The sequence below is a fragment of the Azolla caroliniana genome, unplaced genomic scaffold (assembly GCF_043228905.1).
Source record: "Azolla caroliniana isolate FFs.n. ecotype wild unplaced genomic scaffold, voAzoCaro1.0.p SCAF_14, whole genome shotgun sequence".
NCBI lineage: Eukaryota > Viridiplantae > Streptophyta > Polypodiopsida > Salviniales > Salviniaceae > Azolla > Azolla caroliniana.
Window position 1 is genome coordinate 7,972,014 of NW_028230449.1, and position 72,089 is coordinate 8,044,102.

General features: G+C 43.1%; 2 protein-coding genes across 6 annotated transcripts; both read right to left on the reverse strand.

Annotated features, from left to right (window-relative positions):
• Positions 1 to 31,524: 31,524 nt before the first annotated feature.
• On the reverse strand, positions 31,525 to 41,785 carry LOC147855383 (vacuolar ATP synthase subunit D (VATD) / V-ATPase D subunit / vacuolar proton pump D subunit (VATPD)). 2 transcript variants are annotated; one of them, XR_015530877.1, is made up of 3 exons: positions 40,911 to 41,785; positions 32,242 to 32,366; positions 31,525 to 31,846 (listed from the first exon to the last, which is right to left on the reverse strand). XR_015530877.1 is itself a non-coding variant. In XM_087330819.1 (2 exons), the coding sequence occupies exon 1, from the start codon at positions 41,713 to 41,715 to the stop codon at positions 40,915 to 40,917; it is 801 nt and encodes a 266-aa protein (XP_087186945.1). In that variant the 5' UTR covers positions 41,716 to 41,784; the 3' UTR covers positions 31,525 to 31,846; positions 40,911 to 40,914. The 2 variants fall into 2 exon arrangements, 1 of the variants encoding a protein (XP_087186945.1); XM_087330819.1 differs by lacking the exon at positions 32,242 to 32,366 and having other exon boundaries at positions 40,911 to 41,784.
• A 1,875-nt stretch (positions 41,786 to 43,660) lies between these two features.
• LOC147855384 (uncharacterized) lies at positions 43,661 to 52,973 on the reverse strand. Of its 4 annotated transcripts, none has more exons than XM_087330577.1 (9): positions 52,700 to 52,969; positions 52,487 to 52,537; positions 52,042 to 52,119; positions 51,545 to 51,681; positions 49,296 to 49,366; positions 48,957 to 49,216; positions 44,187 to 44,264; positions 44,050 to 44,112; positions 43,661 to 43,948 (listed from the first exon to the last, which is right to left on the reverse strand). In XM_087330577.1, the coding sequence occupies exons 3-9, from the start codon at positions 52,084 to 52,086 to the stop codon at positions 43,904 to 43,906; spliced, it is 699 nt and encodes a 232-aa protein (XP_087186703.1). In that variant the 5' UTR covers positions 52,087 to 52,119; positions 52,487 to 52,537; positions 52,700 to 52,969; the 3' UTR covers positions 43,661 to 43,903. The 4 variants fall into 4 exon arrangements, with proteins under 4 accessions (XP_087186703.1, XP_087186702.1, XP_087186704.1 ...); XM_087330576.1 differs by having other exon boundaries at positions 52,487 to 52,556; positions 52,700 to 52,968; XM_087330578.1 differs by lacking the exon at positions 52,487 to 52,537 and having other exon boundaries at positions 48,957 to 49,221; positions 49,304 to 49,366; positions 52,700 to 52,973.
• Between the last annotated feature and the right edge of the window lie 19,116 nt (positions 52,974 to 72,089).

Below are 72,089 nucleotides of genomic sequence, written 5' to 3' on the forward strand. Positions count from 1 at the left end.
GAAATTGTGGGCCACACCACTGAAGACAAAGGATTAGGTGTTATCCTTCTTCAAGGAGCTCCACGCAAGAGTGGAAAGAGAAACCGGCCAGAAGCTGAAGGCGGTTCGAGCAGATAACGGAGGAGAATACCGAGGGCAATTCGAGGAATACTGTTGCTCGAAGGGAATGCAGCTCAACTTTACCGTGCCGAAGACACCGGAACTAAACAGGCTGGCCGAGAGGATAAACCGGACCATAATGGAGAGGGTTCGAAGTACGCTAGCACATGCAAAATAACGCAAGAAGTTTTGGGCTGAGGCACTGTCGACAGTGACGTATGTGATCAATAGATCACCCTCAGTACCCTTGGACGGAGACACGCCGTAGAGAGTGTGGCCCGGTAAGGAAGTGGCTTACCGGCATCTGAAGGTGTTCGGGTGTCTCGCTTACGTGCATGTTGCAAAGGACCGGAGAGCAAAGTTGGATCCAAAGTTCCGGGCTTGCATATTCCTAGGATATGGCGATGATGAGTTCGGCTACCGAGTGTGGGATCCGATCGACAAGAAGGTTTTCCGGTGTCGAGGTATTATCTTCATGGAGGACAAGACCCTTGCCGATTGGGAGACGGAGAAGAAGATAATGAACTCCGAGTCAACCGGTAAGAATCAATTCGATGATGTGCAGACCCAACCGGTTAACACTCGAAAACCGTCCGGTTACGGAGAGGACACCGAACTGGCAGAAGAAGAAGAGGAAGCAGGAACCGGAACCGACCAAGATCCCGAATCGGATTCAGATGAGGAACAAACAGAGGAGCTAGTTTCCGGAAACCAAGGACATAGATATCCCCTCAAAGAGAGAAGGGCCCCTAGGAGATTTCTGGATGTAGAGCGTGTGTTGCTAACCGATGAGGGGGAGCCGAAAAGCTTCGAAGAAGCAAAGGAAGACACCCATAGCTGCAAATGGTTGAGTGCCATGCAGGACGAGATGGATTCCCTGTATGAGAACCACACGTATGAATTGGTGGAGTTGCCGAAAGGAAAGAGGGCACTCCGAAACAAATGGGTGTACAAGTTGAAACAGGGAGATGCTGGCAAACCCCCAAGGTACAAAGACAGGATCGTGGTGAAGGGGTTCCAATAGAAGAAGGGAGTGGACTTCGACGAGATATTTGCCCCGGTAGTGAAGATGCCTTCCATCTGGACGGTGCTAAGTAATGCGGCAAGCATGGACCTCAAGATAGAGCAGTTAGATGTGAAGACTGCGTTCCTCCACGGCGACCTCGAAGAGGAGATCTACATGCAACAACCGGAGGGATTTGTGAAGAAAGGGAAGGAGCACCTAGTTTGTCCGTTGAAGAACAACCTCTACGGTTTGAAGCAGGCTCCTCGGCAATGGTACCGGATGTTTGACTCCTTCATCACGGATCAAGGATACCACAAGACGTAGGCCGATCACTGCGTGTTTGTGAAGAAGTTTGAAGGTGGAGACTTCCTGATACTCCTCCTGTACATGGACGACAAGTTGATCGTCGGACGAGACCAAGTCAAGATACGGACGCTCAAGAAGGCTCTGAACCGGACCCTTCTCAATGAAAAACTTGGGTCTGACAAGACAGATACTGGGGATGCATATCATCCGGGATGGGTCAAAGAAGCAATTGTAGCTGTCACACAAGAAGTACGTGACAAAGGTGCTTCAGCAGTTCAACATGTTAGTTAAGAAACCGGTCAGATCGACACTCCTGACAAACTACAGGTTATCCAGTGAGCAAAGCCCGAAGACGAAGGCAGAGAAAGCGGATATGATGAAGATACCATATGCCTCTACCGTCGGGAGCTTAATGTACGCAATGGTGTGTACCCGACCGGATATCGGATACGCAGTCGGAGTGGTAAGCCAATTTATGAGCAACCCCGGCAAGGAGCACTGGAATGCGGTAAAATGGATACTCCGGTACTTGAAAGGCACCTCAAGTATGTATCTCCGGTTTGGCTCTGGTAAACCCCAACTTGACGGTTTCACCGATTCGGATATGTCGACTTATGCGGATACCAGCCAGTCAACATCGGGATATGTTATGACATCTGCAGGGGGAGTTGTTTCATGGCAATCTAGGCTGCAGAAGACGGTTGCATTGTCAACCACGGAAGCGGAGTACATGGTAGTTGTGGAAGCCGGCAAGGAAACATTGTGGATGAAGGACTTCATCGGAGAGCTAGGGATCCGGCAAGAGGAATACCGGCTCTATTGCGACAGTCAAAGTGCCATCCACCTTGCGAAGAATGCGGCGTATCTTTCTAGGACGAAGCACATCCAACGGAGGTACCACTAGATCCGGGAGCGAGTGGAAGATCGAGAGTTCGTACTAACAAAGATTCACACAGAGGAGAACGGGTCGGATATGCTGACCAAGGCATTGACACCCGACAAGCTGGACACCTGCCGGAAGTGCATCGGACTGACGAGGCATCCCATGCCGGAGTGAAGGGGGAGTTTGTTAGGATTTCGGTCACTCATGATGGGATATGAGTACTTGGCAAGGAGGACTCGTAAGAACCAAATGATGCAGGCCCGGTGAGAACCTCTCACCGGATGAAGGGACATATATGGAAATATTTTTCTTAGAGCCCATTGGGGCTATATCTATAAATAGTCCTAAAGTCATATTAGTATAAATATGACCTAGGGCAGATAGAGTGCGTGTGTTGTCATTATTTTGTATAGAGTTATTGAGTGTAACGGTTGTACGAAGCGTAACAAAGAGAGAGAGAGAGAGAAACAGAGTAAGTCTCTGTTGTAACCGCTGCTAGGCGAAGAGTGTGAGGACGAGGTCGCTACCTCTGTGTTTACCTGTTGTATTCCTCTCAACATAGTGATGGTTTGGAGCCTGTGGGCTCCCGTGGTTTTTCCCGTTTAGGGTTTTCCACGTTAAAATCCTGTGTATTCTCTTCTGTTTGCGTACTTACTTCCATTTCTCATTTCTTCTGTGTTTGATTATCATTAAGTGATCTAAGTCTCGGTTGTGGCCGAAGATTATTCCGCATATTCTCTACAAAGGTGTTCCGGAGTCGAGATATTATCTTCAAGGAGGACAAGACCCTTGCCGACTGGGAGTCAGAGAAGAAGATAATGAACTCTGAGTTGACCGCTAAGGATCGGTTCGATGAGATACGGACCTACTCGGCTAAGAGCCAGTTGACACTCGAAGAACTGGCCGGTTACGGAGAGGAAACCGAACCGGCCGAAGAACGAGAGGAAGCTGAAACCGAAACTAGACAAGATCCCGAATTGGATTCGGATGAAGAACATGCGTAGGAGCCAGTTACCGAAAACCGAGGACGGAGATATCCTCTCCGAGAAAAAAGATCCCCGCAGAGATTTCCGGATGCAGATCATGTGTTGTTGACCGATGAGGGGGAGCCGGAAAGCTTCGAAAAAGCGAAGGATGACACCCATAGCCGCAAGTAGTAAAGTGCCATGCAGGATGAGATGGGTTCCCTGCATGAGAACCACACGTATGAATTGGTGGAGTTGCCGAAAGGAAAGAGGGCACTCCGAAACCAGTGCGTGTACAAGCTGAAACCGGGAGATGCCGGCAACCCCTGGAGATACAAAGCCAGGATCATGGTGAAGGGGTTCCAGAAGAAGAAAGGCGAGGACTTCGACGAGATATTTTCCCCGGTAGTAAAGATGACTTCCATCCGAACGGTGCTGAGCATATCAGCAAGCATGGACCTCAAGGTAGAGCAGTTAGACGTGAAGATGGCATTCCTCCACGGCAACCTCAAAGAGGAGATCCAGATGTAGCAACCACAGGGATTTGTGAAGGCAAGGAGCGCCTAGTTTGCCGGTTGAAGAAGAGCCTCTACGGTTTGTAACAGGCTCCCCGACAATGGTACCGAAATTTCGACTCCTTCATGACTGATCAAGGGTACCACAAGACGTAGGTTGATCACTACGTATTTGTGAAGAAGTTCGAAGGAGGAGACTTCCTGATACTCCTCCTATACATGAACGACATGTTGATCCTCGGACGAGACCAACTCAAGATACGGATGTTGAAGAAGGCTCTGAACCGGACCTTCTCAATGAAAGACTTGGGTCCGGCAAGACAGATACCGGGGATGCATATCATCCGGGACCAGTCAAAGAAGCAATTGTGGCTGTCACACAAGAAATACGTGACAAAGGTCCTTTAGCGGTTCAACATGTCAGATGCGAAACTGGTCGGATCGACACTCCCGGCAAACTGCAAGTTATCTGATAAGCAAAGCCCGAAGAGGAAGGCAGAGAAGGCGCATATCATGAAGATACCATATGCCTCTGCCGTCAGGAGCTTAATGTACACAATCATGTGTACCCAACCGGATATCGGATATGCAGTCGGAGTGGTGAGTTGGTTCATGAGCAATCCCAGCAAGGAGCACTGGAATGCGGTAAAATGGATACTCTGGCACCTCAAGTACGTGTCTCTGATTCAGCTCCGATAAACCCCAACTTGACGGTTTCACCGATTCGGATATGTCGGCTGATGTGGATACCAGCCGATCAACATCGAGATATGTTATGACATATGCAAGGGGAGCTATTTCGTGGCAATCAAGGCTGCCGAAGACGGTTGTGTTGTCAACCACGGAGGCGGAGTACATGGCGGCTGTGGAAATCGGCAAGGAAATACTATGGATGAAGGACTTCATCGAAGAGCTAGGGATCCGGCAAGAGGAATACCTGCTCTACTGCGATAGTCAAAGTGCCATCCATTTTGCAAAGAATGCGGCATATCATTCCAGGACAAAGAACATCCAACGGAGGTACCACTGGATTCGGGAGTGAGTGGAAGATCGAGAGTTCGTGCTGACGAAGATCCACACAGAGGAGAATGGGTGAGATATGTTGACCAAGGTGTTGACGCCCAACAAGCTAGATGCATGCCGGAAGCGAATTGGACTAACCAGATATCCCATGCCGGAGTGAAGGGGGAGTTTGTTAGGATTTTGGTCCCTCTGGATCGGATGATGAAGGCCGGTGAGAACCGGATGATGTAGGCCCGGTAAGAAAGACCTGGTGAGAACCAGATGACACAGGCCCGGTGAGAATCTCTCACCGGAAGAAGGGACATATATGTAAATATGTTTCTATTAGCCCATTGTGGCTATATTTGTAAATAGCTCGAAAGTCATATTAGTATAAATATAACCTAGGGCAAACACTTATGTGTTGTTTGTCATTATTAGTGTAACTGTTGTACAGAGCGTAACAGAGAGAGAGAGAGAGACCTGAACAGTCTCTGCTGTAACCGCCTATTGGCGAAGATTGAGAGCACGAGGTCGTTGCCTCTATGCTCTTCCTATTGTATTCTTCAAGACATACTGATATTTTGGAGCTAGTGGGCTCCCGTGGTTTTTCCTGTTTAGGGTTTTCCACGTAAACATCCTGTGTACTCTCTCTTGTTCTATTGTTTGTGTGTATACATGCACTTCTTCCTATTCCCTCATTTTTTTGTGGTTAATTCTAAGACTCGGTTGTGGCCAAGAAATATTCCGCATATTCCTGTCAATGTACACATCCCAAATGAAAGAAGAAAGATGAAAGCCGACGGAAGTCGGAAAAATGCATCCCTGTAGGATACTCGTCCGAGTAGAAAGGATACAAGTGCTTCAACCCTTCTACCTGAACGTTTCGGGTAAGTCGCGATATGGTATTTGACGAATTAACATCATGATATTAACCCGATTTGGTTCCATCCGGCCCGATTGAGGAAGAGTTTGATATCAATTCGGATGAGACATTTGGCCAAAGCATGGACCACGGAAAAGTTCAAGCTCAACCATGATGAGCGGACCACAAGAGCCTCCAAGCAATGAAAGCATATCTCAACCAAGGGCTGGATCGGACAAAGGAAAAGATAAGATGCCTAAATATGAAGTGTACCACCCTAACGAAAGCGATTCAGGCGTGTCAGCTTGCTCACTAAACAGTGAGGTTGGTGTACCCATTATTCGGACACTCAGTGCTCACATCAACAAATCAGAAGCTCTGATTCTCATCAAGAGAAAAGAATCTGGTCAATTGATTCGGCTACTCCCTTTCGGCTTTTCCATGTAAAATATCTTGTCTCTCTATACGTCTGTTTTCTTGTTTTTTGTCTGTGCACTATCTTTCTTGATCTTTGCAATTGCATATGCATACATGAAACCGGTTGTGGCTAGTCGATTCTCAATAGTATGTGTGTGTGAAAGAGTAAGGAAGTTAAATGAGAGATAGAGGGGGAAAACACTTATGAACAATAAGACAAATGGGGAATAATTGACAAGCCTGTAGGGTTGAAGACCTTTCTCTCTATTAATAAGCATCAAAATACAAAAATACCCACAATGTGGTATATATAGAACTCATGTGCAAGGGTGCACATGTGTGAGGAGAATATAAGTACAAGGATGTAAGTCCTATATTAACTAACCTTGGGAGTGGGGGATCTAGAATGTATCCCACTCAAGTACAAAATCCTATTTAAGGGTTCAAAGTCAACATACTAACTAGATTCTATTTATGTAACTATTAAGTTACAGGATTAACTAAATAACTAAACCTAATTGAGCTTGATATCTCAACACGACCCCTCAAACTCAAACGTGAGGCGTCCGACGTCCGGTTTGGCTTTCAACATTGTTGGCTTCCATCCAACTTCCGGCTCATGTCGGCTCCTATCCGTCGGCTTCCTGATTTCGGCCTTTACAATAATGGTTGTTTTCAGTTCCTCCCCCACAAGCTCGTGACGAAGGTTTGGAGCGGTAAGTGGTTGAAGGCCGAGTGCCAGTGAAAACTGTTGAAGCTTGTCTGCTCCTAAGGCCTTGGTGAAGATATCAGTTGTCTGTTGATCAGTGCCAACGTGTTGGAGATCGATATTTCCCACAATGATGCGTTCCCTGATCCATGGTCCCACTAACGTATCGTAAGACTCGCTTAACACAATGCAAATGCTTGTCGCCTGGTGTTTGCATGAATGACCTAAGGAGACCGACCAGATAGCTCAGGTCAAGTCGAGTGATAGTTCGGTAAACGTGACTCCCAATGATTTGCCGATATTGAGTCGGTTCACATGGTGTGCCAAAGTTGTGTGCAATTTCACATTGTGGTCGAGGGGATTCGATATTGCCTTGTGGCCCGTCATGCCAAACTTGGATAGAAGATTCAAGATGTAGAGGCGTTGGGAGATCATGATGTTGGTGTCGGTTTGGATGACCTCGATTCCCAAGAAGTAATGAAGTTCATTCATGTCTTTCATCTTGAACTTCCTGGAGAGTGGCATCTTGACTTTGTTGATGTAGGCTAGGTGTTCACCATCAATCACTAAGTCATCGACATTTATGATGATGAAGATCAGATCGATTGAGTTGCTTCAGATAAACAGAAAATTGTCTGATTTAGACATTTGAAAGCCGATTCGATGCAAGAATTGCATGATCTTTGAATGCCAAGATTGTGGCGCTTGCTTGAAGTGGTAGAGGGGCTTCTTGAGTCGCCATATGGAATTCGTATGTGATGTCGACTTGAAGTCGGGTGGTTGTACTATGTAGACTTCCTCCTCTAGTTCGTCGTGGAGGAATGCATTCTTGACATCCATTTAGTGGAGATGCCACCCCTTCACCACTACAAGTGCAAGGAACATTTGAATCGTAGTCATCTTTGCCACCAGGGTAAAAGGTTTCTTCATAATCAATCTCATGGGTCTGAGCATAACCCGTTGTGACAAGTCGGGCATTGTATCGGTTGATGGAGGCGTTGGCATTTTGCTTGATCTTGTAAATCCATTGGCAACCAATCGCCTTTTTGTGTGGTGGAGGTGTGACAAGATCCCATGTATCGTTGTTGGCTAAAGCTTCATCTCTTCATCCATGGCTTCCATCCATTGGGGGTCTCGTGCCACTTTTGTAAAGCTTTCTGACACTTGTTCAAACACTACTTTCATCATGAAGGCATAGTGATGTGCCATATACTCATAGGAGCCCACATACTCTAAACAGAATGACTAAAGTAAGAGGAATACAACGAGAGGCTTCAAGGCAATGACCTTTGCTCTCCTTTGTCTAATTGATGGCGGTAGAGTTACAACTCTCACTCTCTCACTCACTCACTCAGTTACAGAGGTAACTACCAAAAATAATTGTTCAACAACTATACAATAATGATCATTCACACTTTCATAATGATTTCCCTAGGTGTATTTATACTAGTTAATACAACATTCAAGACTATTTACAAATATAGCCCACAAGGGCACATTAACTTATTTATAGATATAGCCCTGAGTTGGCTTCTTCCAAATCAACTATTAGCCTAATCAATTCGGATTCGATTATTTGGCCACGACCGAATCGAACAATCGACCAAGTTGCTATCAACTGACTCAGTTCTCCCTTTTATTCAACTCGTGTTCCTCTTTAAATCCAGAGGGAACCATTTCCTAACAAACTCCCCCTTCACTCCGGCATGGGGAACTTCACCAATCCGACTCATTGTTGGCACGCGTTCAACTTTGTTAGCATGTCCGACCCATTCTCCATTGTGTGCATCTTCACTAGAGCAAACTCATTTTTCTCTACTCACTCTCGGAGCATGTGGTATGTCCTCTGAATGTGCTTGATCATCGACTGGTAGGCAGCATTCTTCACAAGGTGGATAACACTTTGGTTATCGTAGTAGAGTTGGAATTCTTCTTGCTGAATTCCTAGCTCATTGATAAAATCCTTCATCCATATGACTTCCTTGCGTTCTCCATTGTTGTGTGGTTCTTTACACACAATATGAAAAATAATGAAATATTATTTTAGATTAGTGTAATGTCTTTGTATGAAAAGATAGACATCTTCAAGAGCTTCTGAATGCATTTTACTACATATAAAATGGACAACTAGATATCAACTTATGCAAATATGAAGCTTTAGAAGATGAGGGAATATAAGAACTTTAAGATATCCCACATAGATAGGAAACTTTTGGATCAAGCACTATATAAGTCGATCAAGACCAATTAGTTAATATTTGTGTGTTAGGAGCATAGAAGGAATGGTTGGACTTGGGCCAAACTATCCAGATGGATTGATGTGGCCAAATTGTCCCAGAAAGATGGATGTATGTGGCTGAAAAGCTCGTAGTAGTTTTGGACCGGACCGGATCAAATCAGATCAAATTATGCACGAGTTGTAACTGAACATGGAGGCCATGCACAACTAAAGTAAACTTTATGAGGGACTAAAGTAAAGGTCATGTGGATGCATTGAATGGAACTGGAGATACAAACTAGAGTTCCTCATGCAAGTGTATCTTCGTGTGGTAGAACCCTAATTTTCCTTACGGAAGGCATATCTCTCACACAAACCCTAATTTTCCTTATGGAAGCCATATCTCTCAAAAACCCTAATTTTCCTTACGAAAGCCGTATCTCTCACATAAACCCTAATTTTCCTTACGGAAGCCATATCTCTCAAAAACCCTAATTTTTCTTATCTATTAATCTCTTTAAAGCTAAACTTCCGTAATCCAATCTTGCGATAGATTCTAATTTTTCTTTTCCTTTGCTAATAAAATTTATTCAACTTTCTCATTGTCGTTAGTTCCTAAAGTATAACCACACGAATTTGGTATCCTCTTGTTAGAGGCCTCGGGGTCCTGCCTCAAGTTCACGTATCTCTGTCGTATTTTCGTGACACCACTACGGCCATATACGTGGCTTCTGTGGTTGAAACCACCACGGCCTTCTACAACCTCGACTACCATGAGACGACTCCCCCTACATAAGTCATTACGTATCCGGACGTGGATCGGCTGGTATCCACATCAACCGACATGCCCGAATTAGTATAACCTTCCAATATGGGGTTACTTGAACCGAATTTGAGACACACGCTCGAGGTACCTACCAGGTCCAAAGTATCCATTTGATCGCTGCCCAATGCTCTCTTCTGGGATTGCTCATATATCAGTTGACGACTTTGATAGAGTATCCAATGCCCGACCTGGTGCAAACCATTGCATAGACGCATCCGATTGCTGAGGCATATGTGACTTTGCTCATCTCCTCCTTCTCCGTTTTCGATTTTGGACATTGACTTTTGGACAGTTTGGAAATTGTCGGTAGTGTTGAACCGACTAGTTTCAAATTCTGCATGTTGATCTCTTGAGCACCTTGTCACGTATTTTTCTTATGAGGGCCACAACAATTTCTGTCCTATCCCCGACAATTTGCATTCCCAAGGTTTGCTTTGTCGGTCCCATATCCTTCATTGCAACCGACATGCTCAGCGCCTTCTTCAAAATTCCAATTTTCTTCGAGTCCTGTCCGACAATTAGCATCTCATCAACATACAACATGAGGATGAGAAAGTCTCTTCCATCATATTTCTTAACTGTTGAGAGACAAGCTCAACATTGGGTGCGTAAACAGGTACGTAACCCAATACGTAGACTGGGTACGTAAAATCTTATGCAAAATATGGTCGTGGTGGTGTTTAAACGAAGAGGCCGTTAGAACATTATTCCTCGTAAGGAATAGTTTTGGGAGTTATTGTAGAAGGCTCATTTATGAGCGGTCAAGTACTGGCAATACTTGTGTCAGCCCAATAGTCAGGGCTTGTATATAAGGTGCTTACTGAGCACGAAATATGTAGTACAAAGAACATAGAAAATTATTTGAATATAGTTTTGTGTTTCTGCTCTCTCTCTCAGTCTCTCCCTCTCTTTCTCTGTGATTTATGTGCTTTACCGAACCGTGTACTCTCTGTGTCCCTACGCATACGCTTCCGCACACGTATTCTTTTACATGGTATCAGAGCATGAGGGTTGAGACTCCTCTGCAGCTGCCAGATAAGCTTGTGATAAGACAGAGTTAAGTTGTTCTCGAAAAGTATAAGACATCAATATGGACTGAGGAATGGGAAGCTCGCTACCGACTGAGAAGCTCGACAGGAGCAACTACACATCTTGGTCATACAAGATGCACCAGTACCTGCTTGGTCATGGCTATTGGAGTTATGTCGATGGACCTAATGATGCAGCACCCGAATCAACACAGAAAGACTTTTCGGCTTGGGAACAAGCGGCATGAAGAGTTCTTTACTGCTTTGTGTCCTGTGTGAGCGACCAGCTTTTGAGCTACATTCGGGATGCTAAGACGCCAAAGGATGCGTGGGCGAATTTCAAGAGGATTTTCGCTGCTATCACAACGGCCCGGAAGTTGCAGATCAGGCAAGAGCTCAGCAATGTCCGACAGAAAGTTCTGTTTGTGACCGATTACACAGCCCGAATCTAGGAGATCTGTGACTCTCTCGCCTCCGTCAACGTGAATGTTGAGGAGGACGAAATGGTGCAGGTGTGTCTTGGTGGGTTAGCGACAAAGTTCGGGGCGTTCCAAACGGCGGTCTGCACAATGGAAATTACACCTTTGTTCTTCGAGCTTCAGTTGATGTTGCTCGTAGAGGAAAATCACGCGAGCGCATCAACGAGTACGCACACTGACAACAAGATGTTGTACACGGAGGAAGATAGGCCCCATAGTCGTGGTGGACGAGGCGAATTGGCGCGCAATGGAGGTGGCCGAAAAGAGCAAAACGTGCAGCATAATCGAAATGCCGAAAGCAATTCCGAACTCTCCGGAAGTAGGGGGAGTCATAGCGGCACCGGAAGTCGACAAGAGAAGGTCATAACGGAATGTTGATACTGTGGTAAGAAAGGCCACAGGGACAGCGACTGCTAGAAGAAGAGAGCCAATTCGGACAAAGCCGAATCAAGCAAAAGAGACGCATGAAGGCATCAGAAATCGCACTCCGCCGAGGGCTCCAAACAAGCTGAAAATGGATCAAGCCCAACCTTTGTAATGAACCACAAGGCCAATTCAATGGCCGTGAACACCTCAAAATCAAGCGAGGTGTGGTATGTTGATTCCAGAGCTTCAAATCATATGATGAGTCATGAGGAATGGTTCTCGTACTTGGAGAAACCAGAAAAATGAGTGGTCGAAATGGGAGACGACACTCCGCATACCATCGAACATGTCGGAGAAGTTCCTCTTAGCCACGTCGGACATAAAGGGAAACTTATAAACGTGTTGCATGTTCCGACAATAACCAAGAACCCGGTATCTGTCGGACAAATCGTCTACCAGGGGTTGTAGGTTCGATTCACACACCTTGGGTGCTACATCGAAGATGAAGGTCAAGTTATCGTGCAAGGATGTTCATCTTCAACACCAATCAAGCTGGAACCGCATTGTTCGCGAAAGGACAGAAGGTTGAGTCGGACATCAATCTGTGGCACAAGCGGTTCGGCCACGTTAACTTCCCACGGCTTCATGAAATGCAAACAAAGAACATTGTTTTCAGATTGCCGAAATTTCGGGGCCGTAATGGCCAAGTCTGCGAAGCCTGCCAACTCGGGAAGCAACACCGACTTCCATTCCCCAATGAGCGTAATTGTAGTCAAAATCCACTAGATTTAACCCATTCTAATGTGTGGGGACCGATACAAAACGTGAGTCTTGGTGGAAGCCGTTACTTTGTAACCTTCATCAATGACTTCACTCGGCATACTTGAGCGTGCTTGATCGCGAAAAAGAGCGAAGTTGTCACATGGTTCCTGAAGGTGAAGAGCCTTGCGGAAAGGGAAACTGGACGAAAGATCAAGTGCCTACAGTCTAATGGCGGCAAGGAGTACTTCTCCAACCAGTTCACGAGTTAGCTACAGAAGGAAGGAATTTGACGCAAAATCTTGTGTAGATATACACCGAAGCAGAATGGCGTAGTTGAGTGGAAGAACCGAACAATCGAAGAACCTGCCAGGGAAATGCTTGAAGAGAAGAATATGCCAATGTTTTACAGGGCTGAAGTCGTAAGGACAGCGGTTTACTTACAGAATCGGACCTCTGCTAATGGAGGAGTGTCGCCACAAGAGTTGTATTATGGCAAAATGCCAAACATGGCACAAGGATTTCCAGCGGCATTACATATGTGCATGTGCCAAAGGAGAAACAGAGGAAGCTGGATGCCAAAGCTGAGAAGTGTATCTTGGTCGGCTATTCAGACGAACAAAAGGGGTATAAGTGCTATAACCCCCGAACGAAGGAAGTTCACGTAAGCTGAGATGTCATGTTCGACGAATCCGCTTCGTGGTACTTCCCTCCACCTCCAATACCTCATGATTCCATTCCAAATTCTGAAGAAGAAGTTAGTGAGGCTGAGATGCCTCTGCGTGATGACGATATCATAGCTCTAACAGAGAGTCCGATCTCATTTCGGCTAAGTGGGTCGAATGAGGGGTTCAGCCGAGACGGCCAACCAAAGGAAGAGTCGGCGAGTAGTGGATACTCGACTGTGTTATCCCCGTGTAAAGAATCAAGGAGATGGTTTACACATAAAGAAAAAGGGAAAAAGAAAATATCGGAATATGATTTCAGCAATGTTGAGTCAGATCAGAGGGAATCTGACTTCGGGCCAATAAAAAAGGAACCTCCACGGAAGAGGTCGAAATCGACCGAAAGGGTCGTGAAATCAGGTAATCATGAATTACGCCGATCTACCCGCCGGAAGAACCCCATAAAGAGGTACGGGTATAATGAGTACATGGCACATCATTCTACGTACATGATATGCGTGGCGGAAGTGCGTGAGCCGGAGAGCTACGCAGATGCGATAAAAGACGCAAATCGGCGTGCCGCAATGGAGGAAGAGATGTGCACTTTAACGGACAATGAGACTTGGGATCTGGTTGATGCACCGAAGGGTGTAAAGTCGATCGGATGTAGATGAGTGTATAAGGTGAAATACAACACCGACCGCTACGCCAACTGATATAAGGCACGTTTAGTTGCGAAAAGCTATGCATAGAAGCACGACATAGATTATGACTAGACCTTTGCCCGAGTCGTGAAGATGACTACTACACGAGTTCTGCTAGCCGTACCAACCGTGAAGGGGTGGCATTTACATCAGATGGATGTAAAAAATGTGTTCCTGCAAGGCGATCTTGAGGAACAGGTGTACATGGTACAACCCCTCGGATTTCTATCCGAACAGAACACCTCGGCAGTCTACTGATTGAAGAAGGCATTATACGGCCTTAAGCAAGCCCCACGAGCTTGGAACGTGAATATTACACAACAATTGCGTAGAATGGGATTTACGACGTCCAAATCGAACTCTTCGTTATTCGTTCGGCATGGTCGACATGGACCGGTTTGTCTTTTACTTTATGTTGATAATTTAGTCATCGTCGGTGCCGACCTGGAAGAAATCAGCCATGTAAAGTCTCCGCTTGCAGCATCATTCGAAATGAAGGATCTTGGAGACCTTCATTACTTCCTCGAGATCGAAGTGATCCATTCCCCCGAAGGCATATTGATCAGCCAGCGTCATTATGCATTGAATATGCTCTTCAAATTCGGCATGGCAGATTGTAAGCCCATCTCAACCCCCCTAGATAGAAACGTAAAGCTTCGCCAAGATTCGGGAAAGGCATCCGACCCGGCATGGTTTCGACAGATTGTCAGAAGCCTCATCTACTTGACGATCACTCAACTAGACCTCATCTATCCGATCGGAATGATCAGTCAATTTATGTCGCAGCCCATGATCGAACACCTTCAATGCGCGCAAAGGATATTACAATATGTCAGTGGCATGAAAGACATGACGTTGTTGTATCGTGTAGGCATAGCCGAATAGTTAGTCAACTACACGAATGCCGATTGGGCCAGAAATGCCCATGATCGTCGATCCACATTTGGGTACGCATTCTCATTGGGAAGTGCAGCAATCGCATGGAGCAGTAAGAAGTAGCCGACAATAGCGCTATCGAGCACAGAGGCCGAATATCGAGGGGTGATTGTCGCTACATGCGAAGTCATCTCGCTGAAACAACTATTACGGGATCTGCATGTGGAGGTGTCCGATCCAATGATGATCTATTGCGACAACCTCAACAACATCCACCTTGCGAAGAACCTTGTGTTCCACGCGCGGACCAAGCACATTGAGGTGCATTATCATTTCGTCTGCTAGCGTGTCCTTTCTGGTGAAGTTGAACTAGCGTATGTTCCGACGAGTCGACAGATTGCCGACATCTTCACCAAGCCCCTTGGTCTCAACAAGTTACAACATTTCTCGAGTGAGTTGGGGTTGCGTCACCTCGACACGCCGAACTTGAGAGGGAGACAAGAGCAGGAACATGAGCATGAAAGGAGTGGTAGTGACCACGATACCGAATCGGATGAAGAATTCGATTTTGGGCCGGCTGAAGAAGCCGAAGAAGAAGCAAACAGGGGCCGTAATCGCAAGGAAAAGCCGAAGACAACTGAACAAAAGGGAAATACAACCAAGAAGGGCATAAAGGCCAAGACCAAAATGTGGTCTGATGTTGTCAAGGGTCTTAAAACAGAAGACGAATTGGAGAAAGCTAATTCGGGCAAAAGTGGAATTGAATCGGAAGTATCCGATTTAATCGAAATGTTCGATTCGAGCATTACGAATTGATTAAGGGCCAAGCGCAGGAAAGGGCAGCGAAAGAGGAGCCAACACCATGACAGCAAGGGAGCTGAGAAGGGCCACATGAGTAAACAAGCTGATCGGAAGGGTCGAAGAGTGCGGAATCGAACGGGTCGAGGAGTGCGAGCGAGGTGTGAAGCCAGGACATGCCGAAGCGAAGATCCGGAAAAATAGATGGAACCTCAAGTTGAGCTTGAGGGGGAGTGTTGAGAGACAAGCTCAACATTGTGTGCATAAACGGGTACGTAACCCAGTACGTAGACTACGTACATAAAACCGTACGCAAAATATGGCTATGACGGTGTTTAAACCAAGAGGTCGTTAGAACGTTATTCCTCGTAAGGAATAGTTTTGGGAGTTAGTGTAGAAGGCTCATTTATGAGCGGTCAAGTACTGGCAGTACTTGTGTCAGCCCAATAGTCAGGGCTTGTATATAAGGTGCTTACTAAGCACAAAATATGCAATACATAGAACATAGAGAATTATTTGGAATATAGTTTTGTGTTTCTGCTCTCTCTCTCTCTCTCTCTCTTTGTCTGTGATTTCTGCGCTTTACCGAACCGTGTACTCTCTGTGTCCCTACGCATACGCTTCCGTACACGTATTCTTTTACATTAACAAAGACACGATGATCGACTTGTGTCTTGTTGAAACCGTGATCCACCATGAAGGATTTGAACTTTCAGTACCATTGCCGGGGAGCTTGCTTCAGTCCGTACAAGCTCTTTCTTAGTCGGCATACCAAGTTCTCCTTTCATTTATCCACGAATTCCTCTTGTTGTTGTATGTAGATCTCTTCCTCTAGATCTCCATGCATAAAGGCAGTTTTAACATGTAACTGCTCAACTTCTAAATCCATGTTGGTTGTTATCCTCACCACCGTCCGAATCAACGTCATGTTGACAACCGAGTCAAATATTTCGTCGAAATCTACACCATTCTTCTGTTGAAAGCCTTTCATCACTATTCGGACTTTGTATATGGGTGAAATCCACCTTTCTCTTGGCTTCAATTTGTATACCCACTTGTTCTGAAGTGCCTTCTTTCCTTTCGGCGGCTTGGTCAATTCATACGTGTGGTTCTCATGCAAGGAATACATCTCATCTTGCATGGCAGTCAACCACTTTCGGTTGTGGGTATCGTTCTTAGCGTCCTCAAAGCTTTCCGGATCCCCCTCATTGGTTAGTAGCCCATATTCTTTATCGGAAATCTCCAAGGGGCTTTCTCTCTCATAGGGTATCTTCGGCCTTCGTTCGCAGCAATGGACTCTTGTGTGATTTCTTCAGTTGGCTCTTCATTCGAGTTGGATTCGATTCCTTGTTTGGCTAATTGATCCCTTTGTTCTTCAGTTGTCTCTCGACTTTGCCGATTATCTACTCAGCCGACTGGTTCGTCAATGATTTCGATCGAATCGACTGATATTCGATTCGGCTGATCATCAACTCAGCTCAAATCGGCAACTAGAGGCCTATTTTCCATATCCCAATCGTCTATTGTCTTCTCTTCCATAATGACAATATCTTGGCTCTGGATTATTTTCTTCTTGACTAAGTTCCATAGCCGATAGCAGAATTCATCATTGCCATATCCGAAAAATATGCATGGCCGAGATTTTGGAATTAATTTTCCCCTCTAGTCCTTAGCCACATGCACATAGGCAATACAGGCGAACACCCTCAGATGTTGGTACGAGACATCTTTACCAGTCCAAACCTTTTGTGGAACATCTCCGCCCAATGGTGTTGAGGGTGATTTATTTATCACGTATACACTTCTGACATCAACGCCTCAGCCTAGAACGTCTTGGACAACTTGGCATGTGCTAGCATGCTTCAGACCCTCTCCATGATGGTCCAGTTCATCCTCTTGGCCAGCTCGTTGAGTTGTGGCGTTTTCGGTATTGTGTACTCGAGCCGAATTCCCTTCGATCGGTAGTACTCTTCGAATTGACCACGGTATTCACTGCCATTGTCCGCTCGGATTGCTTTCAATTTTCGACCAGTCTCCCTCTCGGCTCTCGCTTGGAACTCCTTGAAGATGGATAACACCTGGTCCCTCGTCTTCAATACAGAATCCTACTACTTCTGACTATACTCATCAATGAAGGTCACAAAATATTGTGACTTAGTGTCTACGTAGCATACGTCGGTATGCCCGACTTCTAGTAGCATTGTCTTGCTTGTCGAGGGCCTAGTTCGGAAAGAGGTTCTATTCTGCTTGCCGGCCAATTAGTCGGTGTTGTCAGGGACGAGGCCATGGACAAGTAGACGAGGCTAAATACTAAGAGAGAGAGAGAGAGAGAGCATAGATAAGAGAGCAAGAAAGAGAGAGAGAAAATAAGCAAGAGGGCGAGAACTGAATTATGCTTCCGTAACTAGTTTTGTTCGACTTGATTGTAATCAAGGTGCACTCGAGTATTTATACAAGAATGTGGAGATATGCATGTAATCTATGAAACATCTAGAAAGTGCATGGAAACCAATCAACAATTACTAGCAACGTGTCATGGCCACCGACCAGAGGGAGGTCGGTTATAAAGTGTTGGGAGACAGGTCCCTCCGGATGGGAAGGGAGAAGAACAATGCTGATGAGCAAACTCGGATGAGGAGTACCTGGCTTCGAAGAGCCGGATGGTGCAGACCCGGTGAGAACCGGATGAGGAGTACCCGGCTACGGAGAGCCGGATGGTGCAAACCCGGTGAGGAGTGCTCACCGGATGAAGAGACATATTCGTAAATATGTTTCTGAGAGTCCATCATGGCTATATTTGTAAATAGCCGAAAAGTCATATTAGTATAAATATGATTTAGGGCAAACTTTTAGAGTGTGGTTGTCATTCTTGTTGGCGGAAGAGATCAGAGCGCGTAACTGTGTACAGAGAGAGAAAGAGAGAGGAAGAGGTCATTGCCTCTGTTGTAACCGCCACCTGTGGCGAAGATAGAAAGCTCGAGGTTGTTGCCTCGGTGCTTTACTATTGTACACTGTAACATAGTGATAGTTTGCAACCTGTGGGCTGTCGTGGTTTTTTACCTAGTTTGGGTTTTCCACATAAACATCCTGTGTACTCTTCTCTTCACTGTGTCGTGCATTCATTCCTGTTTTTTTTTGTGTTTGATTCTAAGCTCGGTTATGGCCGAGCATTGCGCATAAGGAGCGTTTAGTTCCCGTCATTAAAGTCCATGGATAGAGAGGCCCATGGTCAACATGGAATTAGGAGTGGGTGGAGAAGACTGTATGGCCTATGGTGAGCCGTTTTGGACCAAGTGCATACATCACATGTCTTGATAAATTCCTTGACAAATTTACAATGTTGGGGCCACCAAAACCGCTGAGATATATGGCGAAACTGATATATATGGCATTGTGAGTGGAGAATTGTGGGAGGAAGACGGAAAGCCTCGAGTCCCATGTTCCTCCTGTCGAAGCTCAAAAAGACAATTATCACATTGAGCGGCTTGGGAGATTACCTGAAACAACGATGTGGCTCCAGATAGTTTAAGAGAAGAGTCTTGACATCATTTCGGATGCCTCGATGAAACTGGTTGCATAAGGCTTGGTCATCCCAGCTGACATCGCACGCGATCTGACAAAACTCTAAAGCATCAACGGAAGCTGGACGAGAGCCTTGTTGTAAGGAATAGAGCTTCGTGAGTGCCGGTTTTTCTCAAGCTCCGCAAGAAAGGCAGGAAAGTTGTCTAAGAGTGTGGATGAGGTCCCGATCAAAGGTGCAAACCATGCTTGTGCTAGCCTAGAGAAGGGTTCCAATGAGGCCGACTCGAGAGAAATCGCTAGCATAACGTTGTCGCGGTATTCCATGAGTACGTGTAGGATCCAAGGCGGGACTGCGGGGATCTTGGACTAGGGAGTAGAGGGTACCGCAAGACTGACTCCCTCCGTGACCGGCCGCACTAGAGTAGCACAAAACCGGAACATTACCGGTTGGGTACAAGAGGCTACTGAACAGAAGGGAGGGCGAGATGGATAGAGAGAGAGAAAGAGCGCACTCAACACCGGCCCAACTCACACCCTTATGTACAAAAACGAAAGAAAGAAAACACTAAAGACACCCATACAGACACCGAATGCAGAACCCTGCACATGTAAATTTACAAGAACAAGATACAATACTAGCTTCGAGCCGGACCTAGGAAGCTCAGGATACAACAATTACCTACTGCCAAGCCGCCGGTCAGGGAGCTCTCGGGCTCGTCGCACCGAACGGGGTCTTGCATAGGAGACAAGGGCCGAAACAGAACCGCCAGATGCCAGGACTCGCTCACACAAAACGACGAAGAAGAAGCAGAACTAGATGAAACCCTAGGCAAGAGAAAATCAAGAGAAAATCAAGAGAAAATCAAGAGAAAATAAGAGAAAGAAACTAACTTAATTCAAACCTAACGGTATACCCTCCTAACTCAAAATGGGCAACCCTTTTACAAGGGACCCTCCTTTCCTTTTATACCACAAGAAGGGAGGTGCGTAACAATATGGGATAAATCCCGATTTAGATGGGATTCCCTGTCCCGACTTGACTCCTACTCAGCGCCATAAAGGCACCCCTATTATTCACGCATCTTTTACAAGGGTAAGTGCACATGATGCACTCCGCCGATTCTTCCAATATTCCCCGGTTTCTCACCATGGCCCGGAATCTTCACGACAACGTTGGGGTTGTTCGCAGATGATAAGCTGAATTTGATTAAGGAAGCCGCAAAGATGTGCCCTTGAGCCATTGAATTTGTCAGGTAGGCTGACACTAGGTTCAAGGACATATGAATGGGAAGAGCAAGGGGTTGGGCTAGGTGTTGACGAAGGGTGAGGCTCGACGAGTGGTGGGTTGTTGGATGTGCCATTTTGAAGCTCTTGTAATGATTGATGAAGGCTTTCATTTTCTAGTTGAAGTTGTTCCAAGTCTGCCATTACTTGGTTTAAGTTGTTGACCGAGTCGCACATGGTAACAAGAACAAGAAGGTGAACAAACTGTCACGGACGAGGCCATAGACAATTAGACAAGGCTAAATACTAAGAGAGAGGGAGAGAGAGAGAGAGAGAGCATAGACAAGAGAGCAAGAAAGAGAGAAAGAAAATAGACAAGAGGGAGAGAACTCAATTATGCTTCCATAACCGGTGTTGTTCACCTTGATTGTAATCAAGGTGCACCCAAGTATTTATACAATAATGTGGAGATATGCATGTAAGCTAGGAAACATCGAGAGAGTGAAAGGAAACTTCTAGAGAGTGCATGAAGATCCATTTTCTAGAAATTTCTTGAAAGTTCTAGTGATTAACCTACAATGCAATAAGTTGAATCTTATACAATACAATAATGCATAGATGGATGTAGCTCAGTTGGTGATGTTGCCGAATAAGACAAGGAGGTCATGGGTTCAACCCCCTACATTCCATTGTGTCCATGACACGTTCATTTCTCGAATTGCATGTTCTTCACCTCCGGAATGAGTTTATCATCAGCGAGTCTCCACATCCCTTTCTTCTCTCTCATGTGGCACAACCTCTTGTGCCACAGTTCACCAGTAGTGTCATCTACCACATTCACTTCCTCCCGACATATTCAGGCATCCATTAAATACAGCCATAATTAGCATCCCTTTGCAGAACTTTATGGCGCCGTGATTGATGCTACTTGTGTAGCCTTCGTCATCCATCCAATTAGCTAAAATCAGATTCAATCGAACTTCGGGAACGTTTCGAACATCCTTCAGCACTAGTCGATGCCCAGTCAATGTCATCAAACACACATCTCCTATGCCAAAAATTTGGCATGCTCCTTCATTTCCCATCTTTACAAGACTGTGGTCTCCGGCCTTGTACAATGAGAAGCACTTTCGGTCGGGGGTTAGGTGAAATGACACACCCGAATCGACCACCCATGTTGATTCTTCCTTGGCGAGATTGACTTCATTTTGTTCACTAATAAATAACATTTCCTCTTCACTCATGAAGATTGTTGAGGTGTTCTTTCTGTCGAAAATCGTACTCGACCACAACCAAGTTTCACAGTACAAATGGAAGATTAAACAGAAAGTAACAATATAGTTCACAAGGTAAAAGAGCCGACACCTGATGTTAACGATGTAAAAAGAATAGCGTGCGGAAGCAATAGAAAACCGAACACAGAAACGCAAGTTTAATGGAGAGCTTGAATATACACAATACGTGTGAGAGAGAGAGTACACACAACCTCAATTCAAAATAATACTCAATCTGTACATAGGATGTGCTCAGTGAGCACTTTTATACAAGTCCATATGGACTGACAGAAGTACTGACACGTACTTCAATGCTCATAAATGAGCTCTACACTAACTCCCAAAATATATTCCTACGCGGAATATCTTTCCAATGGCCTCGCGGTTTACGCACCGCTACGACTTCTCATGGTGTGCAGGCCTGTACACCGGTTTACACACCGGTCCGGCCTCATCGATCGGTCCCAACCGATCCGGTCCTCGGCTTGCTCAACCGATCTGGCTGATGTTGAGCTTGTTTCTCAACACTCCCGCTCAAGCTCAACTTGAGGCGCTTCAGGTTCTTCCGGATCATCGCTCTGGTTCATCCTGGCTCCACGCCTCGCTCGTGCTCCTCGACCTATTCAATTCCGCACACCTCGACCCTTCCGGTCGGCTTGTCTGCTCACACGGCTCTTCTCAGCTTCCTTGTTGTCGCGGTGTTGGCGCCTCTTCTGTTGCCTTCTCTTCCGCTTGGCCCTTGGTTGATTCAGCGTATCCGAATCAAACATCCGAACTGACTTGACTTCCTCCGATCGGTTTTCGCTCTTGTCTGAGTTGGTTGTCTCCAACTCGTCTTCGGTCTTCTCGCCCTTGATGGCTTCGTCTCCCCCACGCTTGGTTGGCTTTGGCTCTTTCTTTCGACTGCTCCCCTTATGTCCGCTTTCGGAATCTTCTGCGGATCCGCCCTCGGCTTCTTCAACCGATCCGAAATCGAATTCGTCATCCGACTCGGCGTCATGATCTTCTGGAACTTCTCTCCCCCTTCCGTGGTCATTCGGGACGTCTCTCCCGAAGTTCGGCACATCGAGGTGACGTAACCCAAGCGCACCCGAGAATTGCCGCAACTTGTCCAAACCAAGAGGCTTGGTGAAGATGTTGGCGGTCTGCCGATCTGTCGGAACATACTGAAGTTTGACTTCATTGGAGAGGACACGCTCACGGACGAAATGGTAGTGCACCTCAATGTGCTTAGTCCGGGCATCGAAGACGGGGTTCTTTGCTAGCTGGAAGTTGCTGAGGTTGTCACAGTAGATTGTTGTTGGATCGGATACCTCCACCTGCAGATCCTTAAGTAGCCGCTTCAACCATATGGCTTCGCATGTCGCGATAGCTGCTCCTCTATACTCGGCTTCAATGCTCAACAGCACAACTGTCGGTTGCTTCTTGCTACTCCACGCAATCGCAACACTCCCAAGGGAGAACGCGACACTGGACATGGATCGGCGATCGGCGACATTGCTGGCCAAGTCGGCATCGGTGTAGCTGACCAACTGCAGGGTTGTACTGGTCCCGATATAGTAGCCCCCGGTCCTTAGTGCGGCTCACGTACCGCAGTACGCATTGCACACACTGAAGATGCTCTTCAGTAGGTCACGCCATGAACTGACTGATCACACCGACCGGGTAGCTGAGATCTGGTCGGGTGATGGTCAAGTATATAAGGCTTCCAACTATCTGTCGGAACCTCGTCGGGTCGCATACCTTTCCGGAATCGGGGCGAAGCTTGACAGTTCTATCCAGAGGAATCGAGATGGACTTACAGTTGACCATCCCGAATTTGAAGAGCATACTCAACACGTAATGTTGTTGGCTGATAAGTATGCCTTCGCAGGTGCGGATCACTTCGATCCCGAGGAAGTAATGAAGGTCACCCATATCCTTCATGTCGAATGATGCCGCAAGTTGGAGCTTCACACGGTCGATTTCACTTAGGTCGGCGCCAGTGATGACCAAGTCATCAACATAAAGTAAAATACTAACCGGCCCGAGTCGACCTTTCGGGATGAATAGTGAGGAGTCCGATTTCAACGTCGCAAAGCCCATCCGACGCAGTTGCTGCGTGATCTTCGCATTCCAGGCACGCGGAGCTTGCTTTAATCCGTAAAGGGACGTCTTCAATCGGCACACCGCCGAAGTTTCGTTCCGGAGTGAAATCCGGGGGTTGTACCATGTACACCTGTTCCTCAAGCTCACCTTGCAGGAACACATTCTTTAGATCCATCTGATGTAAGTGCCACCCCTTTGCCGCAGCTACCGTGAGCAAAACACGAACGGTCGTCATCTTCGCGACAGGCACGAAGGTCTCGTCGTAGTACACGTCGTGCTTCTGCGTGTAGCCTTTCGCTACTAACCAGGCCTTGTAGCGATTAACCGAGCCATTAGTGTTGTACTTGACCTTGTACACCCACCTACATCCGATCAGCTTCACACCTTTCAGTGCATCAACTAGGTCCCAAGTTTCATTTTCAGCCAATGAGCGCATCTCTTCCTCCATTGCGGCACGCCAATTCGCGTCTTTCGCCGCTTTTGCGTAGCTCTCCTGCTCACGCACTTCCACTACACGGGTCATGTACGCATAGTGATGCGCCATGTTCTCATTGTATCCGAACCGCACAACGGGGTTCTTCTGGCGGGTAGATCGGCGTAATTTCTCATTAGCCGATGTTGAGGCTTTCTTGGCCAATGTCCGCTTAACCGAAATGAAATCGGACTCTCTCGTGGATCCCGATTTCAGGCTCATCCGAGGCATCTCGGCCTCGCTGACCTCATCATCAGAACTCGGATTGGAGGTGAGGTCCGGAGTTGGAGGCAAGTACCAGGATGCGGACTCGTCAAACACAATGTCACAGCTCACGCGCGCTTGGTTGGTGCGTGAGTTATAACATTTATAACCCTTCTTCTCGTCCGAATAGCCGACCAAGATACACTTCTCGACTTTCGCGTCCAGCTTCCTCCGCTTCTCCTTCGGTACATGCACATAGGAAATGCTACCAAAAACTCTTAAGTGTCGCAAATTCGGCTTCATTCTGAAGTATAGCTCATGCGCCGACACTTTTTCTCCGATCCGGTTCTGGATGTAGACCGCGGTCCGAACCGCTTCGGCCCAGTAGAACTTGGGCAAGCTCTTCTCCTCCAGCATTGCCCGTGCCGCTTCCACAACCGACTGATTTTTCCTTTGGGCCACGTCGTTTTGTTGCGGCGTATATCCGCAACTGAATTCGCGTCAAATTCCCATCTATTGTAGATACCCATTGATGTGACCGGAAAAGTACTCTTTTCCGCCATCCGACCGCAAGCACTTGATCTTTCTTCCTGTTTCCCTTTCGACGAAACTCTTGAGGTCCCGAAAACCGTCGAAGACTTCACTCTTCTTCTCAATGAGGTAGATCCACGTGTGCCACGTATAGTCGTCGATGAAGGAAATGAAATATCGACTTCCGCCAAGACTAACGTTCAGTGCCGGCCCCCATACATCGGAATGTATCAAGTCGAGCTTGTTCCATCTCCAGTTATGCTCGTTAGGGAAAGGAAGTCGGTGTTGCTTCCCTAGATGGTAGGCTTCACAAATTTATGGCTTTTGACCACTAAATTTGGGCAATCCGAACACCACCTGTTTCGATTGCAGGTTCTGAAGTCGTTGATAGTTGACGTGGCCTATCCGCTTGTGCCATAAGTCGATATCCGACTCGACTTTTTGTCCTTTCGCAAACATTGTGGTGCCACCATCACTAGAGTCAAGGATAAACATCCTCCCGTCTCTACGCCCTTGCGCAATAACTCGGCCTTCTTCCTCGATGAAGCACCCAAGGTGCGTAAACCACACCTGCATCCCCTGGTCAACGATCTGACCAACTGACAACAAGTTCTTCGTGATAGTCGGATTGTGTAATACGTTCATCAGCTTTCCCTTCTGTCCGATGTGGCTCAAAGGGACTTCTCCAACATGCATGATTGGGTGAGGGATGTCGTCTCCGGTTTCGACAACTCCCACTTGTTCCGGTTTCTCCAAGAAGGAGAACCACTCTTTGTGGCTTGTCATGTGATTCGACACACCGGAATCAACGTACCACACTTCCTCCGATTTGGAAGTGGTCTTCTTCATCGAATTAGCCTCGTGTTTCATCACCAAGGCTAGCCCTTTACCGGCTTTTTCGGTTTTGGATCCTCCCGATCCTTCTGCGTAGTGCGAGTATTTCCGGTTCTCTTTGCCGGCCTTGCCGGATCCGGATTTGTCCGAATCGGCGCACTTCTTCTAGCACTTGCTTTCCCGGTGGCCCTTTTTGCCACAGTACTAGCATTCTGTATCAACCTTTCCTTGCCGATTCCCAGTACCGCTTTGACTCTCCCTGCCTGTGGAGGGTCCGAAACTACTGTCGGCACAACCTTTGTGCCTCCGGTCCTACTCTTGCCGGTTGCTACCATTGCGAGCTGATCTGCCTCGTCAACCACGCCCATAGGGCCGATCTGCCTCCGTGTACAACATTCGACTGTCGGGGGGGGGGGGGGGGGGTGCACTTGTTGACGCACCGACGTGGTTCTCCTCTACAAGGAGCATTGACTGTAAGTCAAAAAATGACAGTGTATTCTCCCTTGTACACACAGCAGTTCGCAATGCTCCGAACTTCGACGCTAGTCCCCCGAGACAGATCTGCACCATCTCGCCTTCCTCGACGTTCACATCGATAGAGGCTAAGGAGTCGCATATCTCTTTGATCTTCGAGGTGTAATCAGCCACCGACAAGTCGTGTTGTCGTAAGTTGCTCAGCTCCTGTCGGAGTTGAAGCTTCCTGGTTGTGGTGCTTGTGGCGAAAATCTTCTTTAGATTTCCCCAAGCATCCTTCGGCGTTTTCACATCCCGAATATAGCTCAGAAGTTGTTTGCCCACACAAGACGCGAAGCAGTAGAGGATTCTGCTCACTGACTGTTCCCAACCCGGGAAGTCTTTGTGTGTTGAATCAGGTGCTGTGTCATTTGCTCTGTCGACATAGCTCTAGTAACCGTGCCCGAGCAGGTATTGGTGCATCCTGTAAGACCAAGACACATAGTTGTTTCTGTCGAGCTTCTCTGTTGGAAGCGAGCTAGCCATGCCTCTATCCATTTTGTTTTCCCTATTCCTTGAGAAGGTTAGGTTTTCTTCTTTGAGCTAAGGTCGGCTGCAGAGGTTCTCAACCCTCCCACTCTGATACCATGTAAAAAGAATAGTGTGCGGAAGCAATAGAAAACCGAACATAGAAACGCAGGTTTAATGGAGAGCTTGAATATACACACTACGCGAGAGAGAGAAAAAGAGAGAGAGAGAGAGAGAGAGTACACACAACCTCAATTCAAAATAATACTCAATCTGTACATAGGATGTGCTCAGTGAGGACTTTTATACAAGTCCATACGGACTGACAGAAGTACTGACACGTACTTCAATGCTCATAAATGAGCTCTACACTAACTCCCAAAATATATTCCTATGCGGAATATCTTTTCAACGGCCTCGTGGTTTACGCACCGTTACGACTTCTCGTTGTGCACTGGTTTACGCACCGGTCCGCCCTCACCGATCAGTCCCAACCGATCCGGTCCTCGGCTTGCTCAACCGATCCAGCCGATGTTGAGCTTGTCTCTCAACAACGTGGAAAACCCTAATCGGGAAAAACCATGGGAACCCTAATCGGGAAAAACCATGGAAACCACTAGAAAGAGGGAGGGTACAATGGGAGATTCAGAGGAAACGACCTCGAGCTCTACCTTCGCCAACCAGCGGTTACAACAGATACAAGTTCTGTATCTCTCTCACTCTCACTCTATACAATAAATAACAACAGTATTGCCCAAGTTATATTTATACTTATATAACTTAGGGTCTATTTACAAATATGACCTCAACAGTCACATCGGAACATATTTACTATTCATATGCTCTGCCATGCTAGATGCCTTCTAGATCCATCGGGTCCAGTTCCTTCCTTCATCTCGTCCGGTCCGGCTTGTCTGATTCTCATCCGGATCCCATCCGGAGGGACCGATTTCCCTTCACTTTCTGTCCAGGATTTTCTTCGGTTCTACACCATCAGCTCTCCCTTTCTCCTTTTGGAAGTGTCAGCAATTCTTTTGGAAGTGCCCAGGATTCCCACAGTAGAAGCATCTAGGCCTCCCTCTCAACTTCTAGCTCGTCCCCGATTTCTCCCGATTTTGGGGACTTCTATTTCAACCCCTTCCTCTGTTCATGTCACCTTCTATGACCATGACCTTCAGGTCGGTCACGAGTTTCTTCATTCAGCAAGCTCGACTTCACCTACTCTAGGGATAAGTGTTTCCCTTTCGGTCCGGTGTTGCCGAATGTGACAACGAGTGTTTCCCATCTATCCGAAAGAGATCCCATCAACAATAATGCTAATACCTCATCAGCAAGAGGTACTTCTACCATGCTGGAGGCATTCAGGTGCTCCACCATGTTGGAGGCATCATGATACCAGAGTCTCACGATCTTTCAGAACACTGAGACTTTGTTGACAGCATTCTTGTTCTCGAATATAATGTTGATCTTCTCCTAGAGGACATCTGCCTTGTTCTCTTCATTAAAGTTGTTTTATAGACTCATGTCTATAAAACACCTTATGTATGCCGTTGCTTTTAGATGCATGACTTCCCAAACCGATGCATCAATCTTGTCTGGCTTAGTGTTGCAGTATTGCACTAGCAGCCATAAGTCTTTGCACACGAGCATATCCCACATCTTCGACTTCCACACAAACTAGTTGGAGCCAGTTAACTTGAACCTTCCACCGAGATGTTTGTCTATCGCTCTTATACCAGTTTGTTGAGAATCGACCGGCCACAACCGGTTTCACGTATGTGTATGCAGGTGCAAAGATTGGGAAAGATAGTGCACAAACAAAAAACAAGAAAAACAGAAGTACAGAGAAACAAGATATTTTACATGGAAAACCCGAAAGGGAAACAGAATGACAAAGGTAAGAGGAATACAACGAGAGGGTTCAAGGCAACGACCTTGTGCTCTCCTTCGTCTAATAGACGGCGGTAGAGTTACAACTCTCACACTCTCTCTCTCTCACTCAGTTACAAAGGCAACCACCAACTATAACTATTCAACTATACAACAATGATCATTCACGCTTTCATAATGATTGCCCTAGGTTTATTTATACTAATACAACATTCAAGACTATTTACAAATATAGCCCACATGGGCACATTAACTCTATTTACAGATATAGCCCCGAGTGGGCTTCAATCGAATCAACTATTAGCCTAATCGATTCTGATTCGATTATTCGGCCACGACCGAATCGAACAATCAGTTTGATTTTTCAACCTCAGTCGAGTTGCTATCAACCGATTCGGTTCTCCCTTTTCTTCAACTCGTGCTCCTCTTCCCATCTGGAGGGACCTGTTTCCTAACACATACACACACATATCACATAGTCTTCCATTGCTTAATCACATACGTGATTAATTGCTCACATAATTAGATACTAATTAACCCTTAACTGATTACCTAATTATTAACATCTCCCAATTTTTGACTTTGCTTATAACAACTCCAAGCATACATCGATGGGATATAGTCCTTTTATGTTGATGTATGGCTTTCAAATATCAGACCCAATTGACATTAATATACATCACGATGTGTTGAGAAGTACACAACTTTCTAAGGGATAAGCAAGATATGTTGCATATTGCACATTAAAACACAATTCACGATAGACTGTGTTTTTATGCCGACCATAATAAGCAACATCGTGTGTTCAACCCTAGACAGAAGGTATTTTTACGTATGCCTCAAGAATTCTAAGTCATTATCTACTAGTAAGTGCACAAAGAGTTTTGTGAACCTTTCATGGTCCTTGAAACGCATTGGTTCATTAGCCTATTGTCTTGTTCTGCTTGATGGTGTCTGGTTCTATTTAGTTTTTCATCTAAGTCATTTAAGAGAACTTCTTGTTTCTTGGAATAACACAATTACAACTAAGACTCTAATCACTTCTAAGGATTTACCTTAAACCATATGTACCAGAGAAAATTCTCATGTTAAAACAATGCATTTATGTTCTAAAACAATCCGAGAATTTAAAATTAAATGGATGGATAAGTCTATGAAAGATACATGGGAACGAGAATACACCATTAAAACTAACTTCCCTAACTTTTCATTGCAAGAGTGCAATATTTTAAAGAGGGCATAACAATAATTGATCAAGCACTAGTTTGTACCATAGTATTCTATACACGAGGGTAAAAGTGTGAGGGTCAATTGAGAGTGTAAAGAAGGGAGGATTACTTTAATCCTAGGGATTGAGACCCCTTGGGAGCCTTAAGTCTGGCTAAAAATATGAGACCTACCTATCCTCATTAGACCCATTATTCGATTACGTCAAGACTGTGATCTTGTGGTGAACAAACTCTTGTGGCGAGTGTGCCATTACCAGCTACGAGTCGATGCCATGGCATTGATATGGGATGTCATGTAAGGCAAGGGTTCATCTCAATCCTTTCGCTTGGGAGTGGTTGACTGGATCAATACCCTGCTTTTTCTCTCTATTTCCTTATTTTATGTTTACATTAGAAATAATCTCTAGTAGACCCTCTCTTGGCTTCTTGCTTGGGACACAATTTGTCACAACAAGGCCCTCTTCATCTTTGTGGGTTATCTTAATTGGTCTTGCCATCTTAGAAAAAATCTTAAAAGTCCCTTGCTGACATTCGCTCACACATTCATTGATATCTTTCACCTCTCTACACCACCAACCACACTACCTGCTTCATCCAATAGTTCAATGCCAATCGCTTCTTTGACTGCTTAATCAAGCACATTTGGTTGTCTAATAACCTCCTCTCCGGTTTGAAGCAAATGGAGCATGAAGAGTGGGTTGCAAATCTCTTTGGCTACCATTTTTGTGTCCCTACCTTGGTAATATGAGTTGTTCGAGCTTTCCCTCTTGACACATCTCTATCATTTTTATTCCAAAATTAGTGCTAACCAACAAGTTAGCATGTTCTTATGTACTAGCTATATTTAGATCAATTCAAAGCGTGGCTCAACTGCATCCCCCAAGAGACGCAGATTTGGACCCACCCCATCTCCAACCATCTTGAAACTTTGAGGGCACAACCATTGTGGTGATTCACCTCCCCTATTCATCAACACACCCAAGGTCGCCACTTTCTCCAACAACTCGCAACACACCCACCATCCATCTACATTCAACCTACTTTCTACACTCTGTACCCATTGGCTTGGTTTGATTTCCACACTGCTCAACAAAGGTGCGTTTTGCTTCTAATCAAGTGCCTAGTTTTTCTCAAACCTTACCATTTAAAAACAACTAAAGAAAGGACATTATGGAACATTGATGATTTCCAACCACAACAATCTCCATATTCTGGATCTTGACATTCAAACTTCTACTTATTTTACTCTCCTTTACATCCATGCATTCCATTTGTTCAACCACCCTTGATGGGATCTAGCATTCAATCTCAACAGCCTCATTAAATGTGTAATGACAACGTACTATGGTTGTCTGACCAATGAGTTACCTTTAACTTACAATCACACTCCCTGACCATCTCTTCTTGCCACATGATGCCTTGTCAAGATAGATAACTCACCTAATTTTTGCCTTCACAACTCAACTTTCAAAAGTCCCATTTCCACCCCTCAAATTCCTCCACAAAACTCTCTGAAAACACTTTTAGTCATTCCATTATTGTTGTTCACACTTTATATCTATAAATATGTACTCCATGAATATAAGGCAGCCCAAAATTCGACTAAAAACTAAATTTATTATTTGCCTTTTTTAATCTCATGTACATAACATCCTCAAACGTCTTGTTAGATTTAATAATCAATCTATTTAATTATTTTAAGTGTAGAATCAAGATTATGAAAAACAAAATATAAAGATAGCTAAAATATCCATAATTATTATGCTTTTTCTCTTCTAGGGCAAAATAAGACTTATGAGTATCATCTCCAGAACCTGAGACACGGTAATACCATCCTACCAATTACCACGCCTTGGATATCTACAGGGTTGCAATAACATGAGATGTGTGAAAGATACTAATTTGTATAGGATGCCAGCCATAATCAATATGATACAAAGACAAAATCTTTATAATACAAACAGGATGCCTGTTTGAGTAACTTGACTGCCAAACTAATAACATTATACAAGATTGGGAGCACATGATGGGGCTGAAAACTTCCTCCGTCTTTTTAGGTACAAGGTAAATCAAAGTATCATAAAGGGAGAAATCCACTTCATAAAGAAACCCTGCACAAAGAGGACTAACTTAGCAATTATCGAAGAAATCCTTACTCCCATTCAAAGTTCTTTGCGATCATCAAATTTAACATATCAGAACAAATCAGAAATATTGTAATGCACTGTAGGAATTTTAAAATATACTGCCTGAATTTCACATTCATATGACAGCTCTAGGAGAGAATGGACTTCCTACTGACTTAGCTACTCTTGTCATCCTCAGCACATTGGAGATGTACATAAAAAAACACTTCAAGTTTGCATTTCCTGAATGATTGATGAGTCCTGAAGACATTGGAGCAACATTTCTAATGATCACCCTATTAAACCAGCAGCTCATAGTTTAAGCTGTATGATAGAATGGATGACATTTAAATAAAACATTATGAAGTTTAATGTCTCACAGCTTAGCAGGCTGATGGCTTGCACATCTCACATAAAACTTGATCTGGCAGCGGATTGATACAGTTTTCAAAATTGTATGCGAGATGGAAATGGATCAATCCCTCACACATGGAACAACCCCTTCCTGCCCAAGAACATAAACAGCTTATTCAAAATCGGTGCTATCATCACAAGTTTGTATAAAAATGCTTCTATGGCTTATAAATGGCAAAATGACATTTCTCGTCAATCACGGTTTTTACGATTTAATCCCTTGCACTTGAGGAAAACCCTTTCCTGCCCAAGAACAGAAAATGATCTATTCAAAATCAGAACTATCTAGGCAAGAACTTTGTTTCGAAGCAAGATGTTTCTGTGACTAGTAAATGGCAAAATGACATTTCTCCTCAATCACGGTTTTCTATTGTTTAATTTACCTTTTAAATTTTAATTTAAATATCATATGTCCTTGAATACAATTGCTGCTTTCTCTATTCAAATTGTAGCAAACTTAGTGTGAATATATGTTTCATGAACACTTTTTACTCTTGAACTGGCTGGAGGTTTTTTCCTGAAATAAACATGTTAATTAACAGTTGGCCTTCCCACTTCATGATTTCTTGGTTTTAGTGTGACAGATTGGACCTATATTTCATAACAATCCTTGCAATTTACCTTATCCTAAAGATTCAACCAGTCCTCCAAGTATATAATAACCAGTTTTTTAATAGCATACCAGGCTTATAGAAAGTATTCATAGAAGAAAGCTCTCCAACGATTCTTGCATGCTCTTACTGAATTAATCTTATTTGATTAATCTCCTGTCTTATGCCTAATGCAATTTTTGGACCTCCAGACACAATATCCCCATTTCTCTCCAACCAAAAAGAGATCCTATAGTAGCACATTTTTTTAAATATATACTGTTGCCTCTAAAGATGCTACAATAAGTAAGAGATGTCACAATTTGTGCTTATGCATGTGTCAAAGACTGCAATGCATAGGAAAAATCTCAGTATCTACCTACATCAGTAGATTTCATTTCAAGTTTAAAGTTGTAAACAGATATGCATATACATACCTGTTTATAAATAATTATGTACATGCACAGACATATCAGTGTATATGCAAGGTTATGTTTCCTAGTTTTTGGTGAATCAAAAATCCACTTCGAATGATAAAGTTAACAAAAACTTCATATAATTTATTGTCATATGCCTAACATGTTATCCCTGAACTGTTGCCAACCATACTAGCTAAGTGCACCCCAACGGCACATGCGTCGTTATCAGAAGTTTCAATGTGATATTGTACTGATTGGAAAACGGCAAAAACCAAGTCCCAATTCCGTCAAGAAAGAGAGGAAAGATTCAAATGGAGCTCATGAAAAGAATAAATCACATCAAATATGCTTGTAAGAGATAACTCCAGGCCAACGAAGGATAACTTATCAAAAACATTGTTAACCACCAGTTCTTGTCTAATCTGTAGTTAAGTAGAAGAACCCAATACTCTCTGATGTGATAATTATGATTTGTGTTGTGCATACTGTGTGCTTCTATTTTGATTTTTGTATTGAGACATTATATGCAACCATTTTGATGTATCAAGGCTCAAGCTTAATGACAAAGACAATGTGAAGATTTACCATGGTTATCACATTAACTATGGTTAAAGTAGGTTTACTAAGGTGAAGAAGGTAAATTGCATGGAGCGCATTGGAGATAAGAGCAATGACTCAAGATCAAGCTAAAAATAGAAGAAAGAAGAAAGAAGAAATAGAGGAGTACAATTGAAGGCTAAAAATAAAAGAAAGACGAAATAGAGGAGCACAATCAAAGGAACTCTAAAAAAAGAGTAAAGAAGAAGATACATCAGAGGAAGGAAGCACTATATAGGGGGAAGGTCACATATTGAAGAGGATGCTTGGGGCTGGAGGCTAGAGGCTAGAGGTTCAATGTAATAGATTTCTTATTAATCAATATTAGTGATTTATACCTATTTTCTTCTCCGTTCTTAGAATCTATTGGGATTAAAATTGTTGTTTAAGGTGAAGGATTAGAAGAGAATAGAGCTGTCTTGTAGATAACATCATTGTTGCGTACTATTTTTCTTTTCTCGGGATCCCACAGTCTATACCCCATTTCACCCTCGTCACTGTATCTTAGGAAAATACATTTGCAGGACTTTGGCTCAAGTTTGTTGCGTTCTTTGAAGGCAGCACGAGGATTAGGGTTTAGGTCAAAAACAGAGAGGGAGAGAGTCTGAGTGAGAGACAACGGGAGAGAGAGAGAGAGAGAGATGCACGCTGTACCAGTTTTTTGGTTTAAGTCAAAATGTGCTATGAGTGGGTTCACACTCGTGCACTAATAAAAGGCACGATGGCCCTTTATTCCCAACAACCTCCCACCTGAAGGCACTGTGCCGTGAGAAGAAAAAAAAAAAGTCCGCTATATCCAAGTATGTACAAAGCTGAACTACATACATCTATCCAACTCCCATCATCTGTCGGCAATGAGCAAATCACTCAGCTGGAAGACCCTTCGTGAGAAGATCTGCAGGATTATTATTTGTATGTACTTTGACAAGCTCAATGTTCTTGCTGTCAAGTACATCTCTGATGAAGTGATACTTCACCTCTGTGCTTCATCTTTGCATGAAAGACGGGATTCCGAGCTAGCATGATAGCACTCTGGCTGTCACAATGAAGAATAAGTAACTCTATAATGCCAAGATCTCTCACTAGATATGAAAACCATAAAGCCTCTTTGCATGCCTCAGTGGCAGCAACATACTCTGCCTCTGTAGTAGACAATGCAACACACTTCCGTAGTCTGGAGATGCAAGAGACCGCTACTCCTATGAAAGTAAACACATACCCAGAAGTAGACTTGCTGCAGTCTGCGTGACCTGCATAGTCCGCATCTGTAAAACCAATGACAGATGCCTTTTGCTTTCCAAAGCAAATGCCCAAGTCCTTTGTGCCTTTGAGGTATCTCATAATACCTTTCACCGCTTCCCAATGCTTTTTGCCAGGATTTGCCATGTACCTACTAACCACTCCCACTGCAAAAGCAATATCAAGGCGTGTAGCAACCATCGCATATATCAAACTGCCAACTGCTGAAGCATATGGAACCTTAGCCATTTCAGCCTTCTCATCATCAGATGTAGGGCTGTCTTCTGCATTGAGTTTCAAATATGGAGGCAATGGAATCCCAATTGTTCCCCCCCCCTCCATATTGAAACGCTGCAAAACCTTAGAGATATACTCCTGCTGAGTTAGAAAGAGTACCCCTTTCGACCGGTTTCGGAGTATTCGCATGCCAAGGACGTGATTTGCATCACCAAGATCCTCCATAACAAAGCTGCCATGAAGGCTTTGCTTCAATGAATCCAAGGCATGAATATCCTTGCCAGCAATCAACATATCATCAACATACAAAACCAAGATAATCAGGATGCCATCTCCTGCCTTCTTGGTGTACAAGCAGTGGTCCACTTGACTTCTACGAAAACCTTGAGACTGCATAAATGCATCAAATTTATGATACCATTCTCTTGGTGCTTGTTTCAACCCATACAAACTCCTTTTGAGCTTACAAACCATCTTCTCTTTGCCTTTAGCCACAAAACCTTCAGGCTGCTGCATATATATGTCTTCATGCAGATCGCCATGTAAAAAGGCGGTCTTGACATCCATCTATAAGAGCTCCATATCTTCAGCTGCAACTAAGCCCAAAATGATTCTTAATGTAGTCATCTTGACTACAGGCGAGAAGATCTCATAAAAAACAACTCCATATTCTTGCTTGTATCCTTTTGTATCCAACCTTGCTTTGTACTTTGGCGAGGAATCAGAAATGACCTTTAGGCAACTGCACCAAATCCCAAGTGTTTTGTATGGAAGTGTTTTCTGCCCTTTAGGCAACTGCACCAAATCCCAAGTGTCATTTTTCTCAAGAGATTCCATCTCTGACAACATGGCTTTATACCATTTTTCATTGTCCTGTCTGTCCATTGCTTCCTTGAAGCAAGTCAGTTCGCCACAATCAGTTACCATGACATAATCAGCCACATTGTTTGCATCAGGAACAAATCTGTCAGGCTGTCTAGTAACTCTAGACAATCTCCTAACCCAATGCTCATTGTTTGGTAACTGTTGAGCCTGCAAATCATCATTTTCAACTTGCTGTCCAGGCCTTTCAGCCTGCAAATCAGCATTAACAGCTTGCTGTTCTAGCCATTCCTGCACATTTGGTGGTTCATCATTATTGGCAAAGGCTGGCTGATCATTTCCAGCCTCATTTTCTGCATTTGCAGGTAAGTTTACAACAGGCGTTTGCTGCTGTACAACAGGCACATTTTTCTGTCTAAAAGGTATTTCTTCTCGGAATACAACCCTCCGTACTTCCTCAGTCTTTTCGGGTTGTTTATGCATGCGGTTTTCCTGGAAGATAACATCATTGCTGCGTACTATTTTTCTTTTCTCAGGATCCCACAATCTATACCCCATTTCACTCTCGTCATCGTATCCTAGGAAAATACATTTGCAGGACTTTGGCTCAAGTTTGTTGCGTTCTTCTTTACGAATGTGCACAAAAGCCTCACAGCCAAACACTCTCAAGTGAGCATATGAAGGTGGCTTGCCCGACCACGCTTCTTGGGGTATTCCCCCTCCCAAAGACCTGTTAGGTGACCGATTAATCAAGTGAACAGCTGTCATAACAGCCTTTGCCCAAAAACCATGGGGTAACGCAGCATGAGACAGCATTGTACGAACCTTATCTTGAATAGTCCGATTCATACGCTCTGCAACTCCATTTTGGGGCGGATTATAAGGGGCGGTGAGTTCCCTCTTTATCCCTTTGCTGTCACAAAATGCTTGAAAGACCTTGGACACATATTCCCCACCATTGTCAGAGCAAAGACACTTAAGTGTCTTATCAATTTGATTCTCAACTAATACCAAAAATGTTCGAAACTTGTCGAGCACTTCATCCTTGTTACAAATAGGGTAAACCCATACCTTCTGTGTAGCATCATCAACAAAAGTGACTAAGTATTTCTTTCCCCCTAATGATAGCCCTGGCATCTGAATGTACTAACTCAAGCGGGGACGACTTCAGCGAAAGAGACTTTTTATGAGATGTTTGTACATGTTTACCATAAATGTAATGATCACAATGTTCAAAATCATCATAATGAAGACATGGCAAGTAACCCAAACGAGACGATACTTTCATACCAGTTTCACTCATGTGTCCCAACCGGCCATGCCACAAAGAAACACTAGGCTTCTCAGTTATGGCAACAACATGGTCACTCACACTAGATACATGGAGAGGATACAAAGTATCACTTTTAATACCCTTGGCAATAACTCTAGATCCCTTACAAATCTTCCATTTCCCATCACCAAAGGTTGTGTGAAATCCATCATCATCTAGCTGTCCTGTGCTAATCAAGCTCTTCTTGAGCTGAGGTACATGCCGTACATGCTGAAGTGTGAAAGCAGAACCATGCTGAAATTGTAATTGCACAGTGCCAATACCTACAATTTCACATGCATAGTTGTCCCCAAGATGGACAACACCATGTCAACCCCCTGTGTAATCTGAAAACCACTCATGATGAGGAGTGACGTGAAAAGAAGCACCGGAATCGAGTATCCAAGTGTGAATGTCACCATCCGTATCTGCAAGTAAAGCATGTTCTCTATGGCATGATGAGACAAAGAGTACATCATTTCCACTATCACTATCATGAGTGACTACATTCACCTCTTCAATTTTAGTATTGCCTTTCCTCAGTTGAATATCTCTCTTTTCTATGCAATCATCTATCTTCTTGCCCTTTCCTTTCTCTTTCTTCTATTTGAAACAATCATCAATTATGATTTCAAGGCAACCAACTGGCTGAAAATGGAATTGAACTCACTCAGGTGAGGGGACATGGGTGTGCCCTCTGTCATGCGCAAATCCATAAGTTTCTTAAGCCATTAAACTTTGCTAGCCGCCGTCTTCTGGGCATACAGTTCCTTTAGTCTAGTCTATATAGAATGGGCAGAGTCCAATCCTTCAATATTAAACAGCAAGGCATCAGAAATTGACAACTCAATAGTCGAGCATGCTAGCTCGTTCACCTCTTGCCAATCATCTTCTTAGTCTATATCTGTAGGCTTTACCCCTTTGACTTTAATAGTCTTTGCATGCTTCTTCTGCAGCAAGATGTTGTAGCATTGCTTTTTCCATACCGCAAAGTTATGTGCACCCTCAAGCTTCTTGATGTGCATAAGGTGGCTATTGTCAAGCTGGAAATCATTGACATTGTTTCCAATCATTCCAATTATTTGCCTTGTTAAGGCTCTGTCTCCACATTTCTAAAGTGGGTGAAATGATTGTTTGGTACTTAAGTGACCCTTGTACTACCAAACAGGTACAATAAATTAGGAATAAGAGTGAATATCTTGGAAAAACTGGAAGAGAGAGAAGGCATTTAAAGCGTTGCAGATTCTAGAGAGATGTCATTTAAAGAGTTGCAGATTCTAGAGACCTAGAGAGAGAAGAATCTAGGAAGAGATAATAAAGATGAAAGAGAGTGGACGTTTTTGTTAGATATAATCAATGATCAGCCCCAAGTTGTAAATCTATCCCCATATGTGCTCTTAGAGTGCACATTTTGTGATAGCGCCGCAAATGAGGAGCGGCTAGTGTGCAACCGATAAGGTGTTAATCTAGGAAACCGTAGATGCGTAGAACACAATGGATTTAGGAAAGAGCGAAATAGGTAATAGGATTGGCTAATGAAGCCAACTAGAATATTTTGTGGGCAAGTTACAATGTACTTAGTCTTGAAGTATGTGCCATTGACTTCAAGATAAGTACTATCTAGCACTAGCTTATATCTAGGGAGTTGGGTCATATTAAATGACAAGTCAGTTGACAGAAAAGGAATATCTCCACTACTATCAACTGACATGCGCATTTAATGTTACACTCAGACCAAACAGAGAATATAATCCACTCTCTTACACAATGGTGCATTGATCATCAGTCCCCACTAATTTTGTAGTGAGCTGGTCCAGATCCCATCTAAGCTCTAAGGTGTGAGCGCATGGGTGAACTACCATTGTGAGCTACTCTCATATGTAATAGAAGTTTTGTTTTCATATATCCATCTCTGTGGTTGTAACTCTATATACCTATCTAATCGATTCTCAATATTTCTAATAGTTTTGAGCTGCCACCCTCCAACAAATGCCTTAGTGATTATAAGGGTTGCGTCCATCTCTGCCTGAATTATACCATGGGGCACCAATGCTTTGCTCCTTATCATGCAGGAAATCATTGACATTGTTTCCAATCATTCCAATTATTTGCCTTGTTAAGGCTTTGTTTCCACATTTCTAGAGTGGGTGAAATGGTTGTTTGGTAGTTAAGTGACCCTTGTACTACCAAACAAGTACAATAAATTAGGAATAAGAGGGAATGTCTTGGAAAAAGTGGAAGAGAGAGAAGCAATTTAAAGCATTGCAGATTCTAGAGAGAAGAATCTAGGAAGAGATAATAAAGATGAAAGAGAGTGGAGCTTTGGAGTTGCCACCCTCCAACAAATGCCATAGTGATTATAAGGGTTGCTTCCATCTCTGCCCGAATTATACCATGGGGCACCAATGCTTTGCTCCTTATCATGCGGGAAAAATCATTGACATTGTTTCCAATCATTCCAATTATTTGCCTTCTTAAGGGTCTGTCTCCACATTTCTAAAGTGGGTGAAATGATTGTTTGGTACTTAAGTGACCCTTGTACTACCAAACAGGTACAATAAATTAGGAATAAGAGTGAATATCTTGGAAAAACTGGAAGAGAGAGAAGGCATTTAAAGCGTTGCAGATTCTAGAGAGATGTCATTTAAAGAGTTGCAGATTCTAGAGACCTAGAGAGAGAAGAATCTAGGAAGAGATAATAAAGATGAAAGAGAGTAGAGGTTTGGAGTTGACACCCTCCCACAAATGCCTTAGTGATTATAAGGGTTGCTTCCATCTTTGCCCGAATTATACAATGGGGCACCAATGCTTTGCTCCTTATCATGCGGGAAATCATTGACACTGTTTCCAATCATTCCAATTATTTTCCTTGTTAAGGCTCTATCTCCACATTTCTAAAGTGGGTGAAATGGTTGTTTGGTAGTTAAGTGACCCTTGTACTACCAAACAGGTACAACAAACTAGGAATAAGAGGGAATATCTTGGAAAAAGTGGTAGAGAGAGGGGGAATACTTGTGTCTATGAATTGTTTTCTCACTTTCAAGAATTACACAAATAAAACCAAATGATGTCTCCATTTTTCTTCACCTTTTTCTCATTTGGACCATGGATAGTAGGTTCCATTAGGTCTAGATACAAGTATAAGATTGAAACAAGAACTTGGTTTTGGAATTTTTTTCTAAACTCTAAGTTAAAAAGGAGTGTATCTTCACCTTTCTCGATCTAATTCCTTTCTTGTGAAAAGGGCAATCAAAACAAATGAAGTTTCCTTCTTTTCTTCCCAATTTTCTTATTTGGACACTAAATAGTAGGCTAGACACAAGTATAAGATTGAAACACGCACTAGTTTTTGTTTTTTTTGGATTCCTAAAAAAGTTCAAAAAACACATTCTTTGCATAGAAAAAGCTAAGAAAAAAACCTGTTTAAAAAATTATATCTTCATCGTTTATTGTCTCAAATTGGATCAAGTTTGCACCATTCGTCTTTCCACTAACACCACCATCATTAGAAAAACTAGCTTGTTTCATCACTGATTCTTCAGCATACTTCTTGTTCAGAAGCATTTGTTTCTCAACCTCTCTTTTTTTGAACCCTTGGATCTTCTTGAGCCTAAAGAATTCTTCTCTTTCAAGCTCATCGAGCTCTCCTTTGATATAACTGATGGTATTCTCAAGCTTCGGCTTAACAACATTCTCCAGAGCATTAACTCTGCGATTCGTTGTCTTGATGGCTTCATCAAGAGTCAGAAATGATGTCTGAAGAGAAGCAAGTTCCACAAGAACCTCGATCGCCCTAATGAAAGAAGATCTACAGAGTTGAATCTGTTGTCCACCTCTAGAAAGACCAGTGAGATTATTCTTACTCTCACCATTATCAATGAAGAATTCAAACTTCGGAAGCTTCACACCTGCAACGTTATCCTGCTTCGAACGAACTCTCACAGACGCCGATCCATTCACGTTTTCTAAGACAATATGTTTTATGTTCTCACCTGCTGTGTATTTCGCCTCTGTAAGGGAGAAGGATGAAGCTCGCAGAGATTCTCCCATCGTTTCTTTGGCTTGAACGATACGCTTCAAGATCTGTCTGAACTGAACTGTGAGAGCATCGCTCTTCTTCTTCAAGAGCTGATGGCCTTTCGTTGCTCCGATGAGACGAGATTTCACTACTCCTAGGACTGTCACTGTGGGAACCACGTTCAGTCTCTGTCCTTGTCCAGACATGGTCTTCGAAAGCTTCGATGTATCAGAGAAGGAAGAACACACAGCACAGTGTAAGTGTAGTGTAGTGTGTACTTGTAGCGTGCAGTTCGTAGCGTTTTACTGCAGAAAGAAATTGCCGGAATATGTATATACATATTTATACACGCACACGCACACGTACATACGTACATACACATGTATGTGTATACATACATGTAGTGGTTGTAGCAGCCAGTAGTAGTAAGGAGGGTAGGAGGGAGGGAGATTTCATTTTCGTGGAATTGTAGCAAGTAGTATTAGGAGGGGAAAAGGCTTGGAGGGGGAGGGGGCATTGCTTCTAACTATAAATAGAGGGCGAGTTGCTCATATTTGTAAGATGAGCATTGTATGACTAATATCAAATCAAGGTGTAGATAGAAAATTTCCTTTTGAAAATACTTGGCATAATTTCAATTTTGTTGCATGAACATAATTTGTAGAGCAACTTATAACAAGGAATGGAATATTGAAGGTTGAAAATGTTCACGAACTTGATGAGCCAAAGACCAAATTTGAATGGTGCATTCAAAAAAAAAATTTCAACAAGAGCAAACTCAGCCATGTCAATAATTAAAGCCAACATGTATTAAGCTACCATGCAAAGGCAATCTCGTATTGGATACATAGAACTCTTTAACTCAAAAGGAGAATTGTCAAATTAAAATTGAGTGTTTATAATATTTTTAATTCATTTGTGAGATTCATCTTGAATTCAAATGAGAGTCTGGCATTGGAATGTGTGTTTGTGAAGATGTTGCAAGGAGGTTCAATGAACCCATGATTTTATTCATCACTTCATTTGCTATCCATAAAAAATGAAGCTATTTGAATCCCAATTGCAAGAAACAAGTTTTGAGGAAGCAAGAAAGATGTTGTGACACCTTTACACACCATAGCATTGTTGAAGAAACCAATAAATAGCCAAGAAGATTCTGGATTGCAGCATATGCTCCTAGCAAACAACATCAAGGATGACAATGTAAAATCCTAGCACATTGTTTATAAATAAAGGGAGACCAAAGTCTATTATCATGAATACCAACATGATGTCTTGTTGTTGAAAGCTCCATTATCTCAATATGGTACATTAAGTATCCCATCTAACACATTGCATGAAGAACAAGCAATGTTGTATGATAAACATTGCATGCCATCAGATTTTGCTTTTCATTGAAATTTACACATTTTTATTGTTAGAGAAATGGGCCCATGGTTTATATGTATTTACTAATGGCCATTATAAATATCAAGCAAATCACTAGACCAACCATTAAGATATAACCATAGACATAACACATAATCTCCATTATATACATATTTCAATAACTAGGTATTAAAGCTGCTTCTAGATCATTGCAACTAAGATCAACTACTGATTAGGAAAGGAAACGTATGTCAAGTTTCCTCTCATCGTCTTTCTATGAATGAAACGAAACAACAAAGATCAAGTCCTCTTCCTTTGGGCCACACCATTCAAGCATATTAATTTGATAGAGGAAGAGGACACCCATAGTTAACTCCAATTGGAGCACAGGAGATCAGCTTGTTGACTCTTTTATTCTCAAGTATTAATTTTAGATGCTCTCATACAATGATTTCTACATATGTTCGGTTTCTATGTTGATATTTGGGCTACATGATGCATGGGTCACTACACAAGTTATAATTATAATCAGTTTAGAGAAAGGTAGCTAAGACATCATTTCATGACTTTTACCATTTGAGGACAGTTAAATAAATCATCACATTTATGTCAATTGAGATAACTTGAGAGAGTACTCAACAGTTGTGCATTCCCCCTGATGCTAACTAAGCTGTAAATGATTCCAACACAAGCTAACTCAATTCTCCAGCTTATATCTCCTTCATTTTTATGACCATCCCAGGACTAGAGAGAGATGGGAAATACTAAATCCTAACATCGCACTTTGGTCAACAGAAAATTTCAGAAAATTTTACAGCATATCGATCAACACCATTAACATGTTCAGAGAATTAGTATTCTTTCATTGTATAGATTTACAGACGTTTCCCATCCCTCTATTAGATAAGTACATCTGAGGTGTGTTAAACAATCCATGCACAACAGGTCATGTGAAGTGAATGCGAACGTCTCCCTTCAAGAATCTTTTTGTAAATACAATTACAGAAGTTTCAGATACACAATGCGTTATTTTCTTGATGACAATGCCAGAAGAATTTTCTTCCTTGGTCCCTGAATGTTAAAATGCTAGAACTAGTAAGCAAATATACAAAAGTGAGTCCTGAAAAGGCAACCAATGAGTGCGAGATAATATTTGAAGACAACACACATACCATTGGAAGACCCAACTCCTTGAGATCGTCATCATTCATGTTCCTTAAAGCTGTCATATCAACCTATAACATGTGAAGTTCATGCATCAGTTGCTACATCATACCACAAAATGTACAAAGTCACTAAATGGGTGTACCTCCTCTGCCTGGAACATTATCGAGTATTTGCTGAGACCAAGAGACTGCAATACAGTTGCCACAGTTGGTTGTTCCACCTAAATTTTAATTAGATTCATGCTGCCCATAAGCATGGTGTATCACATTAAATGATGGAAACATCACATCATTTATTTGTCGTAGGTACCCAGATTTTGATGTATACATTACCAAACCCAGAATTGAAATGGACGTCAAAATGTAAACAATCCCTAAAAAAGTAGGAGAGAAAAGGCGAAGGAAAAATTTTGCCCAAAAAATAAAATTATGCATGTGCTTGCACAGTGTGCACAGCTTTAGAAGTGCAAGACCATCCATCAATGTCTATAAAATGTGCATAACGTAGATGTCATCCATACTCATACCATGAATGTAATGCACCATAAAGAATGAATTATTTAAGTTTCTATAGCCACTCGTGACTCCCAAGTATTTGGAAGAGCCACCAAATAAATTTGCATGGATTTTCCACGTTACTCATCTTAGCAAACTTTCTAATGTGGTACACATGCAAATATAACAACATACCTACCAGCACACCAAAACATGTAGCACAACTCATTATCACTTTGACTAGAATCTTACTTTGTTCGAATGTAATATATATGGCAAATAGTAACTGCCTCAGCAAAAACGAGATCAAGAAACATTTCAGACTCTCAATTCTCACAGAAACACAGGTTGTGATCAAAGCCAATCAGAAATGAAATGGAAAGAGGACATAAAAAAGAGAGGCTGAGAGAAAATAGGGTGTTCTGGAGCTATGTAAGGCCTCAACAAAAAGGAGATCTAGAAGCCATTTCAGAATCTCTATTCTAACAGAAATACAGGTTGTGATCACAAGCAATTAGAAATGAAGACATAAAAAGGAGAGGCTGAGACAAAATAGGGTGTTCTGAAGATATCTAAGCGCCTCAGAAAAAATGAGATCTAGAAACCGTTTCAGAATCTTGATTCTCCCAGGAATACAGGTTGTGATCACAGCCAATTACAAATGAAATGGAAAGAAGACATGAAAAGGCGAGGGTCTGGAGCTATTGGTTCTTTGTTTAGCCAAAGCACTTCACTGTGCCTTCCGTGAAAACCATGCACTCTTGTACCTGCAATATGAAATCACAGCCATATTTAATAAGGGCTTGGAGTATGTACTTTATCACTGGAAAAAAATAATTTGGAGTATTGAGAAAGAAGTTCAATATAACACTTTCCCAATATACATAACCTGAGGAAAAGTTTATGACCATTTTCATTCTTTCATAGTTTCCGACACTCCAAAGACCAGGGGATGTTGCAGCAGTGTGCAGAGTACGCCAAACCTGGGGATGCTACAGCAGTGTAGAAAAGGCATTTGTGAACACTGAAGCTAAATTTGTGGCAGGAAAACCCCTGTTAGTCTTCCAGATGAGGTCGGGGTTAATACCAGGAAATCCCACACTTGATCATTCAGTGAAAAGATGCATTATTGAGAAGACAAGTGTGAATACAATTAGTGACGGTCTTGATGGATTTTAAAAGCAAACGAATGTAGAAGAAAGAGAATACACAGAAAACAAGGCTGGAAGTGGGGCTAGAAAGAAAGTGATGACACATGGAGATTATGATGATGTGAGAAACCCTGATGGAAAACACAAGTCTTGTTTCCTTTTCTAGTTTTTTAATTTCTTCAGAAATTGTTGAGTACATTTATCCTTGGTACATAAGTCTTGTTACTATTCTGTTTTTCTATTTACCCTTATCGATTTGTCCATTGGAAATACATTACCCAAATCCATGGGGCAGTGTAATGCAGAACTGGCATCAATAAAGGAGCCTGGAGGAGCCAATCAGAGTGGCATCACCGCGACCAGCGCAGGATGTGCTGATTAATGACTTCCAGCTGTTGGCACAAGCAGATATAAAAATTTGGGGAATCAGACTACCTGGCAGTGGCAAAAGCCACCTCTGGCTGCCATGTGCGAGTAATAAGCTTCTACTATGGCCTGCTTGTGGAGAAGCAATGAGGGAGTCAGATATTAGGAGGGCCTGACATATCCCGCAAGGTAGCAATGTTTTGCTTGGATATTGGTCTTCTTTATCACAACTTGTATAATATGCCAAGATAGCAAGCAGTCCGTTCATCACACGATATGAATGGCGTATGGTCAGTTGGGGACAGTATACTTACTGCAGATGGAGCAGTAGGTCATATGGGACAGAAGATATACTTCCGGATTCTGTTGAAGTGGCTGCAATTGCTCTTTCTGCCACACCAATCAGAGGACAAGGAGCCCAAGAAGAAGTACCAGACCTCCAAACTGGCCAGGGATGCGGATCTCGCTGCAATCGAATTGAGAGGAAGGATAATGACCCACCATGTGACATATATAAGTCGCCCGAATGGCACAATTGAAAGAGGGAGATATAATAAAGAGAGAACAAATGTAATTGTCTGTTGGTGTAGTATGATTCCTCTTGATTCTCTGATTTAATCAGTGCATATGGTGTAATCTATGGTGTCACATTAAGTTACTGTTGACTCCAATGCTTCTCCTCATGGTGTAATTCTTAACCAAGAGAGGTAAGAGGCTAAATCAGACATATTCGGGGTAGAACATTTTCTCAGACGATCTTGCCATCATCCCGACCAACATAGAGATTAGGAAAGCCTTCACGTAATATAATCTCTACTAACCCTCAAGAATCTTAACGGATTGTCTGTTAGTTCTTTTGCAGGGCATACATAGTTGAAACAAACGAACAATAGTAGAGAAGAATTGTCAAGAGCCAGAGATAAAGACCAGGAAGAAGATGACGAAGAAGCAACATCAGATATTCAATGACCTGGCAGAAGAGTTGTGATTTACTTACAGAAAGCCACGTGACTCTTTGAAGATTGTAATGCAGATAATATTTATATTGGAATACCAGGCATGGCTCAATGATCTTGACGAGAATCCAATGTACATTCATGAGAATTGGACGATCTGAACCAGTGATTCCACACGAATTCCAGGTTATCAGGATGCTTTTCAGTAAGAAATGATGTTCATAAATGAGATATTTATGCTTAGAGGACGAGTAATGCAGCTGAAGGAGGATTTGAAAGGGTTGACACAGGTTATATGTGAAGAAGAAGATCATAAAAAGCATAGTTGTTAAAAAACATGTATTCTATGTTTAGAATACGTTTTAGAATACTCTGAAGTACTCTACACATATTCTACATTTTAGAACTATTATTTACATTTCCGAAAAGCTAAAACAATATTAAAATTTTAAATTTTAAAATTTTTTAACTTTTAATATTATGAAGTATTTAACGTATTTTATGTGTAAAATATATATTCTACGTATTTAAAATAAAAAGTAGAATACTTAGCATACGTATTCTACGCATATTGTATTCTAAGTGTTCTACAACAATCGAACAAAGGAACAGTCGGAAAACGTGGCCCAGGGTTGTTCATTGAAAAGATTTGAATGGAAAATCTGATAGTCAGCAAACAATGGTGTGTAGCCAAGATTGCACTCACCTAGAAATCGAAGGAAAATGTCTAAAAGTGGAAGAGATCATTGATCCAAGTAGCACAGACAATGTTATCTGTAGTTTCCTGGCCAGATATTGAAATGCACTTCGAGGACCGTGGGAGGATCTGCCAAGTTAGCCATTCATAGACTTATCAATCATACCAATAGTAGCTTAGAGATGAATATTTGGAAGATCTCCAGAGATGTTTACGGAACATTTGCTCACTATGAATGGGATATCCCACAGGCATGCCAAGGTGTGCCGGAAAAAAACAATAGTATTCACTAATTGAGTGAATAGCTATGTGTACATGTTTAGAGTGGTATGAATCCCTCATATCCGATTATTGACATCATCAATGTAGAGAGGATATGGAGGGTGTAACTTATCTGGAATAGTGTAAAGTAGGTTAAAACTTGAAAGGATGCAGTGTCCCTTAGTATCTGATTTTGACATAAGCAATATGATACATGGGATACTAAGGGATGGATTCAATTTCCAAGGTTTGAAAATATGAAAAGGATTCAAATTCATTTAGTCACTTAGCTTGAAAAGTTATCATAAGCAATATGATACATTGGATAAGGTTTGAAAGGGTGCAGTGTCCCTTATTTTGAGATAAGCAATATGATACGTGGTTGTAACCCAATATTTAATATGATATACGTACAGAGGATTCATGGTAGTTTTAAGTGAATAAATTAAGTGAGTTAAGTAAGCATTATTATTGTGTAACTTGTAATTATGTATACTATATCATCATACTTCTGATGTCAAATGCGTACACTATCATTCTATTGCGAATCCAATGAATCCCGTGTTATCTTACCATCACAAGGGATGGGAACTTCCCGTCCTAATCACATTCCTCTATCCTATGCCATATCATGTTCCGTGTGACTTTGCACTGTATAATGCTAGAAAAACTATCAAAAGCGTGTGCATACAAAACCTAAGAATAAAAAAAATGATGGACAAACATGCATGCTTGATCGAGCTGCAATATGATGAAAACATTACATCAGACTACAAATTGAATTATTTTTAAGAGACAATACCAGATGATCAGCAAACGGATAACTAAGTTACATATGAAACTTTTCCTGGTTCTTATTTTTGCTTTACGTACAGCATACTAAGGCCTTAAAGAGCAATGGAATGAATTGGCACACAGAATGTAAAATTGAAAGCTTTAAATAGGCCAGGAAAACATATCCTGCAAGTATTAAGTTCAGGAACTTACCGCCACAGAAACACCCCGTACTGCTTTGATTTGAGATGGAGCCGAAGTTGCTGCTGGTACTGTTCGTATAACCGGCACACTCTTTAAGGGCAAATGACGCCTTCGTACAACTACCCTTGCACCTTGAGGATGAGGAGGCACCGAAATCCTTTCTTGCAAATCATTCACAAGGTTAGAAGTGCCATCCATTGACCACTTACTTTTAAGAAAGTTCTTCTGATCAAGTTTGTATCGTAAATCTTGTTCAGGATTTTGAGCATCTGTAGTCAGACATCAATTAATCAAGCAAAACATGCAAATGATACAGCCCTTGAATGATTGATCTATAAAGTCCCTTACTATCGAAGGTTGAAGGCATAACGGCATCTTCCATAAATACCCTCGGCTTCCAAGTAGATTCAAGGTGTTGCCTGTAAACAAGGAGAAGATTGATCACAAAGCAATTACACATACAAAGCTCTGGCTAGGGGATTAGGTTTTACAAATTTACCTGTGTAAAAAAAATAAAAACAGATGATTCTTCTAAAGGATCCAATGTCAAAGATTATTTCCTAATAACTTTGCAGGCTACAATTAATACTCCATCAAAATGGAATTTTCTACACAATGGTAAAACTATAGGTTATACCAAATGTGTATCCAAAATATATACATATACACGGTACATAAACACATTTAAATATACATAATATAATTTTGTCATATATGTATGTGTCTATATTCCTATCCATTCTTGAACAATAATTTGGTGTACAATGAGATTTCCTGCAAATAATAATAATTTCAAAAACAATTATAGGTATAACTCCTCCTGTGTCAATAGAAAAATGAATAAAAGGAACGATGCAAGATGAGCAACAGCTTTCTTCTTTTGATGTTGAGTTACATGCACCTTTAGAGATTCACCAATAACGTTTATAGAAAACCTTGATGCTAATTTACCAAAAGAGAAGTTAGGAATACATCCAAACATCTGAAGATTGAATCAATTTTGACATATTGTATTTGTGAAAATGTTTAGGTAAAAGGAATTTCAATTCAGATCAATAAAAAACAATAATCTCGTAGGCAGTTGCTTAAAGAACTCATCATCACTAGACTTTCCAGACGCCCCAAAAGTTAAGAAGAGTTCAAAAACAAGAAGGTTAATATTATACATATGCACCTTTATGGGACCAGGCTAAGAAATTTAGCATCCACATATGCATTGAGCACAAAAGAAGTGAATGAATTAGTAGGAGACAGATATAAACAGTGAAACAAGAAAACCAAAAACTTAACCAAAGTTTCAAACTGGAGATATTTGCATTATAATCAAAGTTTGACACTCTTAAGAGAAATATTTTACCAAATAGAAGATCTAGCCTTTCAACCTTAACCTACTATGTCTAATATAAATACTAGGATCTTTTCAATCTTGCTAACACCAAATGTAAAAGTAGGTTTAACTCATGTATTGGCATGTAACAATGTGTTATTTAGTTTGTATCAATTATTAGCACTGTCTCCCTAAGAGACAGTCCATTGTTATAAGAGCTCAAAATTAGGAAGACTTTGTAAATGTTAAATAAAAAAGTAAGTGTTAGTCTTTTTACTTTACTTTTTTATAATGTAGAGGATTTTAATGTCTAATTAATTTAGCTATTCCACCTCTCTAATCAGTCTCTAAGGGTTAATTAAGAAACAAGAGGCAGTGCATCGAAGCGATGACTTGTTATAATATGTATTTAAACAAATTATCAATTTACTCAAAGATATGAGAATGCTTAAGTTGTGGATGGTTACGCAAATAGGAAAACGTAACGGTGAATGAGGTAAGCACGCTCTTAGGACGAAATTTCGAATTCAAAAGTCACTTTATTAAGAATATTAGAGCTCAATACTATCTACAGAAGAAAATGGAACTCTAAACTGTCAAGAAAAGAGAATTAGACCATTTTCTATCGTAACATTGATGCTAGAAAATGGTGTTATGATAACAAGGAAGAAGGTGTTGAGGAACTTGTATTAGTTCAAAGCAATGGAAAAATCTGCAATAAAGACTAAAGGATAAGCAAAATTCATGTGTATTTTCTGATGAATGGACAAATCTGCAATGCAGCTTAAAGGATAAGTAAATTTCATGTCTGTTTCATGAAGGCATAAGTAACCAAACACAACTTATTACTCAACCGACACATAATATAGAGCAATCTTTTACACTTAACTCACATTTGTAAAGTGACTGTTTACACAATAAATTCATATCATAACAAATTAATCAAAACGTGTATGGTGCTTTCTAAATGTCTTGAAATATTCCTTGTAATGATTACAAGAAGTTCTAGCAATTATTATAGTGCACATGAGGTAATTCTCTGATCTCAAGATCATTTTGTGTGGGCTTTCTACCTGTGCCTTATTCATTTTTGTAGCACAAAGAAGTCTTGCTACAGAAATTTGAACTAATAAGAAAGAAACAATGGTTTAAGAGGCCAAATAATAAAAATATTCAAGTAGAAGAAAATGCAATATGCATCATAACGAAAGCATATTGAAGGAATAAATAATTTATTCAGAATACAACTGACAAAAATTAGTTTCTTTACCGTTTGTTGCTTGTTTGGTAAGGTAAGAGGTTTCTTGAGCCATAACCTAAGCGGTCTTTCACAGACCTTTTCCTGTTTTCGAAAATGCCTCCGTTGCGATCAGAATAAGTCCTACCTGAAGAAATGGTAGCTGACCTCTGCATTGAATGTATGAATAAAAACTAAATTGAGTCCAGAAAACCACACAATCATAAATATCCATGAATATATAGCATCTCGCCAATATCATGGTAGCAACATAGATGTCATTTTACTATCTTCACAATGTTCAGAAAAAGGGTATCAAGCATCCATTAATTTTGTTAAACTAGCTCAGTGAAAATCTTTAGAAAGGAAACAAAATCTGTCCCAAAATATAGAGATTTATTACTAAATTGCTGGACAATTCTGGAATTTTCTCATAAAAAATCCTATTACTTTATGCATGTAAAGAAAACGTGGCTGATTATTAGAGAAATTGTTCCCAAATATTATTCATTCGGAAGAAGATTACAGACCTGACCACTTCGTCCAATAGTAACTGTAACACGAGGCTGAGACATGGCTCTAGCCTCTGTATGAGCTGACAATGAAGTCTGAAAAACCAACAGAAAACATACTTCTCTCTAAGATATCCAAATTTCTCAATTCACCAATTTGATGCACAGAAAGAGCAAACCAAAACAAAGAAAAAAGATCTCTAGAAAACCAACAAAAAAAGCATTTATTTAAGTCTAACATTGAATTCTGTGCACATTGTTTGAAGGAAAGATATCACCAACTTGCTTGGAAAGAAGTATCCCAATAAAGAATGGCTAATTTCACCGGTTTCAGTCTCAGCCTTACAGTATGATTTCAATGCAATGCAAATAATACCAAAGAAGAAATTATGTACAGAAAAAATTCCTGCCAAAACTAAATACCGAATTTAGATTGTATATTCATGTGAGAGAAAATAGCGACCTTATTTATAGAGTATTCCGCTAAAGATTTCCTAATTCACTGATCTGACAGCTAGATGAAGGAAATAAAACTGCTAAATGTAGATTATGCCTTCAAAATCAAACTAAAAAACCACTTGTTTAACTTTAATGCTGAAACTCTCTCTCTCTCTCTCTCTCTCTGTCTCTCTCTCTCTCTCTCTGTAATATTGTTCGAAAGAATGACATGACTGACCTGATCGAAATTCAGCCGATGACTTCTTAATTCACTGATTTTGGCCTTATCTTTACTGTACAATGATATTATATCACGGATATAAATTCAAACAAGGAGAAGGCTTGAATAGATTGATTTCAAGCGAAAACAGCAGGTTCAGAAAACGTTTCTGAGAGAGAGAGAGAGAGACTTCGTTAATCAGAAGATAGACGTCGTCGAATTTTGGGGAAGAAAGTGATGACGAAATTGCAGAGAAGCGTGAGAGAAAGACGGCACAGTCGTCGCTTCGTAAAACCCTAGTTAGTACGTACGACAGGGAGGGGAAATGAGTAGACTGTGTACGTGAGTACATAGTATGTAATGTATGTATGTATGTATGTATGTACAATGTACATACATAGTAGTAGTAGTAGTAGTAGACTGTATTGTTGTCAATGATATAGGTCCTCGTGAGTCGTAATTTTATTTTCATCGTGGAATGTCCGTGAGCTCGTTTGTTTGGTTTGGTCATGGGTCCAAAGAATCCTCGTTCCAAATGACTCTTCTTATTTTTTAATTATGTAATCCAATTCTATTTTTCTTATTCTCTCACCTCCTCCTTCCTCTTGCCCCTCCTCTTTTTTTCTGCCTTCCCCATTTTATGAATTATGTATGTATTATTAATGTTGTCTCTCTTTGTCCCGGCCAACCCATCCATCTCTTCTCATGCATATACATCCATCCATCCATATCCTCCAAATTTACTCCTTCCATTTCATGTTTATTTCTATTTCGAATTTTTGGCTTCTATTGTAATGTACGTAGAACGATTCCAAAATAACTAGTGCATGTGTAAGTTATAGTATCCGCTTACATTGCCTTAGTTCTTGAGCTACCCGTTTATGAATCTTGGCATGCTCTAAGTTTGGCTCTGGATCGAACCGTAGTTGCAGGTCCAGTCCTTGCCATGTCATATATGACACCTCCCCTTTTGATAAAAGGTTGGATAGGGTTATTACATTTTACTATGAGGACCCTTTTACAATTATGATCGGATCATGCAATGCAGAGGCAAAGGTGAGCGTTGCGATTGTCAGGTGGCTTTGGCAATACGTTTTTGTGCGGATGCGCATCATCGTCGTGTATGGCCGAAGCCAACGGTGCATGAGGGATTCACAGAGCCCCGAACGAGATAGTAAACTATGACACTCTCTCCAATCTGTAGCTCGATCGGTGCATGTGATGCATCATAGTGTTTCTTGTGTTGTAAATGTGCCATGTGTAAGTAATGTTATGAGCATGTGTCGAAGAAGCAGTTGATGGAGTTGGAGATGAAGATAGTTGTCTCGAAATGATGCTTTCACATTACCGAAGTTATTTGATGTCATTTATGATGCATACACGCCACATCCGAATATGTTCCACCTAAAAGAGATATATGACTTTAAGAGATACATATCAGATGGTGGGGAGTGGAATGTTAAAGTCCTAGCCCAATTAAACAATATAAACTTTAATAACATTTTCTTGATAAAGAAAAATGACACAAGTGGACGTACATTGTTGTATGTTGTAAAGAAAGGAGAGTGATTGTATGCAGCGGTAGGACTGTGTGTGTGTGTGTGTGTATGAGCACTTATGAGAAACACACACACACACACAATCTTAAGATGAGAAAACTATGTATTACTTCCAACAGTAACAAAGTTACAAAAGGTTGGTTTAAATACCAACTAAACTAGGGCAATGGCCCTTTCTACTATTTACAGAACTAGCCTGGTATGTCCATGAGCTAGTGTGAAACCTATTTCTATGGGAAGTTGAGTTCAATTCTCAACACGCCCCTTCGAACACAACTTCTGAATATCAAAAAATTGTTTCGGATCGGTCTTCGGAACGCTTCGAACTTCAATTGTTCGGCTTTTCGGTTGCATACTCCTTGTTCAGCTTCGATCAATTGATCGGTTCACTGTTTTGTACTCCCCCTCAAGCTCGGCTAGTCGGGAATAGATAGGCCAAGGTTCGACGCGAACTACCGCAGCTTGTCGATACCCGGGGCTTTCGTGAAAATGTCGGCTACCTGTAGATTCGTGTTGATGTGGTGTAAGTCTATATCTCCAGCCTGCACGCGTTTGCGGATGAAGTGGTAGTGCACTTCGACATGCTTAATCTGCGCGTGGAATACGGAGTTCCGCACCACGTAGATATTGCTCATGTTGTCACAGTATAGACGAATCGGATCCTTGATGGGTATGCCCAGATCCTTCAGTATACGCTTGAGCCATACGACTTCACATGCGGCGACCGCCGCACCCCTGTATTCGGCCTCCGTGCTCGATAATGCAACTGTCGGTTGCTTCTTGCTACCCCATGAGATTGCTCCGCTACCGAGGGAGAAGACGAATCCTGATGTTGACCATCTATCCGCTTTAGAACCTGCCCAGTCCGCGTCTACGTACCCTTCGAGTTGAATTATCGGCTCAGCTCAACTTGGTTTAGGCTTGAGCCTACCTTAACGGTTTGAGCTCGGCTCAGCTTGGCTTGAGCCTCGCCAAATTGGCTTGAGCCGTCTCAAGCCGGCTAAGCCGTTTAAGTGATTTAATTAGTAATTACTACAGTTTATTACTAAAGTCTAAGTTCTAACTTCTAATTAGTCAAGAGTCTAAGTTCCAACTAGTCAGTAGTCACGAGTCACGAGTCTATTGTCTACAGTGTATTGTGTACACACAGACTCCAAAGTGACGACTTAGGTATTAGGTAATAAGACTCTAGTCTCTTAACACAGACAGACAACTCAGACTTAGGTAATAGGACTCTCGACACAGATAGTGACCAGTCCATCGACACAGATGCGTGCGCACACGAGAGAGAGAGAGAGAGAGAGAGAGAGAGAGAGGTATGTTGCATAGTAGATACTAGAAAGTGGAAGACGACGACCTGTTGTTGCCGCCTACATGCATCGTGCAATCCCAAGCCTACAAAGTGCATACCTCCATCTATTTTACAAAGCTTACAAGTAAGATTCACATAATTTCACAATATAATTATGCACCTATATGAATAATGATACAGACTATAGTCAATTTAAAATTACTTTACCTCAAGGCTCATATGACATACATTACCCACAATCATTGTCACTACAATGTAGACATATATGAAGTAAGATTCACAATACAATTATGCACATATATGAATAATGATACAGTCAAATTGAGCCACAATGTGGCACAATGTAATAACTCATGATTAGAGTAGGACATTTATATTGTTGGAAAAGATAGGATGAGCTTTTAACATAAAGGAAGAACTAACAATCATCTACATAAAGGTAGGTTTTTACTAGCAATATGAGCTTGGCATATTCATATGTAACCAAGTAAAACTAATAATCCATAATGGATTTTAAGTTAACTTATTGATATAACAACATTTTATTGTCAGGCACACATAGACACACACACCCACTATTATCTCTTTTGCTAACTCAATTAACACATACACATTATCTCTTTATTGTCCTAAAAGTTGTATAATGCTCTCTCCCATTTTCATATTATTTGGAAGTAATTGTTTATCAAATTGTGGGTAATGTAATAAGTTACCTCAGATATACTATACTTTTCATTTTGGTGATGTAGGAACTTCCTACATCACCAAAATGTAGATGTGTACAAATGGGGCTTACACATGTAGTGTATGGATGGATGTAGTTGCTTGCATGTAGGTATGTTCTTGTAGATTAATTTTGTAAGCTTTCCAACCATTTTATTTTGGTTATAGGTACATTTCAAAAGAATTCATTATCTTTTATAACCAAAATTTTATAGGTACAATAACATACATTGATATGGAAGAGGTAACATCAATATCAGCCCCTAGAGGCAAAACAAAGGCAAGAAAAAGAACTTCATGGACCGAGCAACACATGATCTCCATTAAGGACGGAGATGCATATAAGCGTCGATGTGCCTATTGTCACTTGTTGTGGGCAAGCTCTACATCTATAGGTTCTATCGCCAAGCATTTATTAGATAAGCATAATATTAATAGCACATCACAACCACAAACTTCTAACAATGTTCTTGTCCAAAGTAACATAGATGCTACTCCATCTACATTAACTATATCTCGTACTCTAGAGAAGAAGTTTGATAGTATTGTTGTTAGATACATAGTCACATCAATGCTACCTCATGCACATATTGAGTCTTCTAGTTTTAAGAGATTAATGCATGAAGTCTTGCCCACTTATCAACTTAAATCATCTCGTACACTTAAGAGATTAGTGTTACGAATGTATGTTGTTCTTCACAATTTAGTTATTACTTATTTGTCCTCACAAAATTTTAGATATGCTATAACATTTGATGGGTGGACAAACAACCGTTTGAAAGGATTTTATCCCGTGACTTTACATTTTGTTTGTTTCGAGTCTACTAAGCCGGCTAGTGTGCTTTTAGACTTCCTAGATGTCTTTCCGGGAGATGGGGTAGGAAAACGTGTCGGAAAAGCTTTATTCTCCCGTCTAAAATCATTTAGTATCTCTTCACGTCTTCTATCTACAACTTCTGACGGTGCTAGTGAATCTCTAGTTGCATCAAAAGAATTAGCTAGGTTATTACTTTGTCATCATGGACAAGACATTTTACAATCATCACATATGTTAAGATGCATGGTGCATACATATCAACTAGGTGTAAAGTCTACATTAGAAGTTATTACTCCTTCTACTATGAAGTTAAGGAAGACATTACATTCCATACTCGTCGAAGTCCTTCTTTTGCTGGAACTTCACCACGATCCTGGCTTTGTATCTCGGGGGGTTACCGGCATCTCCTGGTTTCAGCTTGTACACCCACTTGTTTCGGAGTGCCCTCTTTCCTTTCAGTAACTCCACCAATTCGTACGTGTGGTTCTCATGCAGGGAATCCATCTCGTCCTGCATGGCACTCAACCACTTGTGGCTCTAGGTGTCATCCTTCGCTTCTTCGAAGCTTTCTGGCTCCCCCTCATCGGTTAGCAACACGCGCTCTACATCCGAAAATCTCCGGGGGGGCCTTCTCTCTCTAAGAGGATATCTCCGTCTTTGGCTTTCGACAACTGGCTCTTCTGTTTGTTCTTCATCCGAATCCGATTCGGGGTTTCTACTACTTCTTCTTCTGCCGGTTCGGTATCCTCAACGTAACCGGCCGGTTCTTCGAGTGTCAACCAGCTCTTAGTCGGGTAGGTCCGTATCTCATCGAACCGATCCTTACCGGTCGACTCAGAGTTCATTATCTTCTTCTCCGACTGCCAGTTAGCAAGGGTCTTGTCCTCCATGAAGATAATATCTCGACTCTGGAAAACCTTCTTGTCGACCAGATCCCACACTCGGTAGCCGAACTCATCATCGCCGTATCCAAGGAATATGCAAGGCCGGGACTTTGGATCCAACTTTGCTCTCCGGTCCTTTGCAACATGCACGTAAGCAAGACACCCAAACACCTTCAGGTGCCAGTAAGACACTTCCTTACCGGTCCATACTCTCTATGGCGTGTCTCCGTCCAAGGGTACTAAGGGTGATATGTTTATCACGTACGTCATTGTCGCCAGCGCCTAAACCCAAAACGTCTTGGGTAACCTTACATGTGCCATCATACTTCGGACCCTCTCCATTATGGTCCAGTTCATCCTCTCGGCTAGCCCGTTTAGTTCTGGCGTCTTCGGCATGGTAAATTCGAGCCGGATTCCCTTCGAGCGGCAATACTCCTCAAACTGCCCCCAGTATTCTCCTCCATTATCTGCTTGAACCGCCTTCAGCTTCCGGCCTATTTCTCTTTCCATTCTCACGTGGAGCTCCTTGAAGACGAATAACACCTGATCCTTCGTCTTCAACGGTGTGGCCCACAGCTTCCGGCTGTGGTCGTCTATGAACGTCACGAAGTACTACGATCCGGCATGTGACTTCGTGTCCACTTGACACACATCGGTATGCACTAGCTCCAGTGGTGCATTACGTCTCATCGGTGGCCTTGAGCGGAAGGAGGTCTGATTTTGCTTACCGGCCAGGCAGTCGGTGCACTTCTCAAGATGCACGTCTTTCACCAGAATGAGGTTGTCATCGGCAAGCCTCTTCATCCCCTTCTCGCTCATGTGGCACAACCGTTCACAGACGGTGTGCTAGATGCGGTAGTTGGGCATGAAGTATATAGTTTTTTAGACGGATTTAGCGGCTACAACCAGATTTGAATGCACCTGGCAGATCAAGAGAAAACGGCTTAATTTACCGAATGGGGGGTGTTTGTGGCAGTTGTAATGATGTTTGGGCTAAAAACGACACCGACAACTTTTCAATGAATCATCATGGAAATATCTGGGGAGTATATCCCAGCATTCATGCAGGTTTTTTTAGATGATTTTGCGGTGTAGAGCCGACAAGATGAACACTTGGATCACCTCCGGTTATGCTTGGAGAAATGTTGGGAATACCGACTGAGCCTGAATTTGGCAAAGTGCATGTTCGGAGTAACAAGTGGCATTTTGTTGGGCCACATTGTGAGTAAGGAGGGAATTGTGGTCGACCCCGACAAGGTGAGGGAAATCTTGGAAGCACCCGCACCAAATAACGTAAAAGCCCTGAGCCAGTTTTTAGGACAAATCCGGTGGCATAGCCGAATGATACGACACTTGGCTGACTTCGCGACACCACTACATGCAGCAGTGCACCGATTGCCCTTCCAATGGGTGGAGCAGGAGGAAAAGGCCTATCAAGCATTAAAGGTAATGTTGTCACAAGCCCCGGTGGTGCAACCTCCTCGACTGGATGAAGAGTTTCCATGTGTTTGTCAACGCCTCAGACATAGCAATCGACAATGTCCTAATGAAACTCACCGAACCAAAGTGGTACCGACCAGTGTACTATGCAAGTCGGAATCTCTCGAAGGCCGAACACAACTACTCCACAACGGAAAGGGAGGCTCTCGGAATGGTGTATAGCGTAACCAAGTACCGACACTACTTGCTAGGGCGGAAGTTTTCATTTCACGTGGACCACTTAGCACTGATCTACTTGGTGTCTAAGGCGTCGCTAACCAGGAAAATAGCAAGATGGACACTACTGTTGTAGGAATTTGAGTTCGACATCTACCACCGATCCGGGGGGCAGCACGCGGTAGTCGATTACTTGAGCCGGCTAGAATCTGGTGAAGCAGGGGACGGAGTACGAGACTAGTTCCCCAATGCCGAGTTATTCAGGGTAATAGAAGAACCGGCAACCAACTCAATAGTCGCCAAGGAGGACAAGTGGCTTACAAACATGCACCAGTTCCTGCTGAGCACCGGATTTCCTCCTGACAAAATGGATCGAGACGAACGGAAGAGATTAGCGGTCTGAGGCTGCCACTTTTGCCTCATCCAGGATACCCTATATCACAAAGGGCAGACAGAATTTGGCGGCGGGCGGTGTACAATGACGAAAAAGAAACGATTTTAAGAGAAGCCCACAACGGAATAGCCGGAGCACACTATGTCGGCGACGCGACAACCCGCAAAATATGGCAAAGCAGGTTATGGTGGCTGACAACCTTAAAAGACGCCATTAGGTACAATAAGGAATGCAACCTTTGCCAACGATTAGGCCAACCAACGGAGTAGGCCCGAATGCCCCATCACCCGGTATTACCATTAGAACCATTCTAGAAATGGGGACTGGACTTTGTCAAACCATTCAAACCACCGACGATGAGGACCGGTAATAGATACATTATCATGGGCATCGACTACTGCACGAAATGGGTGGAAGCAAAGGCACTCAGGGATAATATGGCGGCATCCACAACAAAGTTTCTATACGAGTTTATATGGTGCTGCTATGGCTGTCCGATTGAACTAATAAGCGATCAAGGAGGACACTTCCTGGGCTAAGTTGTGGAGAGCCTCATGTCATTTTATGCGATCTTCCACAAACGTACGTAGTACCTCGTACTACCCATAGGAAAACGGACTGGCCGAATCCACAAACGAGACACTAGAGGAGTCAAAGAACGCCTCTAGTTGACGAGTTTACGAATCCAAGTCAAAGAACGCCTGAGTGAAAAGGAGTCAGTGAGGATCCGGTTGGCAACGTTGTGCGAACTAGAGGAACATCGGATAGCTAGCTTACTACAAATAGAGCTAGAGCAAAGACGACGGAAAGCCTTTGTGGACAGGCATTGACGCGGCACCGAGAAGGAGTTCGGCATCGGAAAACCGGTCTTAGTTTTCTAGACTCGGATGGGCAACATGCCGGGGAAATTACAGTTTCGGTGGACCGGCCCATGCTGGATAACAAGGGAGTTTAATGGGTCCTACCAACTAGGCACGTTAGCCGGTGAACTTCTAAGCAAATGGGTCAATGGATTCCGACCGAAGCTGTGCAAAGGACAGATGCCGGAAAATCCATTTAAAGATGAAGCAAACCCACAAAATACCGGAAACCGGACAAAAGGCGGGACGACACCGTCAGAAAGCGGGGAGGCACTGGAGGCAACCGACTCGGTGGAACCAGTCACGACCGACAAGTAAGGTCAAAAAAAGAAAAAAGGCGAGAAGAGGACAATCATCATGCAAAAAGGTGGAGGAAGCAAAAGGTGGGATGACTATTATTAGAGCAAAAGATATTATTGCGAACAGACGCCAATAAAAAGGCAGAGGCGGCTATTAAAAGCACAGGACCAGGGTACACATACTAATTATGGTCCAGAGCGTGCAAGCGCGAGAACTGAGAACTGGAAATTCAAGAACATGGGGGTACAAAATCAAAGGCCAAACGAGGGAATGTCCTTTAGAGAACTTCGACTGTGGCGAGCGCAGAAAAACACACGAACCGTCAGACACACAAAGCACAACCCCTTCTCAAAGAAGCACACCGACAACGACGAAGAAGACTCAGGTCCCATGGTGCTCTCCAATACAACACGCAAATGGTTCACCAAGAACGGACTCGAGGGATTCCTTCGAATCACAGATGCACCACCGCATGAAGAACCGGAACAGGTCGCACCAACTATCAACCTTGTAGAAATAACGGAAGGCACAATCCAAGCCCTTACAGGATTACACATGGGACTTTGATCAGTGGAGAGCCCATCCACCGAGACATTATTCGAGTATTTTGGTGAGTATTCCCTTAGCAGCAAGGCATACCAAACACAAGGGGGAGAAGACCCTCTATTTCGGGAGGTGGATTGGGTGAAGATCATCACCGAATTCTTGAAAGCCACCATAGAATTTGTGGTGGAAGGGAAGAAATCTTGGACAGGGGTAGCACAGTGGCTAACCTTATTAGTACCCCCCGTTATCACCATCAAACTGAAAAAGAGGGGCCGACTGGAGACAACGCCAAAGAAAGCAACCAAGAGGCGACAAATCCTAGAAAAGCACACCCCAAGATGGACCCCAAAGGATGCATCACAACAGGACGAAGGCCAGTGACAAATTCTACAAGATGGATGAAGAAAGCATCGTCACCATAAGGGAATAACTGTCGGAAGACTTCTTTTCCTTAGTCGAGGAGCATTTGGGAGCTGTCTGGGGTCTTGTGGAAAGGTTGGATGACGACCAGCTCAGCACTCAATTGCAATTGGAAAAGTACGAGCGAGAGCGTCAGCAGCAGGAAGCCGTGGAACAAACAACACCCATCACCATAAGTGATGAGGAGTAGCCGGCAGAAGGGGCCACAAAGGACAGGATGGGCTGCCACAAACGACAACCCGTGAAAAGCCGAGGATCGCAACTGAAGGAGAGACAATCGCTGAAGCAGAGGAGTCGCCCCCAAAGGAAGTCGGGGAAACAATAGAAGCAACTGTAGCAGTAGAGCACTCGGGTGACACCGGTGACAGAAGAGATCCCGACGCCGAAGCAGAGCAACAAGTACCGGAGGAGAGCAAAGCTGGAGAACCGGTACAACAGGTGCCAACGAGAGTCGAAGAATCGGAGCAACCACTCCACCCGGACTCGGACATAGCGGCAGGGGCAGAGCAGCAGCAGAACAAAGTACCACTCGACCCTCTAGAGCAAAGTCTGTTGGATATTTTGGACGAAGAGTGAGGCAACTGTGTGGGTTCGAAGTGCAACGCACTTTCCCATGGACGTGCCATGTGTTGGTCGGTTAAGGGCCAAAGGATATGTGGGAAAAGGGCGGGTCAGAGAAATATATATATTTAGAATTAGATAGAATTATTACTCGAAGGGATAGATCTGGTAAGTTGTACCAATACAGATCTGAACCGATTCATAACCGGTTGCTGATAGGGCATCATTTTTTAATGACACCGGATTCCTATAAAAGGATCCGACCTGATGTAATGTTTACAGAAGTAATAGAAGATAATATATATATATATCGAGTAATTCATGCTTACGTCTTGTATACTTGCGTCTGTGGTTAATATTAAGATCCTAACCTTACCACCCCTTTGGAGAAGTGTTCCGGGAGAGAACACATTGTGTTGTGGCTAGTCCGGCCAAGGATCAACATCTGTCTTAGTACTGTTCCTAACAATTTGAACCGATTTTCCTCATCCTCTTACCCCTCCTTCCTTTCATACTAATCCTCTTATCGTCCCTAGTAAAATGGCAACTGTTAGTGCTAAGGAATACCAATCTGTTTTCTTGGAGCTTCAGTGCTTAAAAGAGAAGTTTGTAACACTAGAACAAGAAAATCACCGTCTATTGGGGGATCTTCAACAAATAGCTTTAGAAAAGCAACAACACCGGGAGTTGATGTTACGTGAACAACTTGAAGAGACTATTGTATCACTACAACAACAAGGATCAAGCACTCAAGGGACTCACAAAGAACCCAAGATCGGACTTCCTATGAAATTTGATGGGACCCGATCACAACTCAGAGGTTTCCTTAATCAGGTATGCTTAGTGATTCAAATGCATCCTTCTCGATATCCCACTGATGCATCACGAGTGGGACTAGTAGGCACGCTACTTAGTGGCACGACTTTGGCATGGTTTCCCCCCCTGTTAGAAAAAATCTCTCCCTTGTTAAATAATTTCGAAGAGTTTATTATCTAGTTTAAAGCCTATTTTGGAGATACCGACAATGTTAGGACGACAATCAACAAAATCCAAAGATTGCGCCGAGGTGGGTGAACGGCCTCGACTTATGCTGCGGATTTCCGTCTTCTCACCACCGATATTCCCTGGGATGAGCAAACATTAATGGAGCAATTTCGTTTTGGCCTACGTAATGATGTCAAGGATTTACTCTTAACTTTCCCCTAAAACCCAAAGTCATTGACAAAAGCAATCAGTTGCACGGTGCGATGCGATAACCGTCTTTTCGAACGACATTCGGAACGTCAGTTCCAATTGCCAAGGATAAGATCAGAGCCCACCTACGCCTCATTTGTAGCAAAACCTTTTCCAAGGGAGTCATATAATGTGTCTCTAGCAAATACTCCAACTCCGATGGAAATCGACACCACACATCGTTGTGGACCATTATCGAAAGAGGAAAAGTAGCGATGCCTAGCAAATCGACTATGTCTCTATTGCGGTGGTCCATGGCATATTGCGGTAAACGGTCCCCATACGCCAAGATAAAAGGTAAACCAAATAGTCGCTAGTTCTAATTGTACTAAACCCGAGTCTATTTCAGTAGGAATATCTGATTGTCCTAATAGTACAAATAACCCAAGCCTTTCAAACAAATTTGAAATCCTTAGTCAACTAGAAGAAGAGTTAAATGATTAAGTTCAGCCAAAATAGGAGCCGTTTGGTTGGACAACCCTAGATCTGTGTAGCCCATTAGTGGTTCCGTTTCCTCTAAGCAAGTTAGCAATGTGTTCTTAACTCAAGTAATGGTTAGTACTAAAAGTATTCCTCCAGTACATGTCTTAACACTCTTGGATTCAGGCGCCAACTCTTGCTTTATGGATAGGAAATTTGCCCAAGCTCATCAGATATCCCTAAGAAAACTTTCAAATTCTCCCGCTTCGCTTGATTGCTTGAGGATGCCATGTCCAAGTATCGGTTGATCCTCGACTTGATCCTTCCAACCGGCTCTTTCACGTCGGGTTCACCACTTAATTATGTCGTGAAGATCTGTCACTACGTGCGGATCGTGAGGAGGAATCACTGGGGTCTTGGACCGGAAGGATTCGAAGTTTGCCCTAACTTTAGCAAGAAAGTATTTAAGATAGATTGGGAGAGATTGATATGACAAAAGAGAGATATTGGGATAAAGATTCAACTTTTAACTTTTAGATTTAAGAGATAACATACATCAACAATAGGATTACAAGTTTCTTATTTTTCCCAAATTGTTGAGCAGCAAGCTCAATCGGATCTGGATCGATTGAATAAGCCTAAACCGGATCAACATCTGGAAGGATGAGCCGGATTGGTGAGTTGGTGAGCTGGGGAGCCGGTTAGCTAGATCCAACAGTAATCGGAAGCCTAGTAGCAGCCTAGACTATGAGGTAGTTAATGTTTCGTAGTTAGTGTCAGATGCTAGTGTGAGCTTTGAAGTACACCGTACTTCTATCAGTCCTCTTAGGACTTGTATAAATAGTGTTGTTGAGCACGTTGTATGTACAGAGTATTTGTACAGAGTTGATGATAATAGATTTAAGCGATTCTGCTCTTTCTCTGTCTCTTCTACGTAGCTTCTGTGTGTTAATCTCTCTCTCTCTCTCTCTCTCTCTCTCTCTCTCTCTGTTGCTCTCCGGCTAAGCCAGTTGTCTAAAGCTTCCGCACCTTCGTTTTTTTACAAATTTTTCATTCATTTCATTTGTTTGATTCCTCCACTCTTTTATAGATGCCCCCATGCATATAGTGCATGTGAGGGTGCAAGACATGCACGTAATGCATGAAATGCATACAATGCAAGCTTGCCATGTCATCATCTAAGCTTTCATGTATGAGAATTTACATGTAAAAGTATAATGATAAAAATATAGCTTCTAAGGAAATGACTTGTCTTAGTGGTAAGTATATTGCATCCTATTTTGGAGGTGCAAGGTTCATGCCTTGCTCACATCCCTTTTAAAACACAAAATACTACTAAGCTTTTGGTCTTGTATTTACACCGAAAATCTTCAAAGCACCATGCACTACGATCAACCGACCGATCCGTCTATCCCGACCGGTTCAATCCGATCCAGATCTGATCTTGTCCGTCGCCATACGGCTCCGGTCTCGGTCGTCGGTTGTCGTCTCGCCGGTCTCGGTCACCGGTTGTCGTTTCGTTGGTCCCGGTCTCGGTTGCCGGTTGCCGTCTCGCCATCTCGCCGCCTCGCCGGATCCGTCTGAGTGTGGAGAAAACCTAGCCGTGATTGTTGTCGATGCTTATTGTCCTTTTCATAGTCGTCTCCTCGATGTTGGTTTTAGTGGCTAGATCCTCCATCATGTTGATGTCACACTCTTTATCTCCCTTAATGCAAGCTTCGATTAAGCTTGCTCCTTCATCATCCGTTGTTTCGAAAACGTCTATCCGATCCCGTTTGTCCCGATTGGTTCAATCCGATCCAGATCTGATCCTGTCCGTCGCCATTTGGCTCCGGTCTCGGTTGTCGGTTGCCATCTCGCCGGTCTCAGTCTCGGTCGCCGGTTGCCGTCTCGCCGTCTCGCCGCCTCGCCGGATCCGTCCGGTCTCCGGTTTCCGGATTCGTCCGGTCGACGCCTCGCTGGATCCGTCTTAGTGTGGAGAAAACCAGTGTGGAGAAAACCTAGCCGTGATCGTTGTCGACTTTTATTGTCTTGTTCATAGCCGCCTCCTCGATGTTGGTTTTAATGGCTAGATCCTCCATCATGTTGATCTCACACTCTTTATCACCCTTAATGCAAGCTTCGATTAAGCTTGCTCCTTCATCATCCGTTGTATCGAAAACGTCTGTCCGGTCCCGTTTGTCCCAATTGGTTCAATCTGATCCAGATCCGATCTTGTCCGTCGCCGTCTCGCTGGTCCCGTTTGGTTCAAGTAAGCCAAAACCTTACAAGTAGTTAAGCCACACCCATTCATCCGATTAGTTTAGCTCAAGTTACCTTAAACATTCTATAATCCACTCATAGACATAAAGTAATAGATTTTGGCCCTGCTTATATACTTTGGGATCCTTATTTGTCCTATCTATGTGGGATATCTCGTAGTTTTGTTTTTTCTCTTCTTTTTCGCAAACTTCATACCCACATAACTTGCAAATTAGTTGTCTGTTTCTTATGTGGTAAATTGTATTTGAAAGCTCTTGAAGACCTCAATCTTTTTGTACCAAGATATTAAACTAGTATAAAATAATATCTTCACTATTATTGTTTTATGTTGTGTGTGAAGAACCACACTCGATTTTGTACATTCCATTCAATTTTCACACCATTGCCGAAAATCTTCACGACATCCACTTGCACCAAACCGCACGTCCTCCGGTACGGGCCAAGAAGAGAGAATTTGATATTTCGGCTATGGTGATCAGTATGATTACTCCATTTTGAGCATGTTCATTTCTTTCTCTCGAATCATTGTTACCACTCAATCCATCATCATTCGCTTTTTCTTTGATTTACCATGACTAGTCGTCACGGCCCCTTCTTCTCTTTTCGAACATAATTGTTTAGGCTTTATGCATGTACCAGCTTTGTCCTGGTCATCTCCTTGCTCAAGGAACTTTAACCCGTCACAAATTTTTGTTTTATGTCTTTCTCCCCAAGGCTTTATCTGAATAATGATATTGACTACTCCATGTAGTATCTTCAAGTGCATGCCCACTTCGAGATCCTTACGCGACAATGCTCTATATTTCTCACTTTGCTAGATGTTTGATCACATTCTTCAGATCCTGATGGCTCGTTTGGCCATCGTCATCCCTTGTCATACTTTGCTCAGACTCTTTGTTGTACGCATCAGCTTTTGTCTTTGTGCTTTGCTTGACCTCTTCCTCCCACACATCAGCTTCAACCCATGCTTCTTCGTCCTCACTATCCTTCTCTTGGGTCTTACATCGGTTAATGCCCAAGTCTCTAGAACAAGTGTGGAGAAATCCATATGTATTTTTCGGCCACTCCCCAACATCATTATTTGCAGCAGCTTGGACCTTTGCTTCCCCGCCATCATCTTCTGTCTCTTGGGTCTCACATTGGCTTTGAACCACAACTGCCTAAGTCTCTAAAACATGTGTGAAAGAATATGTTTGTCTTTGGTCAATTGCCTTCGACACCTTTGTCTTGATGTCATCTTTCACATCAGATTTGAACTCCCCCTTGTTGCCACCTTCCGTCTCTTGGGTCTTCTGTTGGTTCTCGGACGCAACTGCCCAAGTCTCTGGAACCAGTGTGGGGAAAGTCTTGTCACTGCCATCATTCACTATCGACTTGTCCATATCTATCTTCGCCTCGATGTTGTGCACACCGTCTTGGTCCTTCCCCTTACTACCACCTTCCATCTCTTGGGTCTCACGTTGGCTCTCTACAACTACCCAAGTCTCCGAAACTTGTGTGAAGGAATCCTCGACACGGTCATCTACCATTAATTCTTTGATAGCCACCTTTGACTCGATGTCATTTTTCGTGGCAATCTCTTCAATCTCATGGGCCTCGCACCCATTGACCCTCTTGATCGAGCAAGCTTCGATTATGCTTCTCTCTTCGTCGTATGTATTAGTTTCGACCTTCGGTTCCTCGCCGACACCTTCCGTCTCTTGGGTCTCACGTTGGTTCTTGGATGCAACTGCCCAAGTCTCTGGAACTAGTGTGGAGAAAACCTGGTCGTGATCGTTGTTGACGCTTATTGTCTTGTTCATAGCCGCCTCCTCGATGTTGGTTTTAGTGGCTAGATCCTCCATCATGTTGATCTCACACTCTTTATCTCCCTTAATGCAAGCTTTGATTAGGCTTGCTCCTTCATCATCTGTTGTTTCGAACACGGCGCGCCTCTCCAAACATTTGTCCTTCTTTGAAGTAGACGTGGTCATCCTCAAGTCATCATCAATCTTCTTTTTGTGTAGGATGCGTTGTTTAGGCATCTCTACTTCTTTAGATGGCCTTGATTTTCCTATGCTTGACCTTACCAAGTCAATATCATCAAGCCATTGATGACCCTTGTTGAGCTTGTTACATGCTCGATTAACCACAATCCAGTCTGCCACAAGTCCGTTCACTTGGGTATCATCTTCGAGGAGAGTCCCCAATTCTCGTCTATCCTTCATATCCACAACTTTCAAGAAGTACAAAGTCTTGTCCTCCTCAAGTAGCACTTGGTCCGTGTTGGGGAGACGACTAAACATATGGTCGAACTCATCGTACACCCTCAAAGCGCTCATCCTCTTATTCTTCTTTTCTATCCACTTCATCAAGGCATGTCGAGTCATCCTCGACAAATTTTCCATCGTGAACTCTGCTAATATCGCTTTCTCGAACCCGGACCATGTTGTCTTCCCTTCTTGAAGCTCGAGGACGCGTCTTTGTACGTTGTTGGTGACCACTCTCTTGAAACTTGCGATTTGACATGCTTCAAACACGTCCCTCTGATTCATCTCCCTTTTGTATGCATCAAGGAACTTCGTAATGTTCCTTCCATCAAATTGACCCTCGAGTTCCACGACACGGTCGACGGCCTTCTCCACGCTCGCATCGTTGTCTCGAGCTCTTATCATTTGTTCGACGATTAGCATAATCCTTTCGCATTCTCCCGCTTCGCTTGATTGCTTGAGGATGCCATGTCCAAGTATTGGTCGATCCTCAACTTGATCCTTCCAACCGGCTCTTTCACGTCGGGTTCACCACTTAATTATGTCGTGAAGATCCGTCACTACGTGTGGATCGTGAGGAGGAATCACTAGGGTCCTGGACCGGAAGGATTCAAAGTTTTTACTAACTTTAACAAGAAATTATTTAAGATAGATTGAGAGAGATTGATATGACGAAAGTGTTGGTAGACAGGTCCCTCCGGATGGGAAGGGAGAAGAACAGTGCAGATGAACAAACTCGGCCGAGGTTTACAGGCCGAGGCCGAAACGGTATGAACCGGATGGGGAGTACCCGACTGCGGAGAGTCGGATGGTGTAGGCCCGGTATGAACCGGATGAGGAGTACCCGACTGCGGAGAGCCGGATGGAGCCCATCGAGGCTACATTTGTAAATAGGCGAAAAGTCATATTAGTATAAATATGACTTAGGGCAAACTTTTAGTTTTTTTTGAGTAGTTGTCGTTTTTGTGATTATTCTTCCTTGTTGGTGCAAGAAGAAATCAGAGCACGTAACTGTACAGAGAGAGAGAGAGAGAGAGAGACGAGGTCGTTGCCTCTGTTGTAACCGCCGCCTGTGGCGAAGATCTGAGAGCACGATGTCGTTGCCTCAGTGATCTCACTGTTGTATATTTCTACATAGTGACAGTTTGCAGCTTGTGGGCTGCCGTGGTTTTTTCCCCTATTTTGGGGTTTTCCACGTATATCTCCTGTGTACCATTTCTCCTCTTTTGTGTCGCGTTACATTACCTGTTTTTCTGTGTATGAAAAGAATCTCGGTTGTGGCCGAGCGTCGGACATAAGGAACGTCAAGTTCTCAACAAGTGGTATCAGAGCAAAATCGACACAGAAAAATGGACGAATCGTTTGGCGGCATGTTCAAGCTCACGGCTCCAACTATTCAGTGTGGAAGTCGAAGATGAGGGACATGCTCGTGGTTAAAGACCTCTGGCTGCCGGTTCAGTTCGGGGACAAGAGACCGGACAAAATCGACGCCGCGATATGGGAGGTGATGCACATGAAGACAACGGCGTACATACGGTGCTTCATCGACATGAGCCTGTACAACAACTTCAATGAAGAGAGCAAGGCTCATGAGCTCTGGGAGAAGATCGGCATGATGTTCCAGAACAAAAATGCTGTCAATCAGGCGTCGGTATTCCGGAAGCTTGTAAGACTCCGGTACCAAGATGGCTCTAGCATGGCGGAGCATATGAATGCCTTCCAGGGGCTGATTCACCAGGCAACGTCATTGGAAGTACCTCTTGCCGATGAGGTCCTAGCGCTACTCCTGCTCGGTTCCCTCCCGGATAGCTGGGAGACGTTGGTTGTTACTTTGGGCAACGCCGGGCCGGAAGGAAAACGGTTATCCCTAGCAAGAGTAAAGTCGAGCTTGCTAGATGAGGAGGCTTGTCGGAAAGACAAAGATACGAGCTCCGACTCCAAAGCGCTCCTTACCGAATCGAAACGCGGAAGACATAGAAACCGTAGTCCCCAGAACCGGGAGAAGTCGGGGACACGATCAAAGTCAAGGGGGAGGCCTACTTGCTTCTATTGCGGCAAGCCGGGACACTTCCAAAAGAACTGTCAGCATTTCCGTAAAGACAAGGAAACCGATGGTACCGATTCGAAGCAAACCCCGAACCGGAACGGTACAGACCGGAACGGTAAAGACCGGAAGGGAACGACGGCAATTGTGGCAAGTGAAGAGGAGTTGATGCTCATCACCGAGGAGAGTGAGATAAACCATGCCGGCGATGAGATGACCTGGGTGGTAGACTCCGGAGCGTCGTTCCACCTTACCCCGGACCGGAAATGCTTCTCATCCTACTTAGCCGGTGATCACGGCTGTGTCCGGATGGGGAATGAAGGAACATGCCAAATTGTCGGCATAGGAGACGTGTGGCTGATAACACCAACCGGATGCAAGTTGCTGTTGAAAGATGTCCGACACGTTCCGGAAGTTCGTCTGAACCTGATATCAGCCGGTCGGCTAGATGATGAAGGCTACACGGGTAGCATCCGGAACGGTGTCATGAAGTTCAGCAAAGGGAGCCTGATTGTGGCTCGGGCCCGGAAGGTAAACACACTGTACCTGATGAATGCCCGATTATGTCCAGAAGAAGTGAACGTGGCTTCCGACACTGCCGGTGAGCTGTGGCACAAGAGGCTATGTCACATGAGTGAGAAGGGGATGAAGAGGCTTGGAGACGACAACCTCATTCCAGTGAAGAACGTGCACTTAGAGAAGTGCACTGATTGTCTGGACGGTAAGCAGAACCGGACCTCCTTCCGACCAAGGCCACCGATGAGACGTAATGCACCACTGGAGTTGGTGCATACGGATGTTTGTCAAGTAGACACGAAGTCACATGTCGGAGCGCAGTACTTCGTGACGTTCATAGATGACCACAGCCGGAAGCTGTGGGCCACACCGCTGAAGACGAAGGATCAGGTGTTATCCGTCTTCAAAGAGCTCTACGCGAGAGTGGAAAGAGAAACCGGCCGGAAGCTGAAGGCGGTTCGAGCAGATAACGGAGGTGAGTACCGGGGGCAGTTCGAGGAGTACTGCCGCTCGAAGGGAATCCGGCTCGAATTTACCGTGCCGAAGACGCCGGAGCTAAACGGACTGGCTGAGAGGATGAACCGGACCATAATGGAGAGGGTCCGGAGTATGCTAGCGCATGCAAAACTACCCAAGAAGTTTTGGGCTGAGG

Coding starts and splice junctions, on each gene's coding strand:
- LOC147855383 (XM_087330819.1), bottom strand. CDS start 41,715: ATGTCTGGACAAGGACAGAGACTGAACGTGGTTCCCACAGTGACAGTC.
- LOC147855384 (XM_087330577.1), bottom strand. CDS start 52,086: ATGTCTCAGCCTCGTGTTACAGTTACTATTGGACGAAGTGGTCAG. Junction 51,682..52,041: donor CTATTGGACGAAGTGGTCAG/GTCTGTAATCTT, acceptor CATTCAATGCAG/AGGTCAGCTACCATTTCTTC. Junction 44,265..48,956: donor TACGGGGTGTTTCTGTGGCG/GTAAGTTCCTGA, acceptor ATTAAAATTTAG/GTGGAACAACCAACTGTGGC.